Below are 72089 nucleotides of genomic sequence, written 5' to 3'. Positions count from 1 at the left end.
ATATCTACATTCACCTAAGAGACCTCCACTGGCTCCCTATAGAGAAGAGAATCAACTTCAAGCTTCTTGTCCACACTTGCAAAGCTGTCCACGACCTAGGACCCACCTACCTCAACCACCCGCAACACATTATACTCCCCCACCAGTCCTCTCGGCCCTACTCAACAAGGACTATTCACTGTACCCCACATACAGAAGACCTCAGCTGGTGGGAGATCCTTTGCCTACCTTGCAGCAAACAGCTGGAACACCCTGCCCCTGAGGCTGTCACCATCGCTACCCGAATTCAGGAAGGACCTTAAAACCTGCCTCTTCCACTAAAGCTCAGAGGACAAACCCTCTTCGTGCCTTGAGACCTTTTTGGGTGAGTAGTTGTGCTTTATAAACCCTGATTTGATTTGGTGTGTGTGGGTGTCAGAATAACAGTGGAGAATGGCAAACATATTTAAACCACACAGAAAGGCAACAACAGGTAATACCCTATTACATGTGGACAGAAGTCACACTAAGAATTTGATTCAGAGTCTTCCATGTGGGCAATTCCTGCAAGCTCACAAGAATTGCAGCTCTGATGTAGCCTTCGAGGAGGAAAGCAGGGTGATGATTGCTCGGTTCAAGGAGAGGGGGTATAAGGAGGGTGTCTAAAAAAAATGCATTACTGAGATCTAAGGGGGTAAGCAGGGAAACTGTTCTAGGACCCATACCTGCCCGTGATATGGCAACTTTACAGGTAATGAGACTTATCACCACCTTTCACAATAAAGACAAATATGCCATAAATTACTTAACAAGCATTGGTCTATACTTAGTACAGAGGATACACTATTGGATGTAGTAGGGCAGTACCCAAATGTTACTTTCCGCAAAGGTAGTTCACTCTAAGACAAGTTATGCAAAAACAGTTTCACCAGTAAATCCAAACCTTTAGGCAAAACCATTATGAGATTTTACATAGGTAGGAGCTTCAAAGCATGTAAATTTAGCCACAATGTTAAGCATGATCATTCCCCTTAGGACAATGCATAGAGATGCATTGACAAACACTTAACATGTCACTCCGATTTCTGCATTTTTGCTTTAGTTTGCCTCTGTATGAAGTTGTACACAGGGAGCACGACCTTTCCGGTGAAGAACACATAATTGAGCATATGCGCTATACAGCATAGGGATAGACAGAACCCATTGGCACGCCACTTTGAGAACAAACATGAAGCAAACATGATGGTAATAGGGGATCCTTTTTCCCTGGACAGAGTACCAAGCCTTGCTTGGGGTGAAGATCGAGTACGGAAATTATGACGCCTGGAATCAAGGGTACATTTGGAACTGGATAGTAAAACACTTGAGGGTTTAAATGCAGATGAGGATATGTACATCTGGGATCCAGTTTGCAAAATAGCCTACAACCTGCGGTATGCAATTAAGGGCATCAGTGGTGATTGTCGAGTCCTGGGTGCAGCAGCAGGGTTTGGTAACTTTTTCTTCTAGCAGCAGGGCTTCTGTTCTCATGCCTTAGGGTTTCTTGTGTCTGTCAAATCTGATCTGTGGGTCTAGGCATGACCACTAAATACTGCGTTTAGTGGGCATTGGGGAGTTTACCTGGTAGTGGCCAATGGGCCACATACCTTAGGATGCCTACACTTACTAAGTGACCACTTCCTGTGGGAAGGGGGTCACATCCTTAACCCTGATTGGCTATTTATCTACCATCCAAGATGGAGGAAAATGAAATGGAGTGGTCACCTCATCTGCCACACTTGGGGTGATGCAGGCGGAGGGTTGCCACTCCTCCTACTTTGCCAAAGTTTTTCTGCCCGTTTTCCCACTCAAAGTGGGTGAAAAAACATTGGGTGACCACCTGCTGCTAGCAGCAGAGGCAGAGGTCAGATTTCAAAGGCAGTAAAGCCTTTGAAGCTGACGACTCGTGCACGGTGCCTGTCTGGTTGAGAAGGTGTAACACCTCCACCCAGGAAATACAGTAATTAGTGTTCTGGCCCTTGAGAGCAGGGGCTCTCATCCCAGGAATCCAGACTTCTGTCTCGTGGTGGCAGGCTGGCTGAGACCAGTGAGTAACCATGCCAGGTCTGTTAGGTTTTGCAGGGGGCACCTCCGGGTATATGTTATAATAAGTCCAACACTGGCATCAGTGTGGGTCTATTATTCTGAGTTGTTTGATACCAAACAACCCAGTATTCAGAGAGCCCTCATGTAGCTAGGGGACTCGTAATGACAAGCGTCCAGCACATGCATTCGCTATGGCTTCCCTATACACTTACTATGTCTTAAGGTTTTGCAAAGACAAAGTAGGGTGTATTTGCTCATGCACACATATGCCCTCACATGCATCATAGTGCACCCTGCCTCAGGGATTTAAGGCCAGCCAGGGGGTGACTTACCTACATTGCATGTGGTGTTAGAGGGCATGGCACGGTTGGTGAGTGCCATGTCGAGTTAGCATCTTTTAAATACACCTTCTGATAGTGAGGCCTGCCTTTTGCAGAACCTTAAGGACTTTTCCAATTAGGATCAGGTGATCCTACCAGGTGGAGCTGTAGACAGCAATATCATCTAGATAAGCTGCACTAAAGAATTCCAACCCAGCTAGGACTTGGTTCACCAACCTCTGGAAGATGGCAGGGGCATTCTTTAACCCAAAGGGCATGAACTCAACTGATAGTACCCACTGACGGATCATCTGATTGAAGGTACTCCACCTCACCTTGCTAAAACAGTGCAATTTATGATTTTGCCCTATTTTTTAATATAGAATTTTATTGAAACTGTTTATAGACTTTAATCCAACAATTTATGCCTGTGTTTAGTGGCATTTCGAGGCTTCTCTTCCTCAGTAGGACCGCTATTTTTTACTCTTCTTCCTCCCCCAACTAGCACTGCCATTTTGGGAGGCAGTCTAGTGTTTTAGGCTGCAGCTCTGGCCCACTATAAAGAGCTTGATGAAGCTTGTGCGCAGTGGACGCGTGCAGTGGACGCGCCTAATGCAAGCCCATCTGTGCTAGTCCACGCCCTGCTGAGACCAGGGACCAGGAATGCTAAACAGGGAACTCCTAAAAGGCTAGTTTATTCAGCCCTTCAACTGCTAGCCTTCAGGAATTATACCCCATGTACCACCTGTAAACACTCTTTAAACTTGGACACTCCCATTTTATTTTGTAATGTGTGTCACTGGACTCCTCTGCTTCATTCTTCATTTCAGCAAAGGAATAATGTAGGTGTAGAAGGTAAAATCCTGCTTGTCAACTGTTGTTCCTTGCCTGCACACAATTCCACGTTTACCCACTATTAACTGACCTTGCCCCAGAGGCTTCATTCTTAACAGAAACCTGGCTATTCGAGGATTCTTCCCCTGATATAGCCATGGCCCTACCCCAGGACTGTCTTATACACTGATTAGACAGAACCCACTCCAAGGGAGGAGCAGTTGCATTTATTTATAAAAACTCCATCAACTGTCTTACTGAAACCCTGTCTATTCCCGACTGTGAAAGTCTATTTTTCTCTTTAGCAATCAATGCTACTTTTGGCCTCTCCTGAATACTGATTTATTGTCCCCTTGGTCCTGAGAGGAAGTTCATTCAGGCCCTACCAGAAGTGATAGCTGATTTTGCCTATAGGAACTCAAACTTCACCATTTTGGGTGCTTTTAATATTCATGCAGATGATGAACACAATAAATCGGCAAAAACTCTGCTTATGGATCTAGCAGCCTTAGATTTGGTACAGCTGATCCTTGGCCCCACGCACACAAAAGGACACATTATTCATTTGGTATTTAGTAACCTGTTCAATTTATCAGCCCTGTCCCCGTTTCCTCTGGTATGGTCCGATCATTTCTTAATTTCGCTTTTACTTCCCCCTTCTTCTGTGCCTATACAGCCTCTATCTAGCACCGCAACTCGGAGCTATTGGTCCAAGTTAAGTCGTAAAGACTGGACAGATACTCTAAAATTTAATCGCTCGTCCTTCTCCACTAATGAGTCCTGGTCAGCAGAGATATTCAATAAATGGATCTCTAACTCCCTTGACATTGTATTACCAGCTAAGACTGTCCATAATATTGTCCGCACCAAGAAGCCTTCTTGGTTCTCCCCCAAGCTACGGCAGTTAAAAAAGGAATGCAAGCAGCTAGAAACGAAATGGAGGAAAGTGTATGACGACGATTCCAAACGTGAATATAGGAGAGCAATTAGATCCTATCATGTGGAAATTAAAGCCACACAGGGAATGTTCTATGCGTCTAGAATAGAACAATATTCTAATTCCCCTAAAGAGATCTTTTCAATTTTTAAAGAATTGACCCAAGACCCCTCTCCATGCATTTAAACTCAAGCCTCCTTGGAGCATAGTAACAATCTAGCAGGTTTCTTTCAAGAGAAAATTCTTGATGTCCAACTAACGTTTTCTCACAAGACCCTCCAAGAGTCACCTTCTCAGTCTTTCAGCCCCTGCCCGTGGACCTAGTAGCTAACCTTCTAGGTATTATAAAATCAGGCTCTCCCCTTGATCCTGCTCCTAGGCTTGGGCGTCACAGTGCCTGCCCTAACCAAGGTTCTTAATAACTCTCTTATTTATGGTCAGCTTCCACAAAGTTGGAAACATGCTGTCACTAAACCTCTACTGAATAAAAAAGCCTAGGCTCGACCAGACTTTACTGAGCAATTATAGACCAATTGTTCTTCTTCTGATAGAATCTAAAATTATTGAAAAACATGTCAATAAACAAGTCTCAGGCTTTCTCGAGGATTACAATCTTCTGCACCACATCCAGATGGGCTTTAGACCTTTACATAGCATGGAATCTGCCCTTTTGGCCATTATAGAAACACTTGTCAAAGACTGGGCTCAGGCGGTTATGCAGCAATTATTCTTTTAGATCTGAGTGCTGCATTTGACATTGTGGATCACAATATACCATTACACAGAATCTCTCAGATGGGATTTGTAGGGATCTTTTTGGAGTGGCTATCTGCCTTCTTGAAGGATAGGACCTTTCAAGTCCTAGACTGATCTTTTTTCCCCAAGTCTTTGCCCCTCAGTTGTGGGGTGCCGCAGGGCTCCTCTTTGAGCCCTACTCTTTTTAATATGTTTATGTCTCCTCTGGCAAGAATCATTGAACCATATGGACTATCCTTGGTATCCTATGCTGATAATACTTAGCTGATCTTCTCCTTTTCTGCTAAGGCTAACCTAGAACAGGCCACTTTATCCTCCTGTCTTTCAGATGTTGCCAGATGGATGGCAGATAGCAAACCCAAGCTCAATGATGAGAAAACAGAAGTTATGATTATTGGGAACCCTTCCTTACTTAAGACTCCTTCTCTAGTTGCAGATTGGTTTAAAGAACTTCCCCCGCCAAAAGAAACGATGTCTGAGTTTCTGGTTAGACTCTCACCTTACAATGGAATGTCATTCCAAGAAACTGTCAGCTACCTGCTTTGGTCTTCTAAGAATTCTCAGGAAAATCTTTAAGCTTCTTCCATTCTCAGCCAAAAGACTCCTCACTCAGGCCCTGATATCACGTCTTGACTATGGGAATGTGCTGATCCTGAGCTCCCCCTCTTATGTCCTACTAGTGGTGCAGAATGCTGTGGCTCGTCTACTTGCGGAGACCCCCAGACACTCGTCTGCCATCCCAGCCTTGGCTTCTCTTCGTTGGCTTCCTGTTGAACAGTGCATCATCTTTAAGCTATGTGTATTGTACACCGAGCCCTTCAAAAAAAGGTTCCAGTTTTTCTCAGACAAATGATTACACCCTATACTCCTCGGAGAACACTCAGATCTTCATCAGCTCTTTTAATCAATTCTTTTTGTGCTAAGAAACCTAGATGGGGGGTGGATCCTTTGCCTGAAGAGCAACTAAAATCTGAAACTCACTCCCCCAGAGCTTCGCCATGATATGTCTGAACTTTCCTTCCGTAAAAAACAGAAAACTGTACTGTTCCCTTATAATCCTGTTCCTATTCCCTAGTGATCCTCTATCAGCGCTGGGAGGCCTCCGGGTAGCCATGCGCTCTATAAATCCCATAAACTAAACTAAACTAAACTTGGGGTGGAGAACGCTGAGCTCTCTTTTGTTACAGGGGTCAGGCCAATCTGCCAGTACCCAGATGTAAGATCAAAGGTACTCAGGTATTTGGCTGCCCCTAATCTGTCTATAAGCTCATCAGCTCTTGGAATTGTGTGTGCATCAGTTTTTGTTACTGAATTGAGACTCCTGTAGCCCACAAAGAACCTCATTTCCTTTTTCTCCCCCTTGGAGTGAGGCTTTGGGACTAAAACATCTGGGCTAGCCCAGGGGGCTCTCAGAGGGTTCAATGACACCTAAATACAGCATCTTGTTGACTTCAACTTGGATGCTTTCTCGGACATAGTCTGCCAGCCTATACATTTTGCTTTTGACATGCAAGCTGTCTCCAGTGTCCACATCATGGGTACACCACCAGTTAGCCCTACCATGGGTCAGAGAAAATTATTCAGCATACTGGTTGAGGACTTGTCTGCAGTCAGCCTGGTGTTGTCCTGTGAGGGTGACTGAAAAGACCACTTCATTCACAGAGCCATCTTGTGGGTTGCTGGAGAGATGATTACAGAGAGGTTCACTCTCTTTCTCCTGTCCCTCATCTGTAACCATGCCCATGGTCACATCATTTCCATCAAAATAGGGCTTCTGGCGGTTAACATGTGTAATCCTTTTAAAATTTTTGCAACTACCAATGTCAACCAGATAGGTGACCACTCCTTTTCTTTCAAGTATGGAGTAGGGCCCAGACCATTTGTCTTGGAGAGCCCTAGGAGCCACAGGCATCAATGACCAAATCTTCTACCCTGGTAGGAACTCCACCATTGCAGCTTTTTGGTCATACCAGTGCATCTAGAGCTTCTGGCTGACATGAAGGTCTTTACTTGCTTTTTACATGTACTCAGCCATCCTGGAACGAAGGTCAAGCACATAATCCACAATGTCTTGCTTAGGCTTTTTCCTCTCCCAGTCTTCCCTTACAAGACTCATTGGGCCCCTAACAAGATGCCCAAACAAAAGATAAAAGGGGGAAAACCCTACTCCCTTTTGTGTCACTTCCATGTAGGCAAAAAGCAGACATGGAAGTAAGACACCCCATCTTCTTCTGAGTTTTTCAGGGACTCCTCCAATCATGCCTTTCAACATCTGGTTAAATCGTTTAACGAGTCCATTGGTCCGTGGATGGTACGGGGTAGTGCACTTATAAGTCACTCCACATTCTTACTGTAGGAAAGTCCTTTTTTTTTGCCTGATCACCCCCACTCTTTCTGGATAGGTACTGGTGGTTACTGACTCTTGGCTGTGCCCTGGGTACTGCTTACCAGTCCCAGGGCCAGTGCTCTGTGTAAAATGGATATGCAAATTAGGCTAATTATAATTGGCTAAGTTAACCTACCTATAAGTCCCTAGTATATGGTAGGGCATGTAGGTTTAGGGACCACAGCATAGGTGGTGCACACCTAGGTGCATTGCTGAGGTGCCCAGTGTCATTTTAAAAGCCAGCCTGCCTTGCTGGCTGCTTTTAAATTAAAGATATATGCAAATTCGACTTTGGAATTAAAGGTACTTCCAAAGTGTTAAACTACCTTATTTTTACATATAAGTCACCCCTAAGGTGTGCCCTATGTGCCCCTAGGGCTGGGTGCCATGTAACTATAAGCAGGGACTTTATAAAAATAGATTTATAAGCCCTGGTGAGGTAAAAACAGCCAAATTCGTTTTTCCCTCATTGAAGTAAATGGCCTTCATAGGCTAGAATGGGCAGACTTTATTTAAAATTTTAAAGTCTCCTTAAATGTTACATACCAAGAATTTGGTATCAAATTGATTGTTATAATAAATCCCACAACTTCCAGTTGTTGGATTTAATATAACTAGTGCAGGTAAAAAGTTTAGACTTTACCTAAAAAGTTGGCAATTTCAGCTCTGCATTGTTTTTGCTGCTGTGCTCTGATTGGCCAGCCTGCAGCAGCTTCTGCCAGGCCACTTTTATGAGGTGTGAAGTGGCCTGGCTTTACACAAAGGAATGTGCTTGGGGGAGAGAATCTCCCCTCAGCAGATGGGGAAGCAGGAAGGGGGAGGGCTGCCAAACTGGTCTTCAAAGGCAGAGAAGGACATCTGGAGCACCCAGCAACACCCCCACATCCTGCAACCCCAGACAGCTAGGTGCCCCCTTGATTAGATTAGGAGAGGGCAGGAGAGGGGTGTGTTTATGATTTTTAGCCACACCAGTGGGTGGGCTCAGCCAGATCTCTCCTCTAAAAATCAGATTCATCCATTTTGGATTTTTAGAGACTATTGCCTTCTGGGATGGATTTTTGCCACACTTCCCAGGAAGTGGTCATCACAGGGGGACGACCCTGTCCCTGATTGGAGGACCAGGGCCCCCCTGCTTTTCACCCAGGAGCAAGGATAAAACTGGCAGACCTGCACCCACGCCTCAGATCCCCACCAAATTTCAAGAAGAAAGAACTACAAGGAGAAGAAGGACTGCCCTGCTGGACCCCTGGCCTGCACCTGGACCCTGCACTCAGAAAGACTGCACCAGCTGCACACTTGGGCTTCACCACAAGAAGGACTTTGCCTGGCTTCCACTGGTTCAAGGAGGGACTCCCTGTTTGCTACAGGTGAAAAATTGCTATCCAGAGTCCCCTGCACCAACTCCTGAAAAAGTGACCAGCTGACCACTGTCCAGTGGCCAAAAAGGAGTTTGCGCCAGGTGTATTCTGGGAGTTGAAGTCCGCACTTCCCAAGGACCATCACAGAACTTCTGGACCCTTGGGGTGAGCTGTGGACCCCAAAAGAACCTTAAAAGAACATCTGGGTGAAGCCCCAGAAGTTTGGAGAAGATTGGAGAATTTTTAGAAAAAAGCTCCATAAAGTGACCGACCCGACGCGGAAATTCTAGCCGGCTTGCCTCAACCGCGACCCGGCCTGACTTCGTGGTTCGTCCCGGTAAAGAAAAACATCCGAAAAAGAGACTAAGTCCGAACGTAAAAAGTTGACCGGGACCTTCCAGCCATCGTATCCGAGAAGGGCTCCACGGACGTCGGATCAAGATCCAGGTTTACCCCGGTCGAAGGATTTTCATCTCGAAAAAACGACTAAGTCCGAAGGTAAAAATCACCACCGAGGAAACCGACTTCGCGTATCCGGACAAGGGCTCCAGGAGGTCGGATCCAACTGGCAGGTTCGTCCCGGGGAAGAAAAACATCAAAAAAGAGACTAAGTCAGAAGGTAACTTTTTAACCGAGGCCTCCCGCGACCTGTATCCGAGCAGGGCTCCATCGCGGTCGGCCTGAAAGTTTGACTTTGTCCCGGTCCTGGTGCAACCAGATGACCCGATTGGCGCTTTTTGTTTCTATGCGCTAGAAAATAATAATACTTTAAAAATTCATATCTCCGGTTCCCCTGAACCGATTTTAATCGTTTTTGTGTCATTTTAAAGATAAAAATATAAGCTATTTTTATAAATTGGTTTTGGATTTTTAAACTGTTTCCTGTGTTTTATTTAATTACTGTTTTGTGATATTTGAATGCTTTACACTTTGTCTCCTAAGTTAAGCCTTGACGCTCGATGCTAAGCTACCAAGGGTAGAGCTGGGATTAATTTACTGAGACCTAACTGTACTTTTGTGGAGGTTTGTGGCTTGTTGCTAGGTGTAGGTACCTACCTGCCCTACCAATAACCCATTTTCCAACATAATTGGAAGCAGCGACGGGATCCGGTACTTGTGTTCAATATCACGTTACAGTTTTAGATAAAACAAATTAAAAATCCTTTAAATTGTCCTAGTGCAAAAATTGTTTTTAATTTTTTAATTTTAATTTTTTTTTTTTTAATTAATTTGGATTAATTTCAATTATTGAATTTTTGTAATTTTTTCTAAATTCTTGTTTCCAATTTTTGCAAAAAGTTTTTTGTTGACACAAAACTAGGGTACCATGGAGCTTGATCTGGCTAGCCTACCCACACTGACAGTAGTCCAGCTTAGGGGGTTGTGTATTGAGAGGGGGTTGCCTGCAACCACTAATCTCAGGAAAGAAATCCTGATTAAATCCCTGACAGCATGGGCTGAGGCCCAAGAGGTAGAGACAGAGGAAGCTCCAGAGGAGGAACCAAAAGAAGATGATGCTAACTCTAACCATTCAGGGGAGGAAAGGCATCAGACCCCAAGTGAGGAAGAGGAGGAACGGTCCTCACTGGACACAGTCACTAGGGGTAGACCCAAAGCTAGTGGTAGGAAGAGGGTCCTTTCAGGAGGAGAGAACCCATCCATCAGGGAGAGAGAGCTGGAAGCCCAGCTAGCCTACATAGCTTTGGAGGCAGATAAGCTTGCCCTAGAAAAAAAGAAGTGGGCAAGCAAAGAAAAAAAAGATGGAAGCAGCGAGAAAGAAACTGAGGTGTCCCTGGGTGGGGGTTTTGCCCCCAGATTACCCAAAGGGGTGGTTCCTGCCTATGTAGAGGGGGATGACATCGATAAGTGGCTGGGGGCCTTTGAGAGGGCCCTCCAGATGAGGAAAGTCAAGCCTCAGTACTGGGGTTCACTCCTTTGGGAGTTAGTTCCCAACTCTGGGAGGGATAGGCTCCTAACCATGAGTGGGGAGGATGCAGACTCATACCCCAGTATGAAGAGTTGCTTGACTAAGAAGTTTGGTCTAACCCCAGAGCAGTATAGGCTTAAGTTTAGGGACACCCAAAAGACAAGCACCCAGTCCTGGGTGGACTTTGTGGACATTTCAGTGAAAGCACTGGAGGGCTGGATACAGGGCAACAGGGTAAGTACCTTTGAGGGGCTGTACAATTTGATTATGAGGGAGCACCTTCTAACTAATTGTGTCCAAGAGAGGCTCCGCCAGTATCTAGTAGACTCTAGGTTGACCAACCCCAGAGAGCTGGGGGAGGCAGCAGATGACTGGTTAAGAACTAGAGTTAACCAGAGACCCCCAGGGGGTGATCAGAAAAAGGGAGGACATGGTTCTTCTCAGGGGAAGAACCAGGGGAAAGATGACAAAAAACCCAAAGAGTCCTCACAAGAGTCCCCAAAAACTTCTCAGGGAGGGGGAGCCCCGAGCCAATTCACTTCTAAAGGGAAAGGGTATCAGGGAAAGAATTTTGATCCTGCTAAAGCAGGAAGGTTTCAGGAGCTTGCTAAGGCCGGCAAGTGTTTTGACTGTTATCAGCCAGGACATAAAAGAGGAGATGCTATCTGCACCAAGAAGCCCCCCACTGGTGGGCAATCCCAGGGGATTGCTAGTGTAGGGTTGGGGGTGGAAGTTGGCCCAGGGGTGGAATCAGGGTACACTGAAGTCACCTTAGTATCCGTGGGTGGGGTGGACATTGCAACTATGGCCACCTTACCTCCCATCATGCAGAGGTACAGGCAGAGGCCTAAAGTCAATGGGACTGAAGTGGAAGCTCTGAGAGATACAGGAGCCAGTGTGACAATGGTCACAGAAAAGCTGGTTTCTCCAGAGCAGGTCTTACCTGGTGTCTTCCACCAGGTGACTTATGCAGATAGCAGAACCAAACTCCATCCCATGGCTATGGTGAGTCTGGAATGGGGAGGTGTGACTGGCCCTAAAAAAGTAGCTGTAGCTCCTGCCCTCCCAGTAGAGTGTCTACTGGGAAATGATCTTGAAGCATCTGAATGGTCAGAAGTGGAGAGAAGGGTCCATGCAAAGATGCTGGATCTCCCTGAATGGGTGTGTGCTGTGACCAGGTCACAGGCAGCACAACAGGGAAATGCTGGACACTTGTACCCTGGAACAATGGGCCAAGCCTCCAAGAAGAAGAGAAAGGGCACTGGGTCTGGCTTGCCAGCCCCAACAAGTACAGAGGGTCAGGAAGAATCCAACCCTGAGGGGGAGGATCTGAACTCTGAAGGAGGGACACCTTCCCTGCAAACTCTGCCTGACTTGGCAGAACTGCAAGGGGCAGGTGGGCCCACCAGAGAAGATTTGTGCCAGGGACAAAGAGAGTGTCCCACTCTTGAGGGCCTGAGGCAGACTGCTGCCAGGCAAGAACAAGGGGATACCAGTGGTACCCACAAGGTTTACTGGGAGGATGGAGTTCTCTACACTGAGGCTAGGACCCTCAAAGAAGGGGCTACTAGGAGAGTAGTGGTCCCCCAAAAGTATAGAGAATTCCTCCTTACCTTAAGCCATGATATCCCCTTAGCTGGTCATTTGGGACAGACCAAGACCTGGAACAGGCTGGTCAACCATTTTTTTTGGCCAGAAATGTCAGAAAAAGTCAGGGAGTTTTGCAGCTCCTGTGTCACCTGTCAAGCCAGTGGCAAGACAGGGGGCAAGCCAAAGGCTCCCTTAATTCCACTGCCAGTGGTTGGGACTCCCTTTGAGAGGGTGGGGATTGACATTGTTGGTCCCCTAGACCCACCAACTGCTTCAGGTAACAGGTACATTGTGGTGGTAGTGGACCATGCCACCAGGTACCCTGAGGCAATACCCCTCCGGACAATCACTGCACCCACAGTGGCTAGGGCCCTACTTGGTGTGTTCACCAGAGTGGGATTCCCAAAGGAGGTGGTCTCAGATAGGGGCACAAACTTTATGTCAGCCTATCTGAAAGCCATGTGGGAGGAGTGTGGTGTTACTTATAAGTTCAGCACACCCTACCATCCACAGACCAATGGTCTAGTGGAAAGATTCAATAAGACCCTGAAGGGCATGATCATGGGTTTGTCTGACAAACTCAGGAGGAGATGGGATGTCCTCCTCCCATGCCTGCTGTTTGCCTACAGGGAAGTGCCACAGAAGGGGGTTGGATTCAGCCCCTTTGAGTTACTGTTTGGGCACCCTGTAAGAGGCCCATTGTGCTTGGTGAGAGAGTCTTGGGAAAAGCCTCTCAAGGAAGCCAAGGAGAATGTGCTGGATTATGTACTAGGCCTGCGGTCTCGCATGGCTGAGTATATGAAGAAGGCAAGCAGGAACCTGGAGGCCAGTCAGGAGCTCATGAAGCTCTGGCATGATCAAAAGGCTACCATGCCTGAGTATCACCCAGGACAGCTGGTGTGGGTTTTGGAGCCCATGGCTCCTAGGGCACTACAGGCCAAATGGACTGGGCCCTATCCAATCCTAGAAAAAAAAGGTGAGGTCACCTACTTGGTGGACCTTGGCACCCCCAGGAATCCTCACAGGATCCTGCATGTTAATAGGATGAAACCCCACCAGGACAGGGCAGACATGACCATGCTGATGGTCACTGATGAAGGGAAGGAGGAGGAGGGTGAACCTCTGCCAGACCTCCTGTCCTCAAAGGAAAAAGATGGGTCAGTGGAGGGAGTGGTACTCTCTCCCAAACTGACAGATCAGCAACAACAAGACTGTAAGCAAGTCTTGGGACAGTTTGCTAGTCTGTTCTCCCTGACCCCTGGACTCACCAATTGGTGTGTCCATGATGTTGACACTGGTGACAGCTTGCCTGTCAAGAACAAGCTGTACAGGCTGTCTGACCAGGTCAAGGCCAACATCAAAGCTGAAGTGGCTAAGATGTTGGATCTGAAGGTAATTGAGCACTCTGATAGTCCTTGGTCCAGTCCAGTGGTACTGGTGCCCAAAGCTAGTCCCCAAGGTGGGAAGAAAGAATTAAGATTCTGTGTGTACTACAGAGGTCTAAATGCAGTCACTAGGACTGATGCTCACCCCATACCTAGAGCTGATGAGCTCATTGACAGGTTGGGGGCTGCCAAATTCCTGAGCACATTTGATCTGACCTCAGGATATTGGCAGATTGCCTTAAGTCCAAGAGCCAAGGAGAGGTCAGCATTTTCCACACCAGAGGGCCACTTTCAGTTCAAGGTGATGCCCTTTGGGATGAAAAATGCTCCTGCCACCTTCCAACGGTTGGTGAATAGAGTCCTATCTGGGTTGGAATCTTTTAGTGCAGCTTATCTAGATGATATAGCTGTATTTAGTTCCACCTGGAGGGACCACCTGGTCCACCTGAAGGAAGTGCTTCAGGCCCTGCTTCAAGCAGGCCTGACTATCAAGGCAAGCAAGTGCCAGATGAACGAGTTACTTACCTTCGGTAACGACTTTTCTGGTGGATACATTAGCTACCTGTGGATTCCTCACCTCATGAATACTCCCATGGCGCCAGCATTCTACGGAAATCTTCTTACTAGTCTCTGCACGTCGACGAGGACGTCACTGTCTCGCACGCGACGCCGTCTGACGTCATACAGGCAATAAGAGGTCCTCGACGACGTGCGGACGTCAGTACCAATCATTTTTTTTTTACGTGCATGAGAACAACCAGGCAATGCAATGAAAGAACAAAGCAACATCCATTATAATGTAAAAATACACCACATTGTATGAATAACTGTAAATCTTTTTATGTACATATATATATATATATATATATAAAACTCTCTCTTTTAAAATATATACACACACCAAGTATATACATAAAGATATATAGACATATACCTACATATATATAAATATATTATATATATACATCTATTGCACCCTCAAAGACCAAGAGGAGCACACTCAAGGATTACTTGGCAAGACCATAAAGGCAACGGGGAGGCGGGTGGGACCGTGAGGAATCCACAGGTAGCTAATGTATCCACCAGAAAAGTCGTTACCGAAGGTAAGTAACTCGTTCTTCTGATGGATACAACTACCTGTGGATTCCTCACCTCATGAATAGAGTCCCAAAGCAGTACCACGCCCGGCGGTGGGTGCCTAAATGGTCAAACCAAGAAATCCTGCAGCACTGACCGTGCAAAATGGCCGTCCCTTCTAACCTCAGAATCTAAACAGTAATGTTTTGCAAAAGTGTGAAGGGACGACCAAGTTGCGGCCTTGCAGATGTCGACCACAGGAACACCTCTGGCTAAGGCCGAAGTGGCCGACTTAGCTCTGGTGGAATGAGCTCTAATGCCCTCAGGAGGATCCTTCTTTGCCAAAGAGTAACATATTTTAATGCAAAGAACAACCCACCTGGATAGTGTTCTCTTGTGGACTGCCTTTCCTCTCCTCTTGCCCACGTATCCAATAAACAGCTGATCCTCCAGCCTGAAATCCTTTGTTCTATCGATAAAGAAGCTCAACGCTCTCTTTGGGTCCAGACGGTGCAGTCTTTCTTCCTCTTTGGAAGGATGAGGCGGAGGATAGAACGTGGACAAAGTAATTGCCTGAGCCAAATGGAAGGGTGAAACAACCTTCGGGAGGAAAGCAGCCTTGGTCCTCAACACCACCTTATCCCCATAAAAAGTTGTATAAGGGGGTTTTACTGATAAGGCCTGCAACTCACTCACTCTCCTTGCTGATGTTATAGCTATCAGGAAGACTGTTTTTAAAACCAAATACCTCAAGGGGCAAGAATGCATAGGTTCAAAAGGGGACCCCATAAGGAAAGTCAGGACTAAGGACAAATCCCATTGCGGCATAACGAATGGCTTTGGAGGATATTGATTTAGAAGACCTTTCAAGAATCTGATAACAATAGGGGATTTAAATAAAGATGGTTGGTCTGGAAGACATATGAAGGCTGACAAGGCCGATAAATAACCTTTAATGGTAGCCACTGCACAGCCTTTCTGCGCCAGAGATAGAGCAAAAGACAAAACGTCCGATAGATGAGCATGTAAAGGATCAATCTGCCTCTCTCCACACCACGCAACAAATTTAGACCACCTATTAGCGTAGATAGATTTAGTGGAGTGTCGCCTGGCCGCTAATATAACATCCACTACCTCAGGCGGGAGAGAGAAGGAACTCAGGTTGCCCCGTTCAATCTCCAGGCATGTAGGTGCAGACTCTGGAGGTTGGGGTGTAGAACCTGCCCCTGCGACTGTGAGAGGAGGTCTGCCCTGAAAGGGAGACGGAGCGGCGGGCACGTTGAGAGTTGGAGAAGGTCGGAGTACCACACCCTCCTTGGCCAATCCGGAGCTATTAAGATTACTAGAGCCCGGTCTTGGCGAATCTTCCTCAATACTCGAGGAATCAAGGGTATGGGAGGAAACGCGTAAAGCAACTGGCCGCACCAGGTCATTTGAAACGCGTCCCCCAACGCTTCCTGCATCGGATACTGAAGGCTGCAGAACAACGGACAATGCGCGTTCTCTCGAGTGGCGAACAGATCTACCCGAGGAAACCCCCACTTGTGGAAGATTAAACGGACTTGATCTGGATGGAGACGCCACTCGTGGTCTGCCGAGAAGTGGCGACTGAGACTGTCCGCACGCACGTTCAAGACTCCGGCCAGATGGTTTGCTATCAAGCAAATCCGATGGTCCTTTGCCCAGGACCATAGTCGAAGAGCTTCTCTGCAGAGAAGGTACGACCCCACTCCTCCCTGCTTGTTTATGTACCACATCGTGGTAGTATTGTCCGTTAGGACCTGTACCGACTGACCACGAAGGGAAGGGAGGAAGGCCTTGAGAGCCAGACGTACAGCCCGTAACTCTAACAGATTGATGTGAAAAATCTGTTCCTCTGGAGACCAAAGACCTTTGATCTCCAGATCCCCCAGATGAGCTCCCCACCCTAGAGTGGAAGCATCCGTTATGACTGTGGCCACTGGTGGCGACTGCTGGAACGGCTTTCCTTGTGAAAGATTGTTGCTTGCAATCCACCACTTCAAATCCACAGCAGCATCTCTGGAGATCTTGACAGTACCCTCTAGATCCCCTCTGTGTTGAGACCACTGCCTTCGGAGGCACCACTGAAGAGCCCTCATGTGCCAGCGAGCATGCATGACCAACAGAATGCAGGAGGCAAAAAGACCGAGCAGACGAAGGACCTTGAGGACTGGAACTACCGCTCCATTTCGAAACATTGGAACCAAATCCTGAATATCTTGAATCCGCTGAGGCGGAGGAAAGGCCCGACCCAATGTTGTATCCAGTACTGCCCCTATGAACAGGAGGCGCTGAGAGGGCTCCAGGTGAGATTTGGGCTCGTTCACCGAAAAGCCCAGGTCGAACAACAACTGGGTTGTTGACTGCAGATGACGCAACACAAGCTCCGGGGACTTGGCTTTGATCAACCAATCGTCCAAGTAAGGGAATACTGCTATCCCCTTCCTTCTGAGCTCTGCCGCAACCACCGACATCACCTTCGTGAAGACTCGAGGTGCTGAAGTAAGACCAAACGGAAGGACCGCAAACTGGTAGTGTTGCGATCCCACCACAAACCGGAGATACTTCCTGTGTGACTTGAGTATCGGGATATGAAAGTAAGCATCCTGCAAGTCGACAGACACCATCCAGTCTTCCATGTTCAACGCCAAAAGCACCTGTGCTAGGGTCAGCATCTTGAACTTTTCCTGCTTGAGGAACCAATTCAAGATCCTCAGGTCCAGAATTGGTCTCAAACGACCATCCTTCTTGGGAATCAGGAAATACCTTGAGTAAACTCCTTGACCCCTTTCCTGCTCCGGGACCAACTCCACCGCGCCCTTTAAAAGGAGGACTTCTACCTCCTGTTCTAGCAACAGGAGGTGTTCTTGTGAACAATACGAAGGGCGGGGCGGGATGAGGGGCGGAAACTCCCGAAAGGGAAGGGTGTAGCCTTTTCCCACAACACTGAGAACCCAAGTGTCCGACGTAACAGTCTCCCATTTGGTGAGAAAATGCTGTAATCTTCCCCCTACAGGAGAGGAGTGAGTGGGAAATGGTGGAAGCCTAAGGCTGCTTCCCCTGCTGCACCCCGCCAGAGGATGAGGAAGAGGCAGAGTGCTGCTGAGAGGCTCCCCTGGTGCGGACCCTACCCCTCCCCCTAAAAGATCTATAGGGGTGGGAAGAGGCAGGTTGCTGATATCTTCCCCGAAAGGAAGAGGAGGAAGAGCCACGCCCAAATCCACGAAACCTCCTGAAGAATCTGGAAGAGGCCGCGGAAGAAGGAGCTTGGAGTCCCAACGACTTAGCCGTGGCCCTGCTCTCCTTAAAACGTTCCAAGGCCGAATCAGCCTTAGCCCCAAACAGTTTGTCCCCATCAAACGGGAGATCCAACAATGTGGACTGTACATCTGCCGAAAAGCCCGAGTTACGGAGCCAGGCCTGTCTCCTTTCCACCACAGTTGTGCCCATTGCTCTGGCTACCGAGTCGGTGGTATCCAGTCCCGTCTGGATAATTTGGGTCGCAGCAGCCTGGGCATCAGAGACAAGATCCAAAAGACCCTGGGGAAGCTCTGTAAACGAAGAGGAGATGTCATCCATCAGAGCATGAATATACCTCCCCAGGATACAGGTCGCATTAGTGGCCTTTAACGCCAGACTGCAGGACGAAAAAATCTTCTTCGACTGCGCCTCTAGCTTTTTTGAGTCTCTGTCCCCAGGCACCGTCGGGAAAGAACCAGGCGCTGACTTGGACGAACAGGAGGCCTGCACTACCAAGCTCTCCGGCGTAGGGTGCCTAGATAGGAAACCAGGATCAGTTGGAGCCGTCCGATACCTCCTGGCCACGGCTCTGTGAACTGCTGGGGAAGATGCCGGCCTCTTCCACACCTCTAAAACCGGATCCAGCAGAGCGTCATTAAAAGGTAACAGAGGCTCCGCCGCGGCTGAGGCCGGATGCAACACCTCCGTCAAAAGGTTTTGTTTTGCCTCCACCACCGGCAAAGGCAGGTCCAAAAAACTAGCTGCCTTCCGTACCACTGTATGAAAGGAAGCAGCTTCCTCAGTATATTCCCCCGGGGACGAAAGGTCCCACTCAGGGGAAGTGTCCAGCCCACTGGCCGACTCCAGTCCACGCAGCCCATCACCCGAGTCCTCTAGCTCTCCTTCCTCTAGGGCTCGTTGGTACTCCTGCTCTTCTAGTACCCGGAGAGCACGTCTCCTCGAATGAAGTCGTTGTTCAATACGCGGAGTCGACAATGCCTCCGCCGAAGTCGAAGATCGGCGCCGATCTTCAGAAGCCACCGACGCCGCGTCCGGCGCCACATGTAACTTCGGCGCCGACGAAAGAGCAGCTGAAGCAGATGGACCCACCGGAGTCACAGGCCGAAATCCCGACGTCGACGGGATGGAAATCCCCGGGGCCAATCCTTCTGAAGCCACCGGAGCGGCCACCGGCGCCGACACTGGCGCCGAGCCCACGTTCCCAAACGGGAGAAAGGGCATAAAGGGTGCCGGCCGAAGAGGCGCAGGATCACCCAAAGAAAAGGCCAAAGGCCCAGCCGGAGCACCCCCTGGAGCCATCTGTTGGAAGATGGCATACATCGCATTCAAGAATGCGGAACTATCGGCTCCAGGGGTGGGAAAAGCCGGATACTGGGGTGCCTGTCTCGGAGGCGACCCCGACTCCGGCCTCGGCGTCTGCGCCGGAGAAAACACTTGAGGCTCCAATACCTCAATCACCGACGCCTGTCCAGGCGAAGTTGGTGACGCCGGAGAGGGCAACGGCGTCGAAGGATGCGGCGTCACCGTGGGGCTGACCTCCCATGTCTTTCGGCGCCGATCCGGAGACCTGGAACGAGCCTCCCTTGAATGACGCCGAGATTCTCTACGGCGCCGGGAGTCTCGATGACGCCGATGTTTTGGAGAAGACTTCTTGTGATGCTTCTCCTTTGACTTGGCCATAAACAGCTTCGCCTCACGTTCTTTAAGGGCCTTCGGATTCATGTGCTGACATGAATCACAAGTCGAGACGTCGTGGTCGGAGCTCAAACACCAAAGGCAATCGGAATGAGGATCCGTCACCGACATCTTGCCTCCACACTCACGACAAGGCTTAAATCCAGACTTTCTCTGCGACATTATTTCCACGGAGAAAGAGTACGCAGCAAGATATACACTGTAACCGCAAGAGTAACAGTTGCTCCCTCGAAGATAACCGTTTCGAATGCACGGAAAAAAGGGAACTGACGTCCGCACGTCGTCGAGGACCTCTTATTGCCTGTATGACGTCAGACGGCGTCGCGTGCGAGACAGTGACGTCCTCGTCGACGTGCAGAGACTAGTAAGAAGATTTCCGTAGAATGCTGGCGCCATGGGAGTATTCATGAGGTGAGGAATCCACAGGTAGTTGTATCCATCAGAAAGGGCAAAGTTCTGTTGTGTACCTGGGCCACCTTGTTGGTGGAGGCCATGTACAACCTCTCCAGCCCAAGATCCAGACTATCCTGGATTGGGAGGCTCCAAAAACCCAGACTCAGGTCAGGGCCTTTCTTGGCCTGACTGGGTATTACAGGAGGTTTGTTCAGAATTTTGGGACCATAGTGGCCCCTCTGACTGAGCTTACCTCCAAGAAACAACCCAAGAAGGTCATTTGGACCCCAGAGTGTCAAAAAGCTTTTGACACCCTAAAACAGGCTATGTGTTCAGCACCAGTGTTACTGGCCCCTGACTATAGCAAGGAGTTTGTAGTGCAAACAGATGCTTCAGAGGAAGGGATTGGGGCAGTGTTAGCACAAGTTAATGAAGAGGGCCATGATCACCCAGTTGCCTTCATCAGCAGGCGACTACTCCCCAGAGAGAAGAAATGGAGTGCCATTGAGAGGGAGGCCTTTGCTGTGGTTTGGTCCCTGAAGAAGTTGAGGCCTTACTTGTTTGGCACTCACTTCCGTGTACAAACTGACCACAGACCTCTCAGATGGTTGATGCAGATGAGGGGGGAGAACCCAAAACTGTTAAGGTGGTCCATTTCCCTACAGGGGATGGACTTCACAGTGGAGCACAGACCTGGGACTGCTCATGCCAATGCAGATGGCCTTTCCAGGTTTTTCCACTTAGCTGATGAGGACTACCAGGGTGTAGGTTAGTACCCATCACCTTTCATCTGGGGGGGGGCAGTGTAGGAAAGTCCTTTTTTTTTGCCTGATCACCCCCACTCTTTCTGGATAGGTACTGGTGGTTACTGACTCTTGGCTGTGCCCTGGGTACTGCTTACCAGTCCCAGGGCCAGTGCTCTGTGTAAAATGGATATGCAAATTAGGCTAATTATAATTGGCTAAGTTAACCTACCTATAAGTCCCTAGTATATGGTAGGGCATGTAGGTTTAGGGACCACAGCATAGGTGGTGCACACCTAGGTGCATTGCTGAGGTGCCCAGTGTCATTTTAAAAGCCAGCCTGCCTTGCTGGCTGCTTTTAAATTAAAGATATATGCAAATTCGACTTTGGAATTAAAGGTACTTCCAAAGTTTTAAACTACCTTATTTTTACATATAAGTCACCCCTAAGGTGTGCCCTATGTGCCCTTAGGGCTGGGTGCCATGTAACTATAAGCAGGGACTTTATAAAAATAGATTTATAAGCCCTGGTGAGGTAAAAACTGCCAAATTCGTTTTTCCCTCATTGAAGTAAATGGCCTTCATAGGCTAGAATGGGCAGACTTTATTTAAAATTTTAAAGTCTCCTTAAATGTTACATACCAAGAATTTGGTATCAAATTGATTGTTATAATAAATCCCACAACTTCCAGTTGTTGGATTTAATATAACTAGTGCAGGTAAAAAGTTTAGACTTTACCTAAAAAGTTGCCAATTTCAGCTCTGCATTGTTTTTGCTGCTGTGCTCTGATTGGCCAGCCTGCAGCAGCTTCTGCCAGGCCACTTTTATGAGGTGTGAAGTGGCCTGGCTTTACACAAAGGAATGTGCTTGGGGGAGAGAATCTCCCCTCAGCAGATGGGGAAGCAGGAAGGGGGAGGGCTGCCAAACTGGTCTTCAAAGGCAGAGAAGGACATCTGGAGCACCCAGCAACACCCCCACATCCTGCAACCCCAGACAGCTAGGTGCCCCCTTGATTAGATTAGGAGAGGGCAGGAGAGGGGTGTGTTTATGATTTTTAGCCACACCAGTGGGTGGGCTCAGCCAGATCTCTCCTCTAAAAATCAGATTCATCCATTTTGGATTTTTAGAGACTATTGCCTTCTGGGATGGATTTTTGCCACACTTCCCAGGAAGTGGTCATCACAGGGGGACGACCCTGTCCCTGATTGGAGGACCAGGGCCCCCCTGCTTTTCACCCAGGAGCAAGGATAAAACTGGCAGACCTGCACCCACGCCTCAGATCCCCACCAAATTTCAAGAAGAAAGAACTACAAGGAGAAGAAGGACTGCCCTGCTGGACCCCTGGCCTGCACCTGGACCCTGCACTCAGAAAGACTGCACCAGCTGCACACTTGGGCTTCACCACAAGAAGGACTTTGCCTGGCTTCCACTGGTTCAAGGAGGGACTCCCTGTTTGCTACAGGTGAAAAATTGCTATCCAGAGTTCCCTGCACCAACTCCTGAAAAAGTGACCAGCTGACCACTGTCCAGTGGCCAAAAAGGAGTTTGCGCCAGGTGTATTCTGGGAGTTGAAGTCCGCACTTCCCAAGGACCATCACAGAACTTCTGGACCCTTGGGGTGAGCTGTGGACCCCAAAAGAACCTTAAAAGAACATCTGGGTGAAGCCCCAGAAGTTTGGAGAAGATTGGAGAATTTTTAGAAAAAAGCTCCATAAAGTGACCGACCCGACGCGGAAATTCTAGCCGGCTTGCCTCAACCGCGACCCGGCCTGACTTCGTGGTTCGTCCCGGTAAAGAAAAACATCCGAAAAAGAGACTAAGTCCGAACGTAAAAAGTTGACCGGGACCTTCCAGCCATCGTATCCGAGAAGGGCTCCACGGACGTCGGATCAAGATCCAGGTTTACCCCGGTCGAAGGATTTTCATCTCGAAAAAACGACTAAGTCCGAAGGTAAAAATCACCACCGAGGAAACCGACTTCGCGTATCCGGACAAGGGCTCCAGGAGGTCGGATCCAACTGGCAGGTTCGTCCCGGGGAAGAAAAACATCAAAAAAGAGACTAAGTCAGAAGGTAACTTTTTAACCGAGGCCTCCCGCGACCTGTATCCGAGCAGGGCTCCATCGCGGTCGGCCTGAAAGTTTGACTTTGTCCCGGTCCTGGTGCAACCAGATGACCCGATTGGCGCTTTTTGTTTCTATGCGCTAGAAAATAATAATACTTTAAAAATTCATATCTCCGGTTCCCCTGAACCGATTTTAATCGTTTTTGTGTCATTTTAAAGATAAAAATATAAGCTATTTTTATAAATTGGTTTTGGATTTTTAAACTGTTTCCTGTGTTTTATTTAATTACTGTTTTGTGATATTTGAATGCTTTACACTTTGTCTCCTAAGTTAAGCCTTGACGCTCGATGCTAAGCTACCAAGGGTAGAGCTGGGATTAATTTACTGAGACCTAACTGTACTTTTGTGGAGGTTTGTGGCTTGTTGCTAGGTGTAGGTACCTACCTGCCCTACCAATAACCCATTTTCCAACACTTACAACATGTGTTTTAAGTTTGCAGGCATGAAGTTTGAACCCCAGTCTGATACTACCTGTTTAGAAAAGTCAACCCTGGTAAAAATACCCAGGAGGGCCTTGGCCACTACAGGAGCAGTAATGGTCCTAAGAGGAATGGCTTAAAGCTACCTTGTGGCATGATCCCCTACCACTAAAATGTACTATTTCCTGAAGCTGTTTGAGGGTCAAGGGTGAGGGTATAATTAAATTATAAAACCTAGCAAAATGTTGTACCTTGTTACCTTCTAACCAGCCACCCAGCATTTTTACCGAATAGTCCACAAACTCTAACCCGGGACTGACTCTGAGTTTTTCACATCTCCACGAATTTAATTTTGTATTCTTCAGTTGCAAGTCCAAAGCCCTCATTCAGGATAGCCTTCATGAGGTCATAGGACTTGGCATCTGCCTCACTCAATGTAAGAAATCTATCCCTGCATTTTCCTGGAAACAGTTCCCAAAACACAGAGTCCCAATGTCTTCTATTTATATCCCTGGCTATGCAGGTTTTCTCATAGGCAGAAAACTACTTGGTGATATCATCACTGTCTGCATAAGGTGGGACAACTCGTTTGGGGAGTTTTAGGTTGAAGGACTTCTCCTTCTCCGTAGTTACTTGTATGCTGGCACCAGAGATGTGTCCTAGGCCAACTCTCTTCTTTTAACTTTTATTTCCATAAGCTGGGTTTCTAAAGCCAGTCTTTTGGTTAACCTTTCTAGAGCAAACTTCTCCTCTGAGGGGGCTCCTACTTCTGAGATGGAGGATCCTACCTTATCATCCTCAGCTCCACTGGAGTGTTGCTGATTTTCTGTTTCTGAGTGTTCCCCCTCATCTACTGGGTGTGCAACCTCACATTCTGCCACAAGCTGCCTAAACCTTTATGTGGTAGCATAAGCACCAGTGTGAATGATAGCCTTTTTAGAGAGCCTTTGGGGGTATTTGAATCCCATCCAAAGAGCCTAGTGGAGCTCCTTAGTCTGGTTCTCTGCATCAGACATTTTTCTACTAAAGTTGGGACCTTTTTAACTTCTGGAAAACTTTTGCAAACTTTCAAAAACGTTTGCAAACTTTTTCTAAAGCCTAACTGTATGAAACACTTTTTATTTCTAATCACTGTTTTAGGGACCTAACCAGGACACTAACAATTTTGAAATTTAAAAAATAGTCCAGTTGTAAAATACAACTACAGACAATTTTTAGAGTTATTCATGTGATCACTTAGTGACAAAGTGGTATCAGCAACTGCAAAGTATTGGATCCTACCACAGATACACCAAATATAGGAGGCTGGTTCTCTATATAGTGTACAAAAATGATGTGCACTCTACAGAGACTCCAAGCAACCCCACCTTGGTTTCCAGAGGGTGAAGCAGACCACCTAATGCTCTGTTTTTGTGGTAGTGTGGTGCCAAAAAGTGCCCAAAAAAATGATGCAAAGAAATCTCTTAGATTTCTTTGCAACATGTTTCCACCCCCCCTAACGAGGGAACACCCCCTTTGCATACATGATGCCTGTCCTCGTGTGGGCGAGGAAGCCTGAAAACACAAAGGGTCTCATTACGACTTTGGCGGTCTTTGTGGAAAAGCTGTTGCGGTGGCGGCCGCCAAAACACCACCACCAGCACCACCAGGCCGACACAAATCCACCCACCAGATTAGAGCCACAAATCAACACAGTGGTTCTTCCATGGTGGTAAACCATTGGTGGTGCGGACCACCGCGGTCAAAACCCACTATTGTCAAAACATAACACCACATTGGACGGACCTGACACACATCCACACACACACATCCACACACACCTACTCACTGCACTATATAACACACACCCACACAACCCACAATCCTTTGCAACTCAAATGATATACACAAAGAGCAGGCAATTACAGAGAGAGAGCACATTAACACCATAGGCACACACACACACCACACACCAGCACAACTAAGACACAACACACATTACGAGCACACACAAATCACCACAACCGTCCATCACTCACAACGCACACCACCCACACCCCATCAATCACCCAACACTGCACCCTTACACACACACAACAGCCACCCATTAACACAACCATGTCCCCCCAAAAGCACCCACAGTTCACAGATGACGAGTTGAGGGTCATGGTGGATGAAATTGTCAGGGTAGAGCCATAACTGTTTGGCGCACAGGTCCAGCACAGTTCGATTGCCAGGAAAATGTAGTTGTCGGAAATAATAGTCAACAGGGTTAACTCAGTAGGCAACCATCCACGCAAAAGGGAGGACATCAGGAAGAGGTGGAACAACCTATGGGGGAAGGTACGTTCCATGGCATCACAACACCTGTGCACAAGACTGGCAGTGGGCCCCCACCTCTTTCCCCACAGTTCACATCTTGGGAAGAGAAGGTCTTGGACATTCTGCATCCCGAGGGCCTGACTGGAATACCTGGGGGAATGGACTCTGGTAAGTACACACAACTTCCATGTCACACAGTTGACATGTCATGCATGCTTCCTCGCCACTCAAATCCTCCTCAATTCACTGTATATCTCACTTCAACTCCCACCTATTCACCTAATGCCCCTCTCCTGCTTGCCACACCTCCACCCAGCCCAAGTGCCCACACAAAACTTGACAAAGGCATGGATAGCATTGGCTAATACTATCACTACGACTCCCACAATGCACTAGCCCATCTACGTTAAAACCTGGAATGTGCAAATCACTTCACATCTCTTGAATGTATGACTGTTGTACGAGCTACACCAACTAGATGGTACGACTGAGGACCACTACATGGCAATGACAGCAATGCAATGGCACACCACAATGCCAACCAAGCCTAAACACAGCTACAGTTCTATGACTAATCCAATGGCATCCAGATCTCCAGCCCTGAAATGGACTCACCATGGTATGGAAAGTAAAAAGGCAGACTCGATGCACATGCACAACATGCACAGAAAATGTAACCTTGCATACTCACATACTGTCCTCCCACTCGGACACCATGGTGCAATGTCCAGCCATTTTGTGTCACATCTAGCAAGCCTGACTATTCACCAGGTAACAGTGCTGAACAGTAATGTGAAGTATCAGACAGTACCTGAACCCATCTGCAGTGCTATATGTACCAAACCTGAAGGACAGCACCCAACATGGAGTATGGAAAACATGTCACAGACTACTATCTACCACCAATGATTTGCTGTGCAGGATAAAGTCATTGTCATAGCAGGGATTCATGTTAAACCACTGTATGCATCTGACAAAGAGATAACCAACAACACTTTCCAAATTTAACTCTGTGTCTCACTCCATCCACAGGTACCCCTGCCAGTGCCACCATGGAGAGGATACCAGAGACTGCAAGCCCTCCTCAGGATGAAGGCCCCAGTGAGGACAACATGCCTGGATGTCTGGACAAACAAAAACCTACCTGGCCTATCTGGGACACCTAATCAGTCTACGACTCCCTGCCTCACTCTGCCCGCATCTATCCCCCCCAGTACTGTAACTACAACTTCACAACCAACCCTTCGTCCCCAAACCTGTGTCCCAAGGACTGTTCAAACTATTGTGTGCCCCACAGGCCAGATTATCACCATGTTGGGGGAAACCCAAAGGCTGCCGAGAGAATACCAGAAGGAGGTCGTGAGGCAGTGGCAGGCACACAATGCCACCATGGCCTCCATTGCAGGGATGCTGAGGGATATCAACACGACCCTGCATGTTTCCTTGATCCACCATCAGGCCCCTTCTGCTAGCAACCTAACATCAGAGCCATCTACAGCAGCGGCAGCTAGTTGAATGGAGGCCCTGCAAAGGGGAGCCACAGGCCTCAGACACCCCTCCATCTTTAGCTTTTAGACCCCCTCCCCCACCCGCAAAAGTGGACATTCACCCAAACATCTGGCTGGAGCAAATGCCAAGCCCAAACCCACTGCCAAGTAGTGAACCTCACCTGATTTGTCTCCCTTGTGTGCCACTGAGACACCCTGTTCCGGGACATTACTCCATTTTCTAATGGCACGTGGACTCTGGACCTGTGCAACCAACTGCTGTAACAGCTACTCTGATGATTCCATCTACTATGACCTCACTCGTCACCTTTTGTACAATTGAAGCACCTTTATTTTGCCTTTCACAATCATGATATGCACAATAAACACCATTGAACACAGCTACTGTATATGAGTCTTTTAATAAAACATCAACAATTGTCATGCTTGCCAACTGTGGTCTGGTAATGCCCCCCTACATCGAACAGGCAGTGCAATGGACAGCAGAGGGAGGCACCCTCAGCAGGAGACACTTTATAACAGATATGTCCCAGGACAGATGTCAGATAAGTTGAAATCCAGGCCCCCACAAGAGTATAGTCAGTAGTCCAACCTGCAAAAAGAGCATGACAGAGTACCCTCAGGATGGAATTCATGGTGCCACACAAAGCTCTTATGCAGGTCAAAGATGTTGTACCCACTGTAGTATGCCTCCTAAGCAGCCCCCAGATATTACCAATACATCACCAGTTACAGAATTTTCACACAAATTCACCAAAGTGAATGTAGGAAACTGCAGTGAGAACACATGTTTGATCTGAACCACTTTTACTGTGCATCTTACATTCTATCAGCCAGCTTCCACAACTTACACATAAGGATAGGACCACATTCCACCCCCACTGATGAATCACATCAGGAGGACTATTGTCACCAATGACCGTGGACATACAAGACTTGAAAAGGCCCACTCAACATACCTTTATGTCCTCTGGCTCTTTATCATTTACTGTTTAAGCATTTCCATCCACTGGTCCAGCTGCCCCGCCCTCATCAGCTTGCAATGGTATCTGACATCTCAGGGATAGATTGTGGAGCATGCAGCAGACAAAAGTGATTTGGCATACCTCCAGACAGGTCCAGGCACCTGAATCTGGCCTTCAGTATACCAGATGTTTGCTCGATTACACAACTTGTCCCTTGTCCTCCCTTGGGCCTCATTGAAATGGATTTCCCAATGGATGAAATGAAATGAAATGGATCAGCCAAGGAAGATTTGGATAGCCAGAGTCACCTGTGTGCACAAATGTAGGACCAGTGAAATAGCAGGTACAGTGACTGGGCAGAAGGTGATGACAGGTGCCATAACAGTGAAACACCTCAATATGCATACATACCCAGGAGCCAGGCCCTCTCTCTGTGTAGTCGTGTCATCAGTGTGAGGCATTGCTCTTCCTGAAAATGTAGGAGTCATGCACAGACCCTGGAAACGTGGCAGTGACTTGTGGGATGTACTGGTCTTGGTCTGCCAGACATACCACCTGAATATTTATGGAATGGTAGTTCTTCCTGTTCCTATACACCTGTTCATTGGCACTGGGAGGGACCAGGGCTACATGGGTGGCATGAGTGGCCCCTACCACATGAGGAACGTGTCCCATATCCTTAAAGTCTGCCTTCACATGCCAAGTCCGCACGTTTGGGGAACCTGATGTAGCTGTCCAGGTGCCTTAACAAAGCACACAGCACATCCTTCAACACCAGACTGAACATGGGCTGAGACAGCCCTGCTGTTAAGGCCATTGTATTCTGAAAGGAGCCTGTGGCAAGAAAGTGTAGCACTGACAAGACTTCTACTATGGGAGGGATGCAATAGGGATTGCGTATGGCTGGCAACACATCTGGCTCCAACTGCGTACATAGATTCATGATGGTCTGACAATTCAGATTACATGTCTGGATTACATGCCTGTTCTCTATGGTTACAAGGTTAACTAGAGGATGGTACACTGGTGGTTGTCTCAATCTTCTCATGGCAGGATTTCTAGGTTGAGAGGAGAGAATGTACAATGAGTAAAGCAGTAGGCACATGTAAGCAACACATGTTACATTAGCACACACCTAAGACTGTAGGGGATGCGTTGCACTCCTGACATATACAATAACGACCATGCTTATGCGCATTGGACACCCTCATTGCTGCACATTGGTTTACATGGAAGTCGAATAGGGCATATGTCACATGTGTCATTGAACATGTGTGTCTGACTGAGCTGTACTGCAATCAATCAATCAATCAAAAAAAATTGTTGAGTGCGCTACTCACCCGTGAGGGTCTCAAGGCGCTGAACAAACAATATGTATTGGCATCTACCAATATATAGCCCTTGCCTTTGTGCCTCTGAGTATTTTATCATGGCTATCATGTCACAAATTGAAGCACTACCATGCATGGCACAACATAGGGTTACACCGCCATTTGGGCGAGTATGTGTATGGCGCACTTATTTAGGCACATTCATCGATTATGTGTGCACAAAATGGCAGGGGCCTGTCCTGAGGTAGTGGACAGTTGGAAGTGACCTAAGTCCGCCAGCTGAAGTCCTCATGGCCGTAGGAGGTCGCAACCACCGTGCAACTTGTCATTGGTTAACACTGCTGCCAGTGGCGGACTGGGGCCAATGGCATGACTGTGGTGCCCGTGACTGCCATTTTCTACAGCCTTGCCAACTTGACTCCTGACACTGTTGCTAGCAAGACCTCCACAACATAAGCTGCTGTTTACTGCCTCTGGGAGCCATCGTGCCACCTCCTGCAGGTGATGGGGCCCCTGCCTTCACGCCAGCAGAGCTGGAGAAGCTGGTGGAGGAGGTCCTACCCCTGTATGAACACCTATATAGGGCACCAGAGCAGGATGAGGCTTATGCCATAGTCATGTGTGATAGGGGTTGCATGTTACATTGATTCGGGCAAGTGTACTAATGAGGGAGTAAATGCATGCAGAGGACATAAAGTGAAGGCATGTGAGAAGAGAGGAGGGGTATGTCTGGGCACTTGCTGTGACAGATGTATAGTGTCCACTCCTGTTGGTATGGTGTATGTGTACATGACTTTCTCCTTTTGTCTGTGCCATCCATGCAGGTGAACACCCATCAGAAGAAACGGATCTGGCGTGCCATCACCAAGCAAGTGTGGACCTCCCATTGTCGCAAACGGTGGGAGGACCTGAGATGCTAGGCCCAGAGGACCACGGAGACCTAGCTGGGGATGTCCTCCCAAACAGGGGGGGTTGCCCATCGGACCCTGACCCCCCCCAATGGCCCTCATTTTTGCAGTGGCCTACCCAGAGGTGGATGGGCATTTGAGGGAAGCACAGCAGCCACAAGGGGGTGAATACTGACTGTATTCTGGTAATTGGCTCTGGTTGTATGGTGTTTGCTGTCTCACTGTAGCTTCTGTGACAATGTAGTAAGTGCAACATGTATGTAGACTAGTGGACATGTGTAGTTCCTACCGTGCCTGAGTATTAAATGAAGGTGTGGTTTCATGGGTTGCTATCAGTAGATTTACATCTCCTGTGTCATAACTTCTCCATGTCTGCATGTGGAGATGGTCAAATGGCTATGCCATATGTGTGACTCCACCCTGACTATTCTATGGATGTGAGCTTGTGTATAACCCTGCCCATTGAGTATGACCAGGTCCATCCATCAGCATATGAGCATTAGTGGCTCTAAGATGTCTGTTCACTCCCATCTGTATTGATCACCTGTATTTGCAACTGGCTGATTCTCAATTTTGGTACAGGGACTAAAGACAACTAGTACTGGTACAGGTATAGACTCCATGTGAGGCAGTCATTTCATTTACATCACAGATATGGCCTGTTTAGGACTTTATTTATGGCTTGGTGGTTGTGTCCCCATTTTCTGTGTATCTTCAATCAATGGTCTATGTGAAGGTAGCAACAGTAAGACAATGTGATTTGGGTGTCTGATTTGGTTAAATTGGACTCATCATGCAATTCCATGTGCTTGACTTGTGGGGATATTACCTTCAACCCAATGGGACTGTTCTACAGGTGGTAAGTGGCTAGGCAGATCTCTCCTTTGACAGTACGCAATGTAAATGCCATGTGTGCCAATGCCCAACCATTTACAGTGCAACTTAGCTTAGTTACTGCCTACACCATGTCTCAATGGTTACTTGGGGGCACATCTGATGAAGTGGGACAATGACTGCTACCCTTGGCCTAGCTGATGTGTGTAATTTGGACAGGATAAGGTTTTTATGACTTATGAGATGGTGATGTCCACTTTTAGTTGTATCATGATTCCTGAAGCAGCCCTATGTGTTAGTGGGATATGTTGTCAATGCAATGACAGTCGTGTAGGTCCATGTGCAGTAAGAGTACATGTCAGTTCTGTGTGACATGTGTGTTGTTAGGACTTAGGTACTGGTAATCAAATGTCAGGAATGGTGTGAGTGATGGTGGTTTGATCATGTGAGGTAGAACTGCTGTAACTGCATGGTAGATTGGTATGTGGCCTATGATATAATATGTGGCTTTCTGAGGTTCTTTAGTTGTGACACTGCACTCAGTGATTGACTATGGATGTGTCATGTGTGCTATGCAGCCCATTATTGATACACTTAGATGTATGAATAGTTGTGGTATATATGTGTTTGGTGTCTGCGGATCTTATTCTGTGATAGGGTCAGACTAATCACATGCCTGTACCCCAGACTTGTATCCTACACATCAGATATCACCAGTATGGGAGTCCATCTTGTAAAGGATACATCAGTTATTTGATTGATAGTGGCATTTCTGTACAGAGTGTTAGGACAGCCATGTTATGCGACAGGCAGGGTCTGTGTGGTCTGTGAGTGGAATAGTCTTCACTATCAAGGGATATTACAAATGGAAATGAACTGATCATGTGTAGTTACAATACAGGCCTGATGTTTTTTATTCATTCATCTTTCTTCCAATAGGTGATAGGAGTATGGAGAGGTCTGATCAGGATTCAGGTAGTCATTTGTACTTCAGCCAGGGCATGATCTGCATGCAGACATGGATTTGCTGGTGCTCATGTGAATTACTCCAGTTGTGCTAACTTACTTTGAGTTTGATGTGGGTGTGTGAGTTGGCATACAGGGGTGGATAGTAGTGACACGATGTAGGATATGTGTTTTTACCGCCAGAGATAGCCTAGCCAGGAGATGTTTACCTACAGATGTGCATGTGTACATGTGTGCATATGAAGAATACGTTAAACCTCTCTCTCCTTGTCTCTCCCTCCCTCTCTCTGTCGCTCTATTTGTGTGCCTCAGCAGGTGAAGGAGACAGGGCACAGGCAAGTGGGGATGCTGCAGGCCACGGGACCTGGAGTGCTGCAACCAGTGACAGAGAGGGACCCAGTGGCACGGAGGGCGAGGGGAGTGCAATGGGGAGACCGGATGAACATCATCTTCTGAATCCTCCTCCAGTGGACACTCCCTGGTGGTGGTGGACCTTTCTGGGACCATCCCTGCACCATGTAAGTCCGCCACCCCCATAACTACCACCCCCCTACCCGCAGCTCCCCACCCAGTTGTCCGTGCCCACTCACTCAAGAGGGTGGGTGTCTCCTTCGCAGCAGGCACCTCTGCCACTGCCCTACTCAGCCCTGCAGCCCTCTGTGAGGAGGCTATTGCCCTCCTGAGATCGAAGTCTGTGGGTAAGTTGACCATCGTGAATGCCATGGGACTGGCAACTCAAGTCCAACAGAGTAAAGCATTCCTACAGGGCATTCTCAGTGCACTGGCTGCCCTACAGAGATATTTTCCGGCTCTGGCCTCCACACTGACGGCAGCCAGTCACCCTTTGTTTTCTGTCCCCCTTCCACTTACCTCTTCCCAATCCCAGACACCTCTTCCCCATTCTAGCCAAAGCACCCAGACATGCAAGCATGCACCCACCTCGACATCCAAAGGTTACAGCTGACAGACACAAGCAAACAACACCCACCTGCAAACACACCAATATCTACTACCTGCACAGACTCCCCCACCACCCCCACCTTCACAGACACCATACTGGGCAAACCTGCAGTCACCACACCAACATTCACTGATACAACCACCACTCCATTCCTACCCACAGTCAGCATGATAGCAGACCCACAGACATCAATCCCAGTCACCACATCCGCAGACACCACAACCACCAACACACCCACATGCAGCACATCGTCCATACCTGCAGACACCACCCCAACAGACTCACCATGGCATCTCCCGGCACCTCCTCCCCCTACGAATACACATAACTCCCACACTCACCCACCCAACAGACACCCAGCACCCACAAGCATACCTCACACAAACATGCACCCAAGACATCCACAAAGACACCTCCTACAACTACTCCCTCTACCTCCACTCTCAAACCCTTTTGCCATGACTGTCCCCGTGTGTCTAAAAAGGTGTTCCTCTCGGAGTTTTCCCTCTTCCCTACTCCTCTCCCACCCTGTGACACCCCCCAAATGGTCTGTGACCCTCACCAAGTCCAGCCCTTCCACTTCCAAGTCCTTGCCTGCCCCCACCAGTACCCATGCCTCTCCTCCTGCCAAGAAGTCGACCCCTCCCAAGTGTTCCCAGCCCTCCCCTAAACCTCGTCCTAAGCCCCTCTCCCAAGCCCAAAGACCCCCCCTCCCAAACCAAAGCCCAACCCCCCATCAAGCCTAATCCTGGAGGTACCTGCCCGCCCCCTTGATGCCCCTACCCTGTTAAGGTCGTTTAGCAGTCAAGAGTCATGTAGGGGCACACAAAGGTGCCATATGTGCATTGTGCACATTGTTATCTGGGCTGGCATATAGCCTTTTATATTGTACATAGTTATTTATTTATTTGCATATTTTTTTACCATTGTATCTGGGCCAACCAGTTGTTGATTCTATGGTCACAGTCACATATTTATCCTGCCTTTCTTTCCACATGGCTGTTTTGGTCTTGCCTGCTTTGGTTTGTGTGTGAGTGACTTTTGTGTGTGTGTTGGTTGTCCTGGCAGTTGTGTCTGGGCAGCATGTGTGGGTGTGAGCCTAGCATTTGTCCCGCTGTAATGGCTGTATGTTGCTATTATGTGCATTGTTTGTGTTCACGTGTTATTGGTAGTGTTGTGTGTCCTAGTGTGGTTGTACTGTGTGCGTGCATGTACATGGTGATTGGTATATCAGAACCGCTGTGTGGTGTGTTTGTGTGGTATGACGTGTGCTTCGTTGTATGGCTGTGTGATTGTGTGTATTGGTTGTCAGGTGTTGTTACCTGTTGTTGAATGTATGTAGTGTCAGGTGGAGGTGTGTATTGTGGTTGCTTGGCGATGTGTTTGAGATATTGTGGTTGTGGTGTAGTTGTGTGATCTTGTGGTACCGTGTATTGTGTTCTGCGGTGCTGTGTGTCTGCGGGTTTATGTGTATTTTGTAAGTGTGTGTTGGACGTGGTGTGTGTAGTATGTGTGTGCATGTGTGTCTGTGGCTGTGTGTGAATGTAGGTATCAGTGTAAGATAACGTTTGTGTGTTGCCCTCACCACCTGTCCCGAATGTGTGTGTTATGTATGCGTGGGTACTTTGCCTTTTACCTGCACTGTCAGGTAGGTGTGTGTACTCACGGTTGTTGTTGTCATTCAAACCTCCTGGCTGCTTAGTATTGAGACGAATGATAAATTCAGATTCCAGGATTCGTAATCTCTCCTCTAGGTCCCCTCCTTGTGCTGTATTAATTACCCTGCCAATTCAAAAGAAAGAGAGGGTGTCAGGAATTTGAGAGTGTTCCTTGGACCAGTGTCTTGCCTCTGGGTAGGACTGATCACAATTCTTGATTGCCCAGAGGTGCTCAAGAATCCTCTTCCTCACAGGGAACATGGTACTCCCTTTGTACAGTAGACCACAGGGACAAACCAGTGGATGTATGCAGCAGTCACTACTACACGTGATAAATCTGTTAATCCATCCTAGTTTGCCTGTTGGTAGTAGATAGGTCTTAATGTTCTTCCTTCCTTTGCATGTTTTGTAATTCCTGCATTTGTAACTTGCTGGCAGATGAATAATTGAGAGAGAAGAGTTTTAGAGATGGCATTGTCATTTGAGCATATAGCGTGAGTAAGAAGAAAACGTAGCCTTTGTCACCTATTAACTATAATAATATTTAAAAAATTGTAGCACTGAGCTGTGATGACCTATATATATTTTTAGACGATTTACAAGTGCACATTTCACGCCGATTTGGAATATTTCAATGTCTTGCAAATAATTGTTACTGCCAGCATTTATAACGGGAAACATTTATGGTAATGCTTTATGTTGGATGGAGAATATAAATTGCTTAATTGAGAATAAGAACTTACCCACCAAAAACCACTGTGAACAAGACTGAAACTATCGAAATGCCTCAGTGGTGGTGTTTGTTTTAATTTGAATAACAACTGCCATTAAATGATTGGAAATGTCAGTTCCTGGAAGTGCAGCGTTTCTTTTGGAGTTTTAAATATTTATGGGGTTGGTCAATCCCCATGCGTCTGCACCAGCATGTTAATAAACGCATAGACTTCAACGTGTATTGGTGCCTTGGCATTATGTGTGTGTGTAGATATATGTATATATATCTACACACACACACACACACACACACACACTGATGGTCACCAGTAGGAAGTTATAATTAGGACCATGTTTCCATAGAAAAAGTGTTTTTAGATTTGCCTATAAAAAGCGTTTTTAGACTTGCCTATGCCTTTGACACCGTTTGACAAATCTTCATAATTTTTTCCAAAAAAAGTGTGCTGGTGATCCTTGTTGCACATGGGAAGTTTCCAGTGATCCATCAAGCAGGGGCAGAGAAAAAGGGGATGAGTCAAAAAATGTGTGTTTCTTATGTTAATTTCCATAGGAGTCTTGAACACGAATACAGCCTGAACCGCTGAATGGAGTTACACCAAATTTGGCAGAAAGGTATGCTTCTGTACGCAGATTATGCTTTGTGTTATTTGGTGTAAATCCATTCAGTCACTTTTGAGAAATTAAAGAGGAAATACATTTGTATTTCTAGGGGCGTGGCTCCGTTGCCATGTTTTCGCGACGATCATGGCGTATTCGCGAATGAGTGTGCGAACACGAATGCTGTGATTGGCTGGCTGCAATCTGACCAGAAAGTTATGGCAGCCATTTTAGGAAGCGGGACATGGTCCCGGGGGCTGAAAAATAAAAGGACATTTGGTATAAGAGGTCAGGGTAGAGGTACCCTGACCCCACGGCTGTGATGCAGGGGTCTTGGAGGGTGAAAATATGACCTTATAATGATTTTTGTTTCACGATGCACAATATTTGCAAATACGGCACAAAGTTCATTGCCGCCACCCTTGTAATGTCGCAACAAATTCACAAATATCAGTGAAAAAATAAAAAAGTTCATTTATGCACTAATTCATTCACTCATACCCTCACGCCCCCCTCACAGACCCACTCAGACCCTCATGCACCCTCTCCCAGCCCACTCAGACAGTGATGCACCTACTCAGACCCACTCAGACACTGATGCACCCGCTCAGACCCACTCAGAAACTGATGCACCCACTCACAGACCAACTCAGACACTGACACACCCACTCACAGACTCACTAAGACACTGATGCACCCACTCACAGACTCACATAGACACTGATGCACCCATTCACAGACCCACTTAGACACTGATGCACCCACTCACAGATCCACTCAAACCCTTAGCACCCACTCACATACCTACTCAGACCCTCACACATCCACTGATAGAGCCACTCAGACACTCATACACACACTCAGATTCAGACTGTCAACACCACCACAGACCCACTAAGACTCTCACACACCCACTCACAGACCCACTCACCCACTCACAGTCCCATAAATACACTTATAGACCCACTCACTGACCCACTCAGACCCTCATGCACCACTCACAGAACCACTCAGATCTACATGGACCCACTCACAGACTACACATAGACTCATGCACCCATTCAGACACTGACACATCCACTCCTTTGCCCTTTCAGACACTCTGCACCCATTCACAGTCTCAGTCATATAGTGATATGCCAACTCAGAGACACACTCTAACTCTAATAAATGCAGTCACAGGCACACTCAGAGAGTCAGTCAGTAAGTCAACAACTTTATTCCGACAATGTGTCATAAAAAACATATAACATAATAAAACGTAAAGTTCGGTGTAACCAACACAAGTGATTAATATACTCATAAAAATCACATTCAATAAAGTTCCTAAGATTCAGGGGAAAAGTTAATACTCTTTTACGATAAAACCTCAGTTTAAATTAACAAACTCATAACGGTTTCTAATTTGGATTGCACTCAATGAAATTTAACACTGCATGGCACAAATCTATTGTGATTCATTTTTGTAAAAAATGTCATTGCATGTTGATGTTGCCTAAACTCCCCCTGTTGCAACAATCGAATCAGAAAGGTACTTCTTGGGCCTGTGTAAAGTGGACAAATTAAAGTGAAGTGACAAGTCCTTTTTTTGGTGGCATTATCACAATGTCATGGGGGTAATTCCCGCTGCCAGACACATTGTAATGGGAAAGCCACTTTAAAATAAACTAAATGAAGTCTTAAATATGTTAAGAGAATCAGATGATTTGCATTCTCAATCCATCCCAGGTATGGTTCAAAAGATTTGACTCTGACAATCTGCAAGTAAAATTCAACAGTTTTCATGTCCAAAACATCTCATAACCTCTCCTCCACACAACAGTTGGCATACCTAGATTTCACAGTTGACTTGGGATTTGGTGGATGATGTGTAGGGGAATAAAACATTTCTATTAAGCCTAAATTGGTTGAGAGTTATACATGTTTTTATAGAGTTATTTACAAAGTGATGTCTATAGTGTCATGCAAAAAATATTTTATATAATAATATAGTTATGAGTTTTGAATGGTCTGGTGTCTATTGAATGCCTGCTCTTGTTTGGCGTAGTCGCGACTACGTCCCAACGTTTTCACGAATATTTAAAATAATTGAAAGAATTGAATAATATTTATAAATAATTTGGGCAATATGATGGCCCTGAGAAGAACCCTTGTGTTCATTGTGAGCAAGTGACACCTTCATATAAGAATGGAGGCATAGTTTCAGGCTGGAAAGAAACATCATGTTGCCTTTGTCTGTGAAGTGCACACTGTCACTTCTATAGGTACCATCCATGTCAAAGTGCAGGTTGTTGTTGTAGATAAAGCCCATGTTATGGTCTCTGAGGAATGCAGAAACAGTTTTATTAACATGTTTCCTGGCTTTGTCAATCTGCGGACAGAACTTCTTTGAACACTTCCACTTCTGTCTTTGGCGTATGTTGGAGTAAACCAAGACATTTTGAGGGAAAAGTGACATCAGTTGTGAAAAGGTATCCTTCATAAGTATTTTCAGTCCTACCCCAGTCAGTGGGCCTAGGTTGTTTCCACCACAGTACACAATTATGAGGTCAGGGGGTTGGCAACCCCTAATGCCTTGAAACAAAGGTAGCAATTGATGCCACTTTAACCATCTCTGGCCAATCAAATTAATGTCCATATTAGCCAACCCCAAGTCTCTGACAATACCACTCTTTCTATCATCCTCCCTGGCCCAAAAGATATAAATGTGGCCCACAATCCACACTCTAACCGTTTTGAAGTGAAGCAGCAGTAGCAGAAAGGAGAAGACTGTGGTGAATGAAGTAGTTTTGAAAAGGAAGGCACTTAAAATGGAGGTGTTCTTCAGGTTTAAAAAACATATTTAATTGGAGGCTGTGAATCTGCTAGTGAATACAATTAAATAGTGTCTTAAAAGGATTAGTAAGTTGATCTATAATTGGGTCTTGTAAAAATAAAAAACAGTAATACAGACTTGGATATGCTTTTCAATCTGTACAGTAAACCACACCTGCTGCAGCTCATTTTGTGACTAGTATGTCCCTTCTAGAATGTGCTGTGAACTTGTGACCTACTGGTTGCTATGGAGACTTTGCTAAGAGTGCATTGGGGGAAGGGTGTTAAACAGAGAGTTCCATCTTTTAAAAATATTAAAGGTGTTTGTGCTCATTAATTATTACTAGGGGTTTAATTTTCTATCAAGGGAGTACTGTAGTGTTAAAGTAATGAAAAAATCAAGCAACATATGTTTTTGGACACCCGTTTCTTTCGCAAATTAGTTGTGACGATCGCAATCAAGATTCAAATACGTACAAAAAGTCCACCATACTGGGCTTCTTTAGAAAAGTGCATAGAAGGATTAACACATACTAACCATTCAGAACTGGATTACAAAAGTAAGATATGAAAGGTATGTTTTTATTTGCTGATTTCCACAGCATCAGACCGTGCAAAGTTGAAAAGGTTGCCATTCATGGTTGCTTTGCATGAGAGTGGTGTGTCATACTTATTCTTAGTTTTCACAGTTGCTAAGACTATTGAATCTATTTAATAAGAGCAAAAAAAAACTTTCACCAACCAACTCAACTTCAGGTATGTAAATTACATTAAATTCTAAGAAAATAACAATTATTAAAAATGGATATGTTCCATGTGAGATTGTTAGAAGAGTACAAAATATAATGAAAATTATTGAAAGTACCTGAGATGATCTATGAGTGGTAGTATTTTTTGTTTATTTAGCAATAAGTGACTAAAATGCAATCTCTCTGAGGTGCATACTAGGTGCATGAGAGGTTGGTTCACAAACTGTTGCCATAGAACTGCATATTGTACATGTGCTGCTTTACTGCATGGTCTAATTGCTAGAAAACAAAACTGTACGCTAAGGGCTAAACTGGTAGTTAACAATGTATTAGTAGAAGGGAACATTTTACATGTCTGTACATGTAGTTCTGTTCAGAAAGATTGTTTTTCTTTGAATTCTGGAAGTTGTAGTCCTATGCATTACATTTTAAAAGAGGAATACGGGCCAAATGTATCATGGAGGCCTTTTGCGATTCGGAAATAGTGATTTTTAAGAAATCGCTATTTCCGACTCACAAAATGCCATGTATCACATTTGCGAATCGGTAATAGCGATTTCTTAAAAATCACAAATGCTATTACCGAATCGCAAATTGCGATACCGGCCCCATTCGCACCTATGGGCCTGTTGGCCTATATCTGCGAATTTTTTGCATTTCCAGAATTGCAATTTCTTAACCAGAAATCGCTATTTTGGAAATGCAAAACCCCAGGGTGCTGGGGGCCTAAGGAATCCTCTGCTGCACCCCAAAATTATTTTTGGTGACATGCAAGGAACACACATGCCAAAAGGCCATGTGTGCTTTACATGCACATTTTAAAAATTGCATTTAGGAATGGCTTCATACATGTGCTAAGAAATCGCAAATAAGGAATCCTTATTTGCGATTTCTTATTTAGAGAGTCAAAATTTGCGACTTTCTAAACAGGGTCGCAATTTTAAGGAATCGCTATTTTAGCGATTCCTTAAAATTGCGTTCAGAACGTCTTTCATACATTCTGAACCGGGTTTTTGCTATCGCAAACGGGCATTTGCACTGTTTGCGAATGCAAAAAACCTTGATACATCTGGCCCTACAAGACTTAAAACTGAAAAGGAAAAACATGCACTGTAGGTGTAAATGAAGCATGAACCTGTGAAAGTTCAGAGAACTGTATTACGTACCGTCTAGGATAGGTGTTGGTAAATTATAGGGAAGGTTTCTTTGTATGTGCTTAGATGGTAAGATATGTTCTTTCAACTAATACAGTCTTGTAGCACAAGACTGCTAACCATACATAAATATGCAGTGTTTAAATATGGGTGAGGCCCACTAGTGCTGCTGATCTTGTCAATAGTGTCAAAGAGGAGGCTTCACATGGGATAAAGATGTATGTTAGTTGTGAAACGCATGTTTTAAAAGCCATTACTAATTTCAAAAATATGCTGTTGGTATCTCATAAACTATGGTGCTTTGTGTTTAAAAGAAGAAAGATGTGTTTGGTTTTGAGATGAAAAAGTTACTTATGCACTTGCAGGCCTCTATGCCAAGTCCTACCTAGAGTTTAGCACCCATGAAGAAATAAGTAACTCATGCACTCGCAGTACCTTACACTAACTACTATATACAGTATACTATCTATAAAGCAAGTGACATACATATTCACAAAAGCATAGAACATCTATAACACCTTGTGAGACACCTACAGAAGCACTTACACATTAAGGGACACACTGAGAAACTACTTATGTATACAGCAGTATGAAAGGCAGTTCAAGACACACCCACATACCCCTCTATTCCCAAACACAGCTACTAAGGTAATTGTTCAGCCACCCATATATATCCATTTAGAAAGCCACAGAGGTATTAAAACAAAGAGTCACAAAGCAGCATAATTACTGTAACATCTCATAGCACTTCTGTAGGTGCTTTAGTACATTCAGTAACAATATAGGGAAGTAGTGACATAATCTTGTTATGTATGCAAACAAGTACTTCTTTAATCATGGCTGAAGCCTACTTCTGCAAAGTCTGTGTGTGTACTCTCACTACCCACTCGAGTTGGTCTCTAAAAGCCCTTTGTAAAGTATTAAACCCACATTTTAGTAGAAATAGCTCATTTCTGAGATATGCTAGAGATACAACATAAAGCATGGTGGTTTATACTTCAGTGATTGAAGAATGGGTTTGTCAGTTTTATAAATATGCTCATACACTTGCAGCACACTCATGAAGGAAGTAACATACATGTTTCCAAAGCATAGATCTTCTGTCTCACCCACTCAGAGTGACACACAGACTTCAATATTCAGTCACATACTGTGGAACTACTTATGTATGCAGCAAAGGCAGTTCAAGACACGCCCACATACACCTCTGTTCCCTAACACAGGCACTAAGGTATCTGTTCAGCCACCTACATTCAATTAGAAATATGGGAAAGTAGTGAAATAATCTTGTTATATATGTAGACAAGTACTGCTTTAATAATGGGTGATGCCTCCTACTGCAGAGCCTGTGTATGCACTCTCATTGCCCACTTGAGTTGGTTTCTAAAAGCATTTTGTCAAGTCTTAAACCCATGTTTTGGTAGAATTAACTGTCAACTGTTCATATATATATATATATATATATATATATATATATATATATACACATACATAGATATATATATATATATATACATACATATATATATATATATATGGTGAAATAATTAAAATATAAATCTACCTTTTTGTTACATTTCAGATATAACCTTCTACTTAACTATAGAGACTTACAATGGCATCAAAAAGTGAGTGAAGAAGGAAACTGAGACAACAATACTATCCCCTAACAACTGAGAAATAAAATGGACAAAATGCAGAAACAATACTAAACGACAAAAGAGCTACTGGTAAGAGAACAAGGACATTTCTTAAAATAGTATGTGGTAAACTTGAAAGACAGCAAAATTAAGTAAATAAAAACAATGTGTGAGATCTACTTAGAGAGGAGTAAAAGAATGTGGTGTAAAAAGTAAAAAAATCCTACAATGAAGGACAGGGTTTAACCAGAAGACAGTGCCATTACAAGGAAATCAGAGTTAGAATGTGTTGTAGCAGAGTAATTCCGAATGTATTGAAACACATGAAGTAGTATAAAAGGAGGAGAGAAACTGTTGCACAAAATGAACGTGTTGAGGGTGTGGTTGATAAGGCCTTTACTCTGAAAAGGAAGCTATTTATTTTGATTGTAAACAGAATAAAAACACTAAATAAAATAGTGTTGAGTATGAGGAGGAAAAGTCAAAAGAAAAGATCTGTCAATAGAACTAACTTTTGCAAAGTTTTCAGTGGTGATTGGAGACATGAGACATACTTCTAGTACTGAGCCTTTATTGAGAACTACTTGCAAGAGAACACATTAGTACATGTAGTTGATGAATCTGGATGATGTTACAAGATGAAAGATGGTTCTCCTATTGAAAAAGAGGTAGTGGTACCTAGAAATGTAGAGAAAGCCATAGCTGAAGATGTACAGGGAAGACGTAGACAGGCCCCTGTATTTAAGTGGAACTGTAGCAGTATTTATAGTGTTCGCAGCAACCAATTGGCAGTATGAGAATTTCTCTTCGAATCTTTCTATGCAAAAGTTTTAAGCAGTAAATTTCGATTTTGCAAGGATTAGATCCATGCAAAGTGAGAAAATATACCAACCTACAGCTACATTCATGAACATGTCTATCAGAGAAAGTGTGTCAAAGCACCTTTATTCATTTTAGAATGTTAGCAGTACACCACTCTCAAATTCGAACTTTAGTTAGGAGGCTTTACCATGTGAAAACTCCTGCACTATGTTTAGAACAAATGAGTAGAGCTTTTTTGCATACTACAGTGGCAGAGGTAGAAGGGTTTGTGATGATGTATAATTTCATTTCTCTGAAGAGGGGCTTCGGGAAAATGAACACTTGACATCTGCAGGTTTAGCAGAACAAGAGACAGGGATTACTATTGATAACTTTCATGAAGACATTGGAAAATTTAAAACAGCCTGTTCAGAGAAACCAGACTGTGTATATGTTATTGGCGCACTTACTACAAAGTCAAACTTGTTATGTTACTGTTATTGATATGTTATTGATATTGTTATTGTGTCTTCAAAAACTGAAGGATAGAATAGAGATAAGTGGCAAGAATTTCCAGCTTATTGTAGAGGAATGCTTTGATTGTTTCACACATCAAACTATATGGAAATATTTTTATAATATGTTAGAGGAAAAACAAATGCCAGCTAGAACAGTGCATAACAAATTAGAACTTATTTCAATTCCACAGGAACTTAAAGATTTGAATGTTTATGAATCTATACTTATACATTGTGTACATCTATTTCAAGCTATAGTCTGTATGGAGACAAAGACTGGAAAATTACCTCCAACTGAGCTTCAGGAAGATCTTACCAGTAGAGTTGTGTACTTGCCATTAGATTTAAAGCAGAACATTGAAACTTTAGGGGTGCAGAGAGATTTGGAAGAAAGACTTGTAATTCTAGTCAATGGAGTTCCTACCATGAGCAAAAAGATATGACAAGAGTTAGTAAAGTAAAACAAAGCAACATTATGTCTGGTACAAAATAATGTTTGCTATAAAAATATAGATGCTCTTCAAGATATTACACATATGGAGGATGTCACACTTCCATCAATAGGTGAAATTGAAAAGATAGTTTGATCCAGATCAGAAAACATTTATGAACACTACAGTATTCATGCTCTACATTCCAAAGAGATTATTGGAGATGCTATTGGTCTCTTTCAGATGAAAGAAGCAAAAGGCGCTCCCTTAAGTGTGTGGGAGAAAAGCTTAGAAGCTCACTATCTTCCACATCTTTTTCCTACTGGAGTAGGTGGCAGGTATGATGACCAGCCTATACAAATACCAGCAGAGTACAGATCAACTAGAATTTACTCAGAGGACCTGAGAGTCTGTATATTACATCTGCTATTTGAGAGCCACTTGCCTGGCTTATCTTATGCAGTTAATCACATTCTGAAAACACGGGTGAATATTCAGAAACTGTCAGCAAGGGAGTTTGATGATAAAGTTAATAGAAGATATGAGTATCTGGAATACAACTTGATTAATTTGATGGCAGGTTAATGTGACACCAACAGGTATTGGTATCGACGTCATTGTGAACTGAAATGCATGTTGAGAAAACTAGGAACACCTACTGTGTTTCTGACACTCAGTTGTGCTGAGTATGCATGGGATGGCTTCCTTGATTTCTTATGGGAAGCAAATTCAGGTATAAAGGACATCAATTTGAAGACACCAGGAGAACTCTGCTCATTGGACTCAGCAAACTTTTGCAGATATTTTCGCCACAGATGTCATGCAAAGGTAGCTTTCATCTGCAACAAAACTAATCCTCCTCTTGGCGAAGTGAGTGATTTCTTTTGGAGCAATGAGTACCAAGCTAGAAATGCTCCACATCTTCACATGCTGTTATGGGTAAGAGATGCCCCAAAGTTTAGAACAGACACTGATGAGTCTGACTTGCCTTTCATAGAACAGTATGTAACATGCACCATCCCAAAATAAACTGCTGACAAGGGATTGAGACAACAAGTCATACAATTTGGAAATCATAGGTTTGGATAAATACTGTTGTCAACACTGTAAATCAACATTTTACATGAGCTGTCATTTTGGATTCCCACGACCTGTCATCTCAGAAGGAAGAGTGAACAGCTTTTTGTCAGCAGTGAGACACACCCTAATACGGAAATCACAAAAAAATACATACAACCTGAAAAGAACAGAAGCCTCGAAATATATAAATGGCTACCACCCTGTTATACTGAACATGTGGCATGCAAATATGGATGTACAATTTGTTGCAGATAACTCCATTGCTGTTGCTCGCTATGTGACTTCTTATATAACAAAGTCAGAGAAGACAGAGATGAAAGAGGTTTGGGAGACCATTTCTGCAGAAAAGACTCTTACCAAGAAATTGTGCAGTTTCAGTTTGAAAAGGTTTTCCCACAGAGAAACGGGATCTTATGAATGTGCAGATAGGTTGAATTTGGCAAGTTTTTTCTCTAAGTCTAGAGGAATCATGTGGGTAAGCCTAGGCCTTGCAAGCAGTCGTAATAGAGTATTGAAGTCTTTCCCAGAAATACAATACCTTGCAGAATCTGATCCCGACAGTGCAGACATTCTAAAGACTGACATGCTGGATACATACTACCAAAGGAGGAGTCCCCATCTTGAAAACGTGTCTCTATGAAGTACTTCAGCATTATACATATAGAACTAATGTAACTGAAAACATAGAAGAAGGAAGATTTGCAGTCATTGGATGTGATGGTTGTTTGGTGACACAACAAAGAAAATCTAATTAACCATAGAAAGCCTACTTGCCATACTCCAGAGAGAAGAGAGTGTTGCTACTTGGCACTTTTGCAGCTGTTCAAGCCATGGCATGCTGAATCAGCTTTACTTGGACACAATGGCCCTCATTATGACATTGGTGGTAAATCCCACTTACCGCCATGCTGACTGCCGCTAAAGTATCACCGCTGCGGATATCCGTTCACCATGTTATGACACACACACACCAATCCGTCACTATTCAGCAACAGACACAACTCCGCCACACCAAAGGTCAGTGATAAACTGGTGGTATCAAAACCCACACTGTTACGCCAACAGAACAACGCCCACAACATTATCACCCACGAATCACCACGGCGGACATTCAATGACGGTAAACCATTGGGGGTACATACCGCTGCACTCAAAATACACACACACATACAAAATAACATTACATTGGTCAATTCAAACACCACACACCTGACACCCATACACACACCACACCCCCACACCACTATAAAACACACACCCACATTACCCATAACCCTTTACAAACAACAATTACTGGCAGCAGATTGATACTATGACCACAGACAAGACCAGAGACACACACCACCATCACGTATACACCACCCAAGCACCTCACAACACACCCCCCAACACAATACGTGTACAACACCCATGGCACCACAACGACACCCCAGATTCTCTGAGGAGGAGCTAAGGGGCATGGTGGAGGAAATCATCCGAGTAGAGCCACAGCTATTTGGATCACAGGTGCAGCAGATATCCATTGCTAGAAAGATGGAGCTATGGCGGAGGATCGCGGACAGGGTCAACACCGTGGGATAGCACCCCAGAACAAGTGATGACATCAGGAAGAGGTGGAATGACCTATGGGGGAACATATGTTCCATTGCAGGAAGACACCAGCTTGCAGTACAGAGGACTGGCGGTGGAGCCCCACCTCCTCCTCCACAATTAACAACATGGGAGGAGCAAGTCTTGGCAATGATGCATCCTGAGGGCCTGGCAGGAGTAGGAGAAGGACTGGACTCTGAAAAGTCAACTCTATACTACTACTACCCCCCTACCTGCATGCAATCACATACCCCCACCCTTACCCTCACTGCCATCACTCCACCACCTCCCACACACACCACCATCACAACCCATTCATCCCAATGCCAAGCCCAGCATGCACCACCAATGCATGGACACAGCTCACAGCCCTGCATGGACACCTATCACTAAAGCATGCACACTAGAGAGAATCAGCTAGCTGGATGTCCAACCTGGCCCATCAGAGACCTCCGGCCAGGTTGTTACCCAGGCACAGTCACACACCACCACAGAACCTCCCCCCTCAGGAAATACCACAACAGCACCCACCCAGCGTGCCCATACCTCTGTCCCCAGGACACGTCAATCAGCAGTGTGTCCACCACTACAGGGACCCCAGGGCATACCTCAAACCCAAGACAATCAGGGACCTGGGGTCAGTGGCAGTGGGCACACGTTTCAGGGGACAGAGGTACAGGACAACAGGGAAGCTGGGAGGACTGCTGTGCACCAGGGGGAGGACAGGCCCACGGAACCGACTCTCCAGGAGGCACTCACTGAGATCCTGGGAGCACATCAACATTCCCAGGATACGCTGGGCCAGATCCTGGACAACGTACAGGAGAACATGCAGCTGCAGGAGGGACAGGATCAGGGAGGACTTGAAGGCCATTAACACCACCCTGGTCTCCATTGCAGGGGTGGTGGCAGACATTATGAGGGAGGCAGAGTTACACCAGTGGGCCCATGCCAGTAGCCAGATTACTGAACAGCCCTCTACCTCCGCTGCTGCTAGTGGACAGGAGGCCCCGCCACAAGACCAACAGGCCACCAGCACCCCTTCCCCTGCAGAAGGAGAACCACCCCGCAAACATTCCCTGCAATCCAGGCTGAAGCCAGAGACTGTTGACAAGACACTGCCAGGAAATGAGACTCTCCTGATTCTCATCCTTGTGTCCCACTCAGTCACCCTGACAACCTTGAAATGCCATTTCTCCCCTTCCTATGCCCCTTTGGACAATGTGCCTGTGCTACAAATAGACTGGACTCTACCCTGGACTTTCCTTCATCATCACCCCAGCCCATTGCACTACACCCTTTTCTTCTTGAAAATATGCAAGTATGGAGTATGTCAAATGATTTAAGTATGTATTCGTTTAACCACCACCAGCAGCAGCACTACCACCAGCACGACCACCAGCAGTGGGCAGCTGTCCGAGGCTGCAGGGCATGGGCTGGAGCCTCCCCCCACCACCAGCAGCAGCAGCACCACCCCCACCAGCAGCAGCAGCACAAGTGGGTAGACGTCCAAGGCTGCAGGGGATGGGCTGGAGCCTCCCCCCACCACCACCACCAGCAGCAGCACCCGTAGGCAGCCATCCGAGGTTGCAGGGTATGGGCTGGAGTTTCTCCCCACCACCAGCGGCAGCATCAGCATCACCACCACTAAGCAGCCGTGACCGCCGGCGGACAGTGTGTAGTCCTGCGCCCATGGACTGTTGTGCGGCCTGCCCCCTGCAAATCCTGTGGGAATGACACCCACCTGAGAGACTGTGACCTTGCACTCCCCAAGATCTGCATCACAGGGCACGATGCCCCCTCCAGAACCAGTGGGTATGGCACCCACTCACCCCATCCTCTCCAGGATGAAGATCACAGGGCACGATGCCCCCTCCAGAACCAGTGGGTATGGCACCCCATTCACCCCATCCTCTCCAGGATGAAGATCACAGGGCACAATGCCTCCTCCAGAACCAGTGGGTATGGCACCCACCCTAGAGACTGTTGCCTCGCACTCCCAAGGACTGAGCAGCGGGAAAATCACCCACTTGAGAAACCGTGGCCTTGTACTCCACAGGACCAAGCAGTGGGCAAATCACCCACTTGAGAGACTGTGGCCTTGCACTCTCCAGGACCAGGCAGTGGGCAAATCACCCACTTGAGAGACTGTGGCCTTGCACTCCCCAGGACAGCACATAGGGCATGTTGCCCCCTCCAGGACCAGTGGTGTTGTTCCATCTGCTGGCTGAGGTGCCCCCCGTTCCCCTGAGATGCCTGCCTATGTTCGGACTGATGCCCCTGCAATGTTCTCTTTGTGTTGTTGCAGGAGTCAAGTGGGGCCTTGTACTTTGTATTGTGGCCTGTGGCCCACGAACATTGAGGACTGGGCAGTGTCCCTTGATTTGTACATATGTATATACTTTTAATTTGGATGGATGTATTTCTACTTTATTTATCTTATTACACTCACTTTCATCTATTCCTGTTGTCTTTGCATTATTCCTGAGGGGTATGGTGTAAACATGTTATGTTACTGCCTCTGCTTGTATGTATGGTGTTGGGGGTGGGGGTGGGGTTGTTGCATGTGTGTGTCACTCTCTTTTTCCTCACCCTTCCCCTGTGTGCTAGGAGGCTGTACTCACCATGGTCGTCTTCGCCGTCATTGGTGTTTGTGGTGGAGCAGGATGTAGAAAATCATGGGGAAGATCTGCCGTTCAGGCTCCATGGCGGCGTGGTTCTTCCCTGAGTCTCCAATGGTGAGTCGTTTCCCTTCTGTGCATTGTTTCTGCCAAGCTCTTGATGTCGTTGGTACCGCCACAGAAAAGGTGGCGGATTGGCCTGTCATAATACAGTGAGCGGAACATTGTCTTCCACCTGGCGGTTGGCGGCTATCACCATGTTGCCTGTTGTTTCCGCCCTGGCGGTCGGTGTGGTAAAGTGGCTGTCTGTCCGAACTCTTTCTGCCATGGTCATAATTTGGCGGTATTTACCGCCAGCCTGTTGGTAGTATTACTGCCACTTTAACACCAACCACCAGGGTTGTAATAAGGGCCTGTGACTGTTATGAAGACTTATTCAACGCTGTAAAAGACAGTATTCAGTGTTCTGGGTTTTCACCGTACTTGCAGATGTGGAAAGATGAGATTGAACAGGAAGAAATCATTGCTGCTGAGATAGCCAGGGAGAGCTCACAAAGCAGCCTGAGTTCTGTACAAGGAAGTCAAGATCCTCTTGGAGAACCAGCAATACAAAATGAAGCAGCTATGGCTATAATTGAGGTGGAGATTGCAATGCAATAGGCAAGAGAAGACTCTGTGGATTTCGAACAGTTAGTGGAACAGCTGAACTTTGAACAGAGAGAAATTTACAATGAAGTTAAAGATAAAATAGAGCATGGATTTCTCCATAAGAAGAAACAATGTGATTGTTCTTCATATAAACCAATATTACTATACATCAGTGGACAAACTGGCACTGGCAAAAGCTTTCTAAAGAATGTTCTCACCAGTTATCTACAGAAGGCTACAGATTCAAATTTGTCATGTGTAGTAACAGCACCAACAACAATAGCTGCACATGACATTTAAGGAATTACTCTACATTGACTACTAATGCTACTTGATGAACATGACAATAAATTGGAATATTAGAAATTATCTGGTGATGCTTGTCATGAGGTATCAAGAGTATTGAAAAAACTGACACTTCTAATCATTGATGAAGTCATCACGATATTGAACATAATGCTTGCCTTCATACAATTAAGGATGCAGCAGATTTTAAGAACAAACTATGATGTACTCTTCGGAGAAAAACATTTATGTTTGGTGACATACTCCAAATTACCTCTGTAAAAGGACAACCTGTCTTCAAAACCCTTTTGCATAATGAAACAAGAAATTCCCTTGGAACGTGTATATTTGGTTAAACTTTGAATACAAATAAGTAGTGAAAAATGTGTGCTAAGCATCTGATCGGGAAAATATAGATATATTGAAGGACATTAGAGTAGGAGTGCTCACAAGAGGGGAAATGTGATTTGGGAAGCTGCCTTATCAAGAGTCTATTCCCTTATTACATTACAGCACCAGATCTAATGTTCATTTTCATTAAAGAGAAATCTATAGTTTGTTTAATGCCAACACTTCAAGAATGCTCCAACTTTAATGAAAAAATACTACAACTGGAGAAAGAAGAGATTTTGGAAATTACAGTGTAGGAAGTTGGCTCTGTATGCACTATTTCAAAGTAAGGAATAGTATGCACAGAGTCCAAGGGTTCCCCATAGAGGTAAGATAGTGGCAAAAAGAGATAATTCTAATGCTCTATTTTGTGGTAGTGTGGTCGAGCAGTAGGCTTATCAGAGGGTAGTGTTAAGCATTTGTTGTACACACACAGGCAATAAATGAGGAACACACACTCAGAGACAATTCCATGCCAAATGGTTTTTGTATAGAAAAATATATTTTCTTAGTTTATTTTAAGAACCACAGGTTCAAGATTTACAAGTAATGCTTTAAATGAAAGGTACTTCACTTAGGAACTTTAGGAACTTTGAATTAGCAAAATAGCATATACAGTTTTCACACAAATGACATATAGCTATTTTAAAACTAGACACAGTGCAATTTTAAACAGTTCCTGGGGGAGGTAAGTGTTTGTTAGTTTTTGCAGGTAAGTAAACCACCTACGGGGTTCAAAGTTGGGTCCAAGGTAGCCCACCGTTGGGGTTCAGGGCAACCCCAAAGTTACCACACCAGCAGCTCAGGGCCGGTCAGGTGCAGAGGTCAAGGTGGTGCCCAAAACGCATAGGCTTCAATGGAGAAGGGGGTGCCCCGGTTCCAGTCTGCCAGCAGGTAAGTACCTGTGTCTTCGAAGGGCAGACCAGGGGGTTTTAGTAGGGCACTGGGGGGGACACAAGTCCACACAAAAAGTACACCCTCAGCGGCACGGGGGCGGCCGGGTGCAGTGTGCAAACAAGCGTCGGGTTCGCAATAGGATTCAATGGGAGACCAGGGGGTCTCTTCAGCGATGCAGGCAGGCAAGGGGGGGGCTCCTCGGGGTAGCCTCCACCTGGGCAAGGGAGAGGGCCACCTGGGGGTCGCTCCTGCACTGGAGGTCGGATCCTTCAGGTCCTGGGAGCTGCGGATGCAGAGTCTTTACCAGGCGTCGGGTCTTTGAAGCAGGCAGTCGTGGTCAGGGGGAGCCTCGGGATTCCCTCTGCAGGCGTCGCTGGGGGGGCTCAGGGGGGTCAACTCTGGCTACTCACGGTCTCGTAGTCACTGGGGAGTCCTCCCTGTGGTGTTTGTTCTCCACAAGTCAAGCCGGGGGCGTCGGGTGCAGAGTGCAAAGTCTCACGCTTCCGGCGGGAAACGTGTGTTGTTTCAAAGTTGCTTCTTTGTTGCAAAGTTGCAGTCTTTGGGGAACAGAGCCGCTGTCCTCTGGAGTTCTTGGTCCTTCTAGATGCAGGGTAGTCCTTCGAGGCTTCAGAGGTTGCTGGACCCTGTGAACGTGTCACTGGAGCAGTGTCTTTAGAAGTGGGGAGACAGGCCGGTAGGGCTGGGGCCAAAGCAGTTGGTGTCTCCGTCTACTTCTCAGATTTTTCAGTTCAGCAGTCCTCTTCTTCTTAGGTTGCAGAAATCTGAGTTCCTAGGTTCTGGGGAGCCCCTAAATACTGGATTTAGGGGTGTGTTTAGGTCAGGGGGGTTAGTAGCCAATGGCTACTAGCCCTGAGGGTGGCTACACCCTCTTTGTGCCTCCTCCCTGAGGGGAGGGGGGCACATTCCTATCTCTATTGGGGGAATCCTCCATCTGCAAGATGGAGGATTTCTAAAAGTCAGAGTCACCTCAGCTCAGGACACCTTAGGGGCTGTCCTGACTGGCCAGTGACTCCTCCTTGTTTTTCTCATTATCTCCTCCGGCCTTGCCGCCAAAAGTGGGGCCGTGGCCGGAGGGGGTGGGCAACTCCACTAGCTGGAGTGCCCTGGGGTGCTGTAACAAAGGGGGTGAGCCTTTGAGGCTCACCGCCAGGTGTTACAGTTCCTGCAGGGGGAGGTGATAAGCATCTCCACCCAGTACAGGCTTTGTTACTAGCCACAGAGTGACAAAGGCACTCTCCCCATGTGGCCAGCAACCTGTCTGGAGTGTGGCAGGCTGCTAAAACCAGTCAGCCTACACGGGTAGTCGGTTAAGGTTTCAGGGGGCACCTCTAAGGTGCCCTCTGGGGTGTATGTTACAATAAAATGTACACTGGCATCAGTGTGCATTTATTGTGCTGAGACGTTTGATACCAAACTTCACAGTTTTCAGAGTAGCCATTATGGTGCTGTGGAGTTCGTGCATGACAGACTCCCAGACCATATACTCTTATGGCTACCCTGCACTTACAATGTCTAAGGTTTTGCTTACACACTGTAGGGGCATAGTGCTCATGCACTTATGCCCTTACCTATGGTATAGTGCACCCTGCCTTAGGGCTGTAAGGCCTGCTAGAGGGGTGACTTATCTATACCTATAGGCAGTGTGAGGTTGGCATGGCACCCTGAGGGAGTGCCATGACGACCTAGTCTTTTTACCCCCACTAGCACATACAAGCTGGCAAGCAGTGTGCCTGTGCTGAGTGAGAGGTCCCCAGGGTGGCATAAGACATGCTGCAGCCCTTAGAGACCTTCCCTGGCATCAGGACCCTTGGTACCAGGGGTACCAGTTACAAAGGACTTACCTGGATGCCAGGGTGTGCCAATTGTGGAAACAAAAGTACAGGTTAGGGAAAGAACACTGGTGCTGAGGCCTGATTAGCAGGCCTCAGCACACTTTCAAATCATAACTTGGCATCAGCAAAGGCAAAAAGTCAGGGGGTAACCATACCAAGGAGGCATTTCCTTACATACAGCTATAGATAACATGGAAAATTAGCATGTCACAATACTACTGACAGATAAACTCCAATCAGAATTAGATTCTTTAGAGAAATCAGTGTCCAGTACAGCATGTTTAGAAAAGCATTTACGTGTCTGTAAATATTGTCGAGTTATTTTGCAACGTAATTTAAATGTTGATGAAGGCTTAGTACACGGAGCAATGGGTAAAGTTCTTGATTTCATTAATTTTCCAAATAGAAATGAGGTAGAATATTTGGCTATAAAATTTGATCAGATAGGTAAAGTAAAGAAGATAGGCTGATATATTTAATGGTTTTTGCTTGTGAAAGATATATATTTTGCGACAACAGTTTCCTCTCTCGTTAGCATATGCTGCAACCATCCATAAATCACAAGGTTTGAGTGTAGATGTAGCTTTAGTTAATTTTGGAAGTTCTGTATTCAAAGAAGAAATGTCATATGTAGTATTATTGCAAATTAGAACATTGTCTGGTTTGTTTTTAATTGACTTTGATGAGACGAAAATAAGTGCTGATGCAAGCTGTGTGAGAGAGTACAATTGGTTAAGAAGTTTACATGCTCCTCATTTAGGCCAGTACCCTATTTATGAGAAATGGATAATCTGTCTGAAATGGAAGATTACAAAACAGTTTACAGACCCTCAAGAAAAGAAAGCACAGAAAGAGAAGACAGATGTTGCTAAGAAAAGAAAATTCGAAAATGACGTTGAAATTGTGGGTTACCAGATGGAAAACAGTTCAGATATCAACTACTATGTGAATGTGGTTCTCAATGTACTGTTCCATTTATCACATGTAGTAAACCAAATTGAACAAAAATCAGATAAGAGAATGTCTTCTGCACTGTATAATTTAATGATTGACAGAAGTGTAATACAGTCTGCTTCAGGGATCCAACATCTTTAGGATTCATGTAGCTGATCAATAATGTTTACTCTTAACACTCAACAAGATGCATAACAATTTATTATGGTCATCCTTGAAGTCTTAGCACAAGAAGTAGTAAATGTTGATGATTTATTTGGGGTCAGTTAAAAATGGAACCATGAATTTGAAGGCGGTTCTTTCACATCTAGCACTATAATCCATTCTGAATGATTTCTGAACTTAACATTACTGGATTCTAAAACGGCCTTCTGTACAATTTGCAGAGATGTTAACCAAAATATGACGTGTTCAAACTGCAGATCAGATGTTGTGTCTACATTGTTTATACAAACAACTAGGAAATACCTCATAGTAATGTTACAATGATGCAGTGCTTAATTTGTAAATAAAAAGGTGCCGGTGCACAAAGCTGCCCTCTTAAACATGCGGCTGCTGCAATTAAATGTGCGAACATGGAAGACTGAGGCAGCGTAATCCTGAAGCCATCTCAGACATCTTCAATCCATTTAAAACCACTCCCTGCCCCTTCAGCTCACACTTGCAGCTTTCTGCTTTCTCCCTTTGTGACGCTTTTTCTTTTTTTTTCTTCCTCCGTCTTTCCCAAACACGTCTTTTGCTCGCAGCAAATGCTTGAGGCAGAAGACTAAGGGCCTGATTACAACTTTGAAGGAGGTGTTAATCCGCCCCAAAAGTGACGGTAAAGGGGCCGATTTACCACCAGCCGTATTACAAGTCCATTATATCCTATGGAACTCGTAATACGGCTGGTTGTATATCCGTCACTTTACCGTCACTTTTGGGACGGATTAACACCTCCTCCAAAGTTGTAATCAGGCCCTAAGTGCCGGCCCTGGAAAATAAGTGCCGGTGCTGAGCATCGGAAACAACAAGCACAAATAAAGCACTGCAATGATGTAGAGCAGATGGTCCCAAATTGGAAACTCAGATTGCAAACTTCAAAGCTGGACAAATATCACTTACAGAAAGAACATTTACTACTTTGGCTATCATCTTCCACAAAGGAGTTAATACAAACTCCTGACAATACACTGTCTATTTAAGGAGAGAAACTGGATGGACAGAATGCAATGACATCAACCTAAAATACAAACCAAAACTTCCATTCAAACTACCAAAATCATATCTTCTCTTTCTTCAACCGAAGTTCTGAGGAAGAATTCTGGTTCAAAAAGTGGCATACGGTTTTTCGTCTATGTGGTTCACCTCTTTTTTTAGACAATATTTGGCCCATAAAGGGTAATGTTTTTAAAAAAGATCTTCACAATTCAAGAGCCCTTTTATGGTCCAGAAAGAAGTTAATATAACAACTCAGTAAAACACACTAAAAGTAAAGTCTGAAACTGGACGAACATACTGCAATTACAGCAGTCTTTATTTGAAACTAAAAACTGCCTTCAAAACCACAAACCTGTCACCTTTTGGTTCTCCAACCAAACTTCAGCATCCTAATTGAGAAAAAAAGAACTGCATGGGATTTTCCATATAGGCATCATTAGCAGTTTAGACATCATTTAGTCTACCAAGGGTGATGTTTTCAAAACGATCTCTAAAATTGAAGAGTGGTTCACATTTATTTGTGATATTTTACCAGATATAATATAGGTAATACTTTTAAGATATAGTTGTTTAGATTACTATAGTAAATCTAGAAAAAACACAAATTAATTAATTGTAGTGAGTGCAATGCATAGTATCACTTATTTGTAATGATCTACTGTGCATTTTTTTTTTATTATAATTTTTTTTTACAATTCATTGATTGTTTTTCCCTCACTGTTCAAAGATGATACTTTATATAGGCCATTGTTTACGATGGAGAAGTATAAAGGCTAAAAACAGTGAAAAAGTGAAAATGTCATTTTTATTACAGTGTATTATACAGTCTTACAATATAAGTAATGTGTATTGTTATGTTTGCGCAAGTTTGAAGATCAAATACTAACATATCTTTATCTTCTTTTTCTCGTTTAATAGTGGCTGCAGATCTACATCGTTAGATGTCTCAAATCACTTCTTGAACCATATACGTATTGCTTGGAGATATCCATGGACAGTGCTTTTAAACATAAAGTGCTCTCGCGACACCTTCCCACTAGTCTCTTTTGCCTATTTTCAACTTAAACTTTCAGTGTAATAGTGTAATACAGCAACTTTTCAGATAGTCACACAACAACTTAATCATTCAGGCACTTATTTATGCAGACAATCACACAACCAATCACTTACCTATTCAGCCTCTCATGGAAGCAGTCACTCAGTGATAGAGACACACATATACCTACTATTTCACTCATAAAATAGAGCACACTCCCACTCATTCACTACCACAGCCACTGACACATCCATTCACTCACTCATATTGCACTCACACACCCTCTCAGTCACTGATACAGTCCTTCAGGTACTCACTCACTCACATATACACTCACTGTCACACCCACTCAACTGCACAGGTACTTCCACACCTTCTGAGTAACTTATACAACTACTTACAAAGTCACTAACTCACACATACAGCCACTCACACTAGCACTCACTCACCCATACAGTCACTCACCCTAGCACTCACACCCATAGAGCCACTCACACAGGCAGTCACTCTCCCATACAGAGACTCACACACCCATTCACTCAGCAATACAACCACTCACCTAACCATTCCCTCACCCAGACAGCTACTCACACAACCACCCACTCTCCCATACACACACTCACACAACCGGTCACTCACCCAAACAGCCACTCACACAGGCATTCCGTCAACCATACAGCCACTCATGCACTCAGTCAATCGCCCATACGCATACTTGTGCATTCACTTACTTGCCCATACATGCACTCACGCACTCACTCACTAATGCATGTGCTCATACACTCAGTCAATCACCCATACACCACTCATGCACTTACCCATGCACATAGTCATGCACTCAATTACCCATACACCACTCACACACCCACATACTCACTCACTCACCCATCCACCACTCATACATGCACTCACACACCCATACACACAGTGATACACTCAGTCAATCACCCATGCACCACTCATACTCACTCACTTATCCATCCACACACTGATGCACACAGTTGGTCACCCATACATCACTTATGTATTCACTCACCCACACACCCATACACTCACCCACACACACTCATACACTCATTCAGTCAGCCATGTACCACTCACACACTCACTCACTCATACATCCACGTCAATCACCCATGCGTCACTCATACACTCACTCACCCATACACAACTCATGCATGTTCTCTCACCCATATCTCACTCATACACTCACTCACACAAGCACTCATGCATTCACTCATACACCCATATATGCGCTCATATACGCACTCACCCATACACCACTTATGGACTCACTCACTCATAAACACACTCATACACTCATTCAGTCTGCCATGCACCACTCACACTCTAACTCACTCATACCTCAACTTATGCACGCCATCAATCACCCATACATCACTCACACCCATTTACTCGCCCATACACTTACTCTCTCACCATAGATTACTAACACACTGACTCATCCAAGCACTCATGTATTCACTCACTCACCCATGCATGCACTCATTCACCCATACACAGTCATACACTCTTTCAGTCACCCATGCACCATTCATACATACACTCACTCACTTATACATGCACTCTGTCAGTTACCCATACATCACTCATATGTTCATTCACTTACCTGTACACCACTCATAATCTTACTCACTCACACATTCACTCACTCATACAAGCACTCATGCATTCACTTGCTCTCCCATACATGCACTCATACACTCACTCATAGATGCACCCATACACTCAGTCACTCATATACTACTCATATATTCACTCACTCACACATAGACTCTTGCACTCACTCATACATGCACTCACTCACCCATACAAGCACTCATACACTCTTTCAGTCACCCATGCAACACTCCTGCAGTCACTCACTCACTCATACATGCACTAATCCACTCACTCGTACACAGTCATGTGCTTAGTCACCCATACATGCAGTCTTTCTTACATGTATACACACATACAGCTTATCTTTTTTTAACCATGAAAGACGGTTCTGAGAAGAATGCTTTTTTTTTTCTAGAACTGTGTTTTGAATTTTTTTTACTTTATGTATTTTTTTGTGAAAGAAAACGGCAACAAAGGTAATAAAAATTGTAACATCAAAAAAACTGTCCAAAAATTGGATAAAATGATAACAAAAAATAACTTGTGTGTAGCCTTCCTGCATCCAAAATAACATCTACACACTGGCACTCTCTCTCAAGCCACAGGTGGTACAGCCCTGGGAGGTGGATGGTTGCTCTCCATCGCTCTCTTTCGGTACTCTTCTATAATAACTTTTATGATAAGTTTTAAAGTGGTAGAGCATAGAAGTGCGCCACATAAATATTTTTGGCACTGCCCCTAGACAGAGTTTTATTGCACAATGTGCACTTCACCAATGTTGCCACTGCTTTTGATTCATCTGATGGTATGATTAAAAAAAAGTCCAATCTATACTTTGTTTTTTAGCTGGTGATTCCTCATCAGTATAGTCTTTTGCTACATCTCGTAACTCCTGGCCCTCAGCCTCATGATGGAGTTCCTCCTCCTCTTCACTTCTCCCTGATGCCATTTTATTTTATACAAAATGATTAAAAAAACAATCCAACACAGGCTTTCACTTTAACCCCCTGGGTGCCTGGGGCGAAATGGCCTCGGCCACGCTTCCTGTGTGCCGGGGACGAGACCAGCCAGTCCTGCACCACCCGGCCCATACCCTCAGGCGGGGATGGAAGGGGAATCGCTTCCACTTCCACCCCCGACTTCCGCCTCGGCAATCTGATGACGTCAGCACGCTCACAGCGCGCCAACGTCCTCAAATGCTGCAGGGACACACTGGAAGCCATTTGCTTCCGGTGCGTCCATCAGAGAGGACGCCAGAGAGGTGAGTCCTTCTCCTGGGGAGGGTGGCGGGGTTGGTGGGGAAAACAGACACAAGGGGAAAGAAAGAGTTTTTCCTTTCCCCCTGTGCCTGTTTTGAATGGATTCCTGCTCCATAATCACGGGCGAGGCCCGCAATCATGGTGCTGGAATCTACCCACTGGACACCAGGGATTGTTTTTGTGTGTATTTTGGGGAGCAAGGCAAGGGTCGCTCCCCTGGCGGCAATAATGTATCCGTGATTTGACCACCCTGGGGGCCAGATCGGCTATTTTTTCGGCCGATCTGACTCCCCCCAGGGGGGAGGTCAAAACCCATTAGACACCAAGGATCACGTTATTTTTTATATGTTAGGGCATTGACACCTTGGGGAAGGGTCGCTGCCCTGAGGGAATGATTTTTTTCTATGTTTCAACCCCCTTTGGGGCTAGATCACCCATGATTTCAGCCGATCTGGCCCCGGGGGGGTCGAAACCCACTAGGCCCCAGAGATTGTTGTGTTTGTGTGTGTTTTTTGGGGGCACCCCTTGGACAAGGGTCGCCTCCCCCAAAAGAGGTAGAAGACTGATGGCCATTTCTGCCACCCTGGGGGGCAGATCAATCTATTTTTTTAGGCCCTTCTGCCCCCCTTGGGCGGCGGGGCAGAATCCACTTAGGCACCAGGGATCTTGTGTGTGTTTGTTTTGTGTGGGGGGGGTGGCCTCTTTGGCAAGGGTCGGGCCCCCAAAAGGGGGCACATTACTGATGACCATTTCTGCCCCCAAGCGGCCTATTTTTTTAAGGCCCATCTGCCCCCGGGGGGGCAGATTCCACTTAGGCACCAGGCATCATGTGTGTGTTTGTTTTGTGTGGGGGGCCTCTTTGGTAAGGGTCGCCCCCCAAAGGGGACACAGAACTGTTGGCCATTTCTGCCCCACTTGGGGGCAGATTGGCCTATTTGTTTTAGGCGCAGAATCCACTTAGGCACCAGGGAAAATTTCTAAACGCTTGGTGGCAGGCTGTTTGTCAACCGATGAAGTATTTGCATTTGTGATTATAACAGTTTATTTCTCCTTCTTGTTCTAGTTCAAAGCTTTTACTTCCTTTGCTGTGGCTCCCTGTGGTTTTGGCAGTGATTGACCTGCGGTTTGTGTAGGTGCATGTTTTAGGTAAGTAAAAACAATTTACCCCAAAGGAGTATTGTTGCCATGCATGGATGTCATGTTTGTAGGTGGTGAACTAAATGCAGGGTTGTGTGTGAAATTGTCCTTTAATTTGTGCACAATGATATTTGTGTTGTCTTATGTCTAATTTGCTTTTCTTTTTTCTTTTTAGTGGGATATCATTGGTGATTGCTGTGTCTGTGCAAAGTAATTGCTGGTGAGTCTAGCTTTTTCAGGCAAGTGAGTGTTATAGTTTTGGAATACACAACTCTGTGATAAAGCTTCACTTTGTTTATTACTTATTCTAGACAGTGCTGGTTGTTGTTGGCAGATTTGTAAAGTTACACTTGTTAGAAAGGATCATGGCTAGCTGCAGAGTGACCGCTCAGCAGGTTGTTGACATGCTTTTTGACTCCTCTTCTGACCATGATTATGAGACTGACTCTGCATCTGAGGCCGAGGAGGAAGTAAGTTATTTTATTTTCTCTCTGTAGGCAGCAGTCTGGGTTGCTGCTGTACACGAGTGTCTCCTGGATCCGTCTGTCCCTTATCTTTCAGCAGAGGTGATGTGGCTCTTGGCAGGCACAGCATGTCCATGCAAGGCCGATAGCAGCCGGTATAAGGCAGTTTGTGTGGGAGTAACCTGAGGGCAGACTAGTGAACTGTGGAAGAGGGACGTCATAAATGACACAGCAGGAAAACAGGCAGTAACAGATCGGTGATATTTGGTCGGGGTGTGCACTAAGAAAAATGTATGCGTGCTAACAGCGTGCAGATTTGTGGATTCACGTTTAACTGAACTTGTGTGTACATGTACATGGACAACAACTCCGTTTAGAGCCTTCTCTAGAAAATAAAGGCTAGCACTCTAAAAACTGGCATCAACTAGAAACAGAAACAAATAATAACACATCACGAGGCGAAAAATAACATGTTTCGGGCAAATGCAAAGTGTGAGTCTGAAAATACACAAAGGAGGCTGCAGCACAAGTCTTCAAAAACAGCAAAATACACAAAGCAGATACCACAGACATGATGGTAGGCCAGTAAGGCAGAGGGAGGAACACACCCATTATGGTGAGATTACAGGAATAAAATACAGAGTGTAGCTAACACACACGCACACACGCGCGCGCGCACACGATAGCGTTTTTATATGAATTAAAGAAACTCAAAGGCCCTGGGACTGAAGGTCAAGTTTAGGACGGTGGCAGTACAACCTAGAGGCTCTGGTGGTAGTGTCCAACAGCTGCAAAGGGAAGCTAGGAAGGGGCTTCTGTCCTGAGCACCGAGGAGTCTCGTTGAGCCTATACGTCTCTGGCACGAGGTATTGGAATTATTGGTCCAACAACCTTTTGATCTTCCTCCAAATACTTATATGGTAAAGGAAGCACCCAGTGTGGGCATACCTGTATGGAGGTGCGTGCGCCGCGCACAGTGCCACATTTTTAGGCAGGTAGGGGTATGCACTGCATTCCCCTGCCATAATACAACTTCCCTCCTCCATGCCCAACCGTGGGGTGGGAACCACATTAGTGGACAAGTGCTCACGGCTGCCTACTGCTACCTCCCCGGGTAGCAGGCGTCACTTATAGGGTGTGGTGGGCACTTAGAGGGGAGGGAGAGGGGTCTTAAATACCTGGTCTCCATCCTCTTTTGGTGGGCATCCTATGCAAATCCCAGGGGTATTTTGGAGCAGGGTTGTCTTTATATCTTGCAAAGTTTTTTCCATTGTTTTGTGTTGCAGGCAGAATTAGGTAACGATGCAGAGGATTTGGGTGCAGAAGGCAACCACGGAGTGAGTACAGTGGGGGGTGCTCCATGCCAACTTACTGGAGTCTGTATAGCAGCATCCCAGGATGAAAGCGACGACACTCCGTTAGTCCCATGGGAAGCTGTAAATCTGAGTAGCTGGGGGCTTGCCTTTTACCGCTCCGCCCATGCACGTGAGTTCTGTTTCCTGAACTACGAGGTCCACAGTTTGGTATTCAAAATGCATAGCGCCTCATGGTGTATACTCCAGGCGCTCAGTGGCTAATCAGGTGGACGGTCAGCATAGGTAAGATCTTCGCTTGCACCCTTGGATCGCCCTAAATTAACTCATTTTATCTTGACAATATATGTAATAATAAACCTGCAGCAAATTTCTCTCCCACACTATGCTGTGTGGTCTTGTCTTTTCTCTGATGTTCTAGGCTCTCTGGGCTTATTCATTTCAACCAGGACAGCATATGTGTGGTGGGCTATGGTATATCAGCGGTATATTCCATGCCTTGGTTGGATTATCTGCAGTACCAATAAGGCCTGAAGGGGGTGGCACCATGGGAATATACTACTGGGACATTTTGTATCTTAGCTGACAAGTGACGGAAGATCTCAGTACAGGTTGCAAACTGCAGAATTTTCGAGAAAGGTTCGGTGCATGTGCTGCTTTCGATTTTCTAATGAAAGATAGTGTTGCATCTTTATAGCAGGGACACTGGAATTATGAGGCAGGAGAGGGACAATTTATGCAACAGAGTGTAGTTAATTATGCAGCAAAATAAAAAAAAAGTATGTGGCGTAATGCAGCACATTTTGTGATAGTAATATTTCATTATTTTGTCATTTTTAGGGTCGAGCCTGCGTCGCATGTGCTCGCGCATGCGTATCGCAGCGAGACACTTTAGGTATTAGAAAAGGGCTCGGAGCCCTGTCGACATCACGTCAGTGTTTTTCATTGGTTCATGGGCTTGTCTATTAAAATCTGCTTGCTTTCATTAATCGAAGGCATGGATATGTCATGCCTTTTCCGGTGGCTAGCCCTCCTCAAGCGCATCGACCAAGTACAGAAAACATGCGAGACTCGCTGTTTTCTGTCCGGCTCGTGGACTACTTTTTCTCCATTTTCCTAGCGTGATTTCGCTTGGCAGAAGTCGAGCTCTTTACACAGTGAATTGCACTTTTTCGGGTTACGTACATAAATGCACTTTTGCCGATAGGTGAAAAGTCGGGTTAGGAGTTTACAACGCTATCAGCTCTAACATGAGCAAACGCGAGACCCGTTGCATTGCAAATGCTTGTTACACCTGTTAACACTGTCTTGGCATTAGCTGTACAATATTAGTACCAGTTTAATACCAAAGATAGCAATAAGCAACAAAAAGGTGACCAGTCAACCTGTGTAAAGAGGTTTCCCAAGCACAGCAGCAGATGTTGCTGCATTTGAATTACCTTTTGAACCGTTTGAGCTAGAAACTAAATTGTTTTTTGGTGAAAATCTGTTGATTTTGCAGCACATAATGGATTTTGTGGAAAATGCAGCAAATATATACCTATGCGGAAAATGCTGCAGTCACACAATTGCATAATCCCAGTAGCCCTGTTTATAGGGTGGGAGTGGAGGGGGTGGGTGTTGTGGTCATTTTCCTTGTGAGAGTCGGGTCCAGGGAGCACCTGTCTGGTCTGTCAATGTTTCTCTAGTTTTACATAGGACAAATATCAGTGAAGTGGTTATTCTAACAGTGGGGCATGCTTAGGTTGCCAGAGAAATTCCTGGGGGCTTTATTAAATGGAACCTACTATCCCTGCCAGGATTTAGGGCGCTGTGCATTATATTCATTATTTGTGCATGCTCACTGGTATGGGAAGGATCTGAAGGAGTTAAGACATCTAAAAACCTGCGGGCAGCAGAGAAGAGCAAACCTGTTAAACTACATGACCCTTTATTTTTATGAGAGGAGAGGCGTCTAAAGGGTTCCACGTTGGGAGTGGCAAGAAAATAGGAAGGTTAGTAAAACAAAATGTGGAGCGTCTCCAGACACCCCCTTACCTCTATGAAGTGGATTTCTGATAACTAATTATACCAGATAAATTTCTGAGATCATGCAATATGATAAGCTGACATCCACGGCATTATGCTACACTAATGTGTAGGTTAATACAACTAAAACCTTTAGAAATATCTGCTTTTCCCAGGCACACTGAACATGATGTTGATTTTGATGTGTCATACATGCCACAGAAACATTTTGTCATGGATTGGTTGAGCTGTGCTGTTTCCACAATACAATTTCAGGGTGCAGAGAAGATGTAATCATGATACAAACAGTCAATGTTATTATGGGATAACTAAGAAGTGGCCCTGGGCTCTCACCTATAGGAGTCAGTTTCTCCCCCTGACTAAATATTCCATTATGCCACAGAATTATGGGGAGAGAAAACTCAATACTTGAAACATTTACAAAAACAAAATAAATACACCACAAATATTAAATCATTGAAAAACAATAGTTATATTATTCATTTAATGCAAATTCATTGTGTCAAAAAGTGTTGGTCTGTTTTTGAATGGATTTTGCCCTGAAGAAGCGGATATTTCGCGAAACACGTGTTGGCAACTGCAATGGAAGGCAACTTCAACTACATCTTGTGGATGGATACATTTTAATCAATATATGATGTATATGCTATGAACATTGTAGGTGCAATTATGATGTACATGTAATTAATATTAGTGGTGCATTTCACTGCTGAAAATGTTATATGGGAAAAAATTCTCATGATCGGATAGATGATAGACAGTGATTTGTCTTGTCTTTTTGATACAATTAATTTTCATTAATTGAATCATTTTTTTTTAATGATTTAGGCCCTCATTACTACCCTGGCAGTCGGTGGTAAAGTGGCGGTAACTACCGCCAAATTATGACCATGACGGTGAGAACTCAGATAGAGACAGCCACTTTACCACAGCGACTGCCAGGGCAGAAATAACAATCACCACGGCGGTAGCCGCCTAGAGCCTGGCGGTAGTCAATGCTCCACCCACCATATTAAGACACATCAATCCGCCGCCTTTTCCGTGGTGGTACAAACGACATCAAAAGCCTGGCGGAAACACATCACAGAAGGGAAAGGACTCACCTTTGGAGCACAGAGAAGAACCATGCCACCATGGAGCCCGAACTTCAAATATTCCCTATGACATTATACGTCCTGCTCCACCACGAACACCAATGCCCGCGAAGATGTACACAGTGAGTACAGCTGCCTAGCACACAGGGGCGGGGGAGAGGAAAACAACAGTGACACACACACCCCCAACACCATACCCACAATCAGCTGCAGTAATAAAACATATTTACCCCTGAAGAGTAATGCAAGGACTACAGGAATGTGATAAAGTGACTGTAATAACAACTCAGTAGAAATACAAAAAGTCAGTTTCATGGTATATACACATATACAGTTCAAGGGACACTGCCCAGTCCTCATTGCGCCTGGGCCACAGGCCAAAGTCCAAGGCACTACTTGTCACTTGCACCAACACTGAGAGAACACTGCAGGGGTATCCGTTGGAAAATAGGCAGGCACCTTATGGGTATGGGGAACGGGGCACCTCAGGTGGCAGATGGAACAACACCACTGGTTCTGGAGGGGGCAACATGCCCTGTGCTCTGTCCTGGGGAGTACAAGGCCACAGTCTCTCAAGTGGGTGACTTGCCCACATGCTCTGCAGGGGGCAACATGACTGTGCTTGGTCCTGGGGAGTGCAAACCCACAGTCTCTCAGGTGGGTGTCTTACCCACTGGTTCTAGAGGGGGCATTGTGCCCTGTGCTCTTGTTCTTCGGGAGGCTGGGGCTGGTGGGTGGCTTACCCACTGGTTCTGGAGGGAGTATCGTGCCCTGTGCTCTTGATCCTGGGGAGGCTGGGGTTGGCTTACCCACTGGTTCTGGAGGGGGCATCGTGCCCTGTGTTCTTGATCCTGGGGAGGCTGGGGTTGGTGGGTGTCTTACCCACTGGTTCTTGAGGGGGCATTGTGCCCTGTACTCTTGATCCTGGGGAGGCTGGGGTTGGTGGGTGTCTTACTCACTGGTTCTGGAGGAGGCATTGTGCCCTGTGCTCTTGTTCCTGTGGAGGGTGGGTTTGGTGGGTGTCTTACCCACTGGTTCTGGAGGGGGCATCATGACCTGTGCTCTTGATCCTGGGGAGTGCAAGGTCACAGTCTCTCAGCTGGGTGTTATACCCACAGGATTTGCAGGGGGCAGCCCGCACAGCAGCCCATGGAAGCAGGACTACATACCGTCCGCCGGCGGTGAGGGCTGTTCAGTGGTTGTGCAGCTGCAACTGCTGGTGGGTGTGGGGGGAGGCTCCAACCCATCCCCTGCAGCCTCAGACAGCTGCCCACTGCTGGTGGTGGTCCTGCTGCTGCTGGTGGTGGGGAGAGGCTCAGGCCCATCCTCTGCAGCCTCGGACGACTGCCCACTGCTGGTGGCGGTGCTGCTGCTTGTGGTGGTGGGGGAGGCTCCAGCCCAAACCCTGCAGCCTCGGATGGCTGCACAACAATGGTTGGTGGTGGGGGCTCAGTTTGAGTCCCTGCACCAGGCCCCTTGTCCTTCCTGCCTGCTGGTGGAGGCTCCTTGCCCTTCTGGGCAGCAGCTTGGGCAGGCACACTTTCTTTGAGGCTGGCTGGTGCCCTGGATCCTTTCCCACCATAAGTGGGTGTGGAGACTACTGGGCCCATGGACTGGGTGGCTGAGGTGCTTGCCTGGGTTTTTGCCACCCTGGCCAGATGTGAAGGACGGGGGGTAGGGAGGGTAGAGAAGAGGTCACTGGTGGAGAGGGAAAGCTTCCTAGGGACATTGAGGCAGGAAGAGGGAGAAGGTTTGGGAGTGGACGAAGAGGGAGTGGTTGTAGGAGGTGTCTGTCTGCTGTGTTTGGGTGCAGGTGCATGGGCTGGATGCTGTTGTGAGGTGGATGGCTGTTGGGTGTCTGAGTGCTTGTGCTTTTGTACCTTGGGGGGGTGACAGACACAGGTGATGTGTGTATGGCAGTTGTAGAGGTGTCTGCAAGTGAGGTGTGTATTCTGCTAGGTGTGGTGGTGATGCTGGTAGTGGATGAGGATGTAGTGCATGCAGGTATGAGTGTAGACGCAACTGGGAGGGAGGTGGAGTAGGAGGAGGAATGGAACACAGTGGAGGTAGTGGATGTTGGTATGTCTGCATCTGGATGGTGTTTGTGTGAGTGCCTGTGGGATGATGTGTGGTACTTGTGTTTGCCTGTGCTTCTCTTGTGTGTTGTCCTGTGTTCATGCTTGTCTGCCTGTGTACTCGGGATAGGTTAGGGTTGAGGGGAATGGGATTGGGAAGAGGTGGTTGGAGGGGGGGGACGGTAGAAACCGGGACAATGGCTGCCCTCAGAGAGGAGGCCAGAGCCTGGATTGATCTCTGTTAGGCCACCAAGCCAGTGTGAATGCCCTCCAGAAATGCTTTTGTCTGTTGCATTTGAGCTGCCAGCCCCTGGATGGCATTCACAATGGTTGACTGCCCAACAGAGATGGATCTCAGGAGGTCAATAGCCTCCTCACTCAGGGCAGCAGGGCTAACTGGGGCAGGGCCTGAGGTGCCTGGGGTGAAGGAGATGGCCACCCTCCTGGGTGAGCTGGCAGCGGCAACTCAATGAGGGGCTGCTGGAAGGGCGGTGCTGGTACGGGGGTGATGGATGTACCTGTAGCTGGGGTGGGGTGGGCACAGAAATGTCCGCCACCACCAGGGAGCTTCCATCGGAGGAGGTATCTGTGTCCGAACTGTCCCCTCCAGTCTTCTCCGTGGTGCTCCCCTTGCCCTCCGTCCCACTGGTGCTCTCAGCATCGGTGGACTCTGCCTCCTGGGTGCTGTGGGATGCAGCGCCCTCCATCGCCGGTGCCTCTGCTCCTCCGCCAGATGATGCAAATGCACATAAAGACAGGATGACAAAACAAAAAGGGGGGGAAGAGACACAGAATACACTTGGTCAATGGCTGCACCAACACTACCGTTGAGATACACACCACCGTCACAAACAGGGAACAGCCCTACGCACTATGCAATGCACTACCTGTTATAATGCTAGCCACCAAGGCATGGGGAGGGTCACATACTGCCAAAATGCAGCACACCTTGGACCCACACAGCCCTGACCAGTTTGTGGATGCCTACAAGCTGGGTAGCAGGATTGTCACTTCAGAACCCTGGCCACCATGGGACCTACTCTGCAATGTCAGGCTTGGCCTAGGGGCACCCACTGGCACACTTCCCCCACCCAGGTACACCCCACCATGCGTAAGTAGTGATGATAGGCACTGTACTCACCCCCTGGTGGCTGCTGTGATGCCCTCAAGCGACCATCTAGCTCCAGATTGGCCACCGTCAGTATACGGCCATCAGGGGGGTCAGGGTTCGACGAGCACCCCTTCCTCGTTGTGAGGCCATCCCCTGCTGGGCCTCCGCCGTCTTCCGTGCCCAGCGTCTCAGGTCCTTCCACCTGTCGTAGTTTGGACTCTTGCTCTGAGCAAGACTGCTGGTTTAAGGATAACAGTACTTTTGTTTGTAGGCGACTGAGGGGCATATTTATACTCTGTTTGCGCCAGAATTGCGTCATTTTTTTTAACGCAATTCCGACGCAAAACTAACTCCATATTTATACTTTGGCGTTAGACGCGTCTAGCGCCAAAGTCCATGGAGTTTGCGTAATTTTTTTGCGTGGACACCTACTTTGCGTTAATGAGGTGCAAGGTAGGCGTTCCCGTCTAAAAAATTGACTCCGAGGCATGTGCGCCATATTTACACTCCCGGGCAAAATTCACGCCCGGGAGTGGGCGGGTCAAAAAAATTTACGTACGGCCGCTTTTGCGCCGTTTTTTAGCGCCTGGACAAGGCAGGTGTTAAGGGACCTGTGGGCTCGGAAGGAGCCCAGAGGTGCCCTCCCATGCCCCCAGGGACACCCCCTGTCACCCTTGCCCACCCCAGGAGGACACCCAAGGCTGGAGGGACCCATCCCAGGGACATTAAGGTAAGTTCCGGTAAGTATATATATTTTTGTTTTTGTGGCATAGGGGGGCCTGATTTGTGCCCCCCTACATGCCACTATGCCCAATGACCATGCCCAGAAGTCCCCTGGGCATGTCCATTGGGCAAGGGGGCATGACTCCTGTCTTTGCTAAGACAGGAGTCATTTCTATGGGGGTTGGGAGTCGAAAAAAATGGCGCAAATCGGGTTGAGGCGAAAAATTTGCCTCAGCCTGACTTGCCCCATTTTTTGGCGCCCAAGCTCCATATCCCCCTACGCCGGCGCTGCCTGGTGTACGTCGTTTTTTTCCACGCACACCAGGCAGCGCCGGCGGCTAACGCCGGCTAACGTCATTGATTACATACGGCGCCCGCATGGTGCTTCAGAATGGCGTTAGCCGGCGCTAATTTTTTTGACGCAAAACTGTGTTAGCGCAGTTTTGCGTCAAAAAGTATAAATATGGCCCTGAGTCTTTCCTACAACAAGTCGCAACTGTTGTCCCAACCTTACAGGCTCACTAGCAGTACCTCACCAGAAACACAATAGTAAAAGGTGATTTATGGCAGTCGCTTACGCATGGACTCAAAGTAAGATATCTCAGGGTATGTCGTGGTTAAACAGAGATTACCCTTTTCTCACAGATATATTATGGCTCATACAAACACAGGCAATGACACAGATGCAGTAAAGTTATAATAGCTTTTTATTTAACATAACTGCAATTTGTGATAAGTTGCTTGGACTGCAATGATTAGGATAATGAATATAGAAAGTAACAGTATTGTGAAGAAGAGAGTCATTGTTATGAAGACCCCCACCATTTTGCAATACATGAAAAATATATATAAGATGGAATATGCCCTATTACCCTCATGTGAATAGGCCTAACCTCCTACCTAAAGGAGAGCTGGGTTAGCTAAACCTAATCTGCCAAAGTTGTGTCCATGAGAGGAGCCCCCAACCCTCGTTACCTTGGAATGAGGTCTCTATCTCAGACTCCGTGGGGACACGAAGACTGGGTCAGCGTCAAGACGACTGCAGCATCGGTATCAGCGATGGTGGCGATGCCCTCTGGTCGGAATCCCTCTGATTATTTGTCTAAAGCGTGATGTATTTATACAGATCTACAAGGTCCCCTGATGTAGATGTATTCCAAAACAATAGATAACAGGCATGCTTGAGATGGCAATTAATATTAACAATCCCTCGAAAGTATAGAGAGGGAAAATCCCTAAGCGTGAACACCTACTGTTTGCTTGTCTTTGGTGCTTGATCTTGACGCCTTGGCAAGGTGACACTGATAATGTAACTCATAATAAGTGGCCTAACTATAAACAAGGCAGCCATCTTAGAAGAAATAAATAATTAAATGGGCTAAGACAGAGCAAGCTAAGTAGGTTAAAAGTCACTAGGTGACGGGGGCACGAGTCTACAAGCCAGCGGCTACGCTAACTCCTGCTATCCCATTAAAATGAACTAGGATTCACTAGACACCGTTTCCGACAGTGGGTGCTCCCAGGGTCCGCACGTCCTTGGCGATGGCACGCCATAAACCCTCCTTTTGATGGGCGCTGACCTGCGAAGAAATACACACAGGAAATGGTATCAGTCAGACCGTCCTGCCTGTTACACTTTTGGCCCACCATACCCCTTCACATCGCCATTTCACACACAATCCCCAGCACACAAGCTGCACGTTGCCCAGGGGACATCCACCCACCCCCCGCATGAGGCCTTCACACACACCATTTCATGCATTCATGCCACATGTATCGTGCTCACAGTGTACTCACCTGTTGGTCTGGAGGCCCATACAGCAGTCTGCACTGGGGTAGGACCCCATCCACCAGTTGCTCCAACTCTGCCGAGGTGAAGGCAGGGGCCCTTTCTCCAGTCACACGAGCCATGATAGAGTCCAGACACAGGTCATAGCAGCACATGCAGCGTAGGTCCTCTCCTGTTGAAGGTCAGGTAGCAAGTGAGTGATCAGATAGAAAATGGCAGTCACGTCCACGACCGTGCATACCGTTGTAGTGTGGTCAGTTTTATGTATCCTTTGCGCATTAGCTTCAGGCTTTAGGCCTTTGTGCACTTTGCCCTGGATGTATGTTATTCCTTTGCTCGCAGCTTAGAGCCTCTGTGCACTTTGCTCTAAATGCTTTTTATTCGGCTTCATACTGTTATTTTTCAAATAACCAGTTCTACGGTCTTGTTTTATTTTTTATATCACACTGTTTAGCCTACTTCAGCACTGGAGTTCTCAATAACACATTCCTGTTACTCTGTGCTTCAGTCAAGGATACAGTCTGGTACATTGCCGATAGATGTGGTAGGAGTTTAGTCTTTGGCATTCTTGCGTAGGCACATTTTGTGATCACGCTGACATGTTAGTTATAAAACACTTCCTTGTCCAAATACATGCAAGAGGGAGATTCCGACCAGGGAACCACAACTTGACGCTGACTGCCTCGTAGCAGATGCTGAACCAGATCACAGGCCTTTGCTCAGGTATGAGGTTTGATGGCTTCCCAGAGAATCTGA

This window comes from Pleurodeles waltl, chromosome 3_1 (genome assembly GCF_031143425.1).
Source record: "Pleurodeles waltl isolate 20211129_DDA chromosome 3_1, aPleWal1.hap1.20221129, whole genome shotgun sequence".
NCBI lineage: Eukaryota > Metazoa > Chordata > Amphibia > Caudata > Salamandridae > Pleurodeles > Pleurodeles waltl.
This window is presented reverse-complemented; position numbering follows the sequence as displayed.